This window comes from Benincasa hispida, chromosome 1, assembly GCF_027475165.1.
Source record: "Benincasa hispida cultivar pf3 chromosome 1, pf3_genome.v1.1, whole genome shotgun sequence".
Taxonomy (NCBI): Eukaryota; Viridiplantae; Streptophyta; class Magnoliopsida; order Cucurbitales; family Cucurbitaceae; genus Benincasa; species Benincasa hispida.
The window spans coordinates 20,979,683-21,051,771 of NC_143478.1; the positions used below are offsets into that span (position 1 = coordinate 20,979,683).

The following is a 72,089-nucleotide window of genomic DNA, read 5'->3' on the forward strand; positions in this document are numbered from 1 at the left end:
TTCAAAGAGTTCAAGGCTGAAGTTGAAAATGCATTGGATAGATGGAATAAAACACTTCGATCGGATCGTGATGGAGAGTTTTTGGACTCGACATTCCAGGACTATTTGATAGAACTTGAAATTGTTTTCCAGCTCTCAGCGTGGGGTACACCTCAGCAGAATGGGGTAGCGGAGAGGAGAAATAGGACCTTATTGGACATGGTTCGCTCGATGATGAGTTACGCTTCCTTACCGGACTCGTTTTGGGGTTTTGTAGTGGAGACTGCGGTATTCATACTCAATTATGTTCCCTTCAAGAGTGTTGCGAGAACACCTCTGGGGTTGTGGAACGGGCGTAAAGCTATTTTACATTACTTCCGCATTTGGGGTTTCCCTACACATGTCCTAGAGGCTAATCCCAAGAAGATGAAACCACAGTCGAGGTTATGCCTCTTTGTAGGCTACCCCAAAGGTACACGAAGGGGTTATTTTTCTGATCCGACAGAAAATAGGGTGTTTGTTTCAACAAGCGCTACTTTCCTGGAAGAGGATCATATAAGGGAGCACAGTCCACAAAGTAAAGTCGTGTTGCGTGAGCTTTCCAATGAAACTACTGAAACTGTAACAAAAGTTGTTGAAGAGCCTACTACATCAGCAAGAGTTATTGATGAAAGTTCATCTAGTAAGTCGGTTCCACCTCAAGAGTTGAGGGAACCCACCCATTCGCTATCTGAGTTTTACGGAAATCCTTGCTATGGTAGCAAATGGTGATGTTGAGAATCCATTGTCTTATCAGAAGAAAATGGAGGATGATTATCGGGATGAATGGGTTAAGGCCATGGATCTCGAGATGGAGTCAATGTACTTCAACTTAGTATGGGATCTTATAGATCAGCCTGATGGGGTAAGACCTATAGGTTGTAAAAGGATTTACAAGCGCAAACCGGGTGCTGATGGTAAGGTACTGACCTTCAAGGCTCAAGTTGTGGCAAATGGTTATACCCAGGTAGAGGGAGTCGACTATGAGGAGACTTTCTCGTCTGTTGCCATGTTAAAATCGATCTGCATCCTCTTGTCCATTGCAGCTTATTATAATTATGAGATCTAGCAAATGGACGTCAAGACGGCCTTTCTGAATGGCAATCTTGAGGAGACCATTAACATGGTGCAACCTGAGACAGGCATTTCAATCCATTTATGGACTGAAACAGGCGTCTCGATCTTGGAACATACGGTTTGATACTGCGATCAAATCGTAGAACTTCTAGAATCTCGATTCTCAACTGCAAAACTTCTCCAAATCTCGTTGTGAACCACCTCAAGATCTTTCCTACTATTCTCTTGGAGCTTTATATTGAGTTGTGGGACTCAAGATAAGCTTGAATGAAGGGAACTTGGAGAAGAACCCACTGTAATAACCCACTTGAAGAACAGCTTTTTTAACTCGAATTTTTCAGCAAAACTCTATTGATGCATGTCTCAATTCCACTTCAATCTTCTCTATTTATTGCAAGACTTTCATGCAAAGAAGATGGTTGCATGAAATGTAGCACATGCTTGGAAATTTGAAGCAAATCTTAAATGGGTTTAGTGTGAGCTAGTTGAAGATGATAATGGAAAAAATCACGATTCCATTTTGTGTTTTTCAACTTTCAAATTTGACTACTAAAATTAAAAATATTATTAATTTTACAAAATTAATTTTTAATTAAAAATTAATTTTTAATTAATAATAATTAATTAATTAAATAATTTAATTAATTCTATTAATTTAATATCAAATATTAAATTAATTTTACACAAATTCCACTTTCATGAATTTAATATTTAAATCATATTTAAATATTAATTAATTTTCCAATTCCGTTTAATTCTAATGTGAATGTTTCAAATTAACTTATCACGATACTCTAAAGTTAATCCATTTCAGAGCTAGTAGGAGGACCTCGCGGACCTACAGATCATGGGCTCCAACGATCAGAGACTAACTGGCTAAACTCTTTGCACTAAATTAATCTCCATTCGTTAACTAATGAGTCACTCCACTAGAGCCCATAGTTGCACTCCCCTCGCTGTAGATATATTATGTCCACATGATTTAACCATAATAATTAAATTGATCATTCACTGGTTGTTCGTAATAATGGTTGGGTCAAATGTCTATTTTACCCTCAAGATTATGTCTTGTTCCTTAAATTCCTACTGATCCTCTGATGAATAATTTTTTTGAGATCCAGTCACTAAACCATATCCCTCTCAACCCAGTGAGAGGGTAGAGCCCCTTGTTGAAGACTTGGATTCAATACTTGAGAGAACAATCTTTCTCCTATCCCTAAATCGGGTAGGCATGAATTCCGTTTTACACTCTATGTCCCCAGCTATCTACCCAGTCTTACCCCTAAAATGGGAGGCTTATTGAGTCGACGCTGTTGAGACAACCCTCACTATACAAATCTATGGATAATGCCGAATAAACAAGAGTTCATAGTGAACTCAGATTAAGATCTTGTTACTTAGGTCATCTAAGTGAAATAGTCAGTCTTATACAGTAAACAGCGTTATAAAGTAATAGTGACTTATTTCTTGGTCCGATCTTATGTAAACTCATTGCATAGGATGCCACCACTCCTCATGTCAATACATGAACAAATCTAGATCACTTTGTTTATAGCATCTTTACAACAAACTGTAATAGCTACAGAGTAGGCCGTATCCAATAGTGTTACCAGAATAAAGTATCCAACCTTAATCATGTACTATAAACCCTTTTTTCTATTTACTCGAACTTGATCCATCTTTATGTCTCTACATAAAGTTCAAGTATTCATATAATAGCCATGGATCTTAGTTTATTGGATTTAGACTTTTATGTATGAAGTTTATAAAATCAATAATAAGTTTATTGACTATAGAAATGTTTATCTTTTTACAAGCTGCGAGTTTTAGGACATAAAACCCAACATTTTGCTCTATAACATTTTTCATTAAAAATTCGTTTTGTCGTTTTGCCTTCAAGGCATGACTCACATATAGGTAAAGAGCTTTCTTCTAAACCATTTATAAGTCTACTTTTCACAATCCCTCGATCATATTGAGATTAATATGATCTAACCTTATATGTCAAATATGGACATTTTCTTTAGGAGAAATTCCCGGTCTTTTAACAGTTGTTGCCGTTTTAAACATTTCGTTATTTAGCATGACTTCTGTAACTAACAGCTTTAGTACATACAAGTTATTTTCTATTGAACCAAAGCCTAGCTCTATTTCATTCTTAAAGATAAACACTTTATTTTCATAGAAGAATAGAGAATACTTTTGTTCAATCAGACAATAAATAGAAATTAAGTTCCTCTTAATATTAGGTACTACATATACTGTTTGATTCAGGAAGCAAGCAGCGGAAGCAAAACAGGATCATTAAGCATTCTAATTCATTAATTTTGATTTCAAACTAAGCATGCTCATTAAACTAAAATCAGAGCTTCAATACTAACCTTTGAAGTACCTTTAATTCACGATCTTTAGCTGCAATCTCTTTCTTCTTTGGATGTAAACCACCACAAGGTATTCCCTACTATTATCTTTATACCTTAGATTGAGTTATGGGACTCAAAATAAGCTTGAATCGAAGGGAATTGGAGAGGAGGTTACTGGTTTTTTCACATTGTGAAGAACACTTCTTCAAACACACATTCTCAGTTTCAGTAACGATTGTTATGTCTCCATTCCACTCAAAATTCTAGGTTTATATTGAAAACTTTCATGCAACTAACAACCTTGCATGAATCACAACTCATGCTTGAATAATTTAGCAAAAGAGAAATGGAATTATGTGTGAGTTGCTGAAATTCAAATTCACTTTTGGGATTTTTCCCATTTTCAAATTTACTTTGAATTTTCTTTTTAAACCTGACCTTCAAAATAAAAAATTTAATTTATAAATTGAGCTATAAATTTATCACATATATCACATATAATTACTAATTCCCTTAATTCTAATTTGAACGTTTCAAATCAATTTATCATGCTACTCTAAGGCTAATCCATTTGTGAGCTAGTAGGGGGACCTAGTAGACCTACAGATCATAAGCTCCAATGATCCGAGATTAATTGACTAAACTCTTTACACCGAATTAACCCCAATTTTTTAATTATTGGGTCATTCCACTAAAGCTCGTAGTTGCACTTCCCTCACTGTAGATATATTGCATCCACTCGATATAACCATGATTAGTAAGTTGACTCTTCACAGGTTGTTCTTAATAATGGTTGGGTCAAAAGGTTGTTTTACCCCCGAGATTATCTCTTGTTCCTTAATATCTATTGATCCTCTAATGAACAATTGTTTGTGGTTCGATCATCAAACCGAGTCCCTCTTGGGCCATGAGAGAGTGACCCTCTTGTTCAAGACCCAGAGTCAGCATTTAAGGGAACAACCTCTCTACTATCCCTGAAAGTGGGTAGGAGTGAATTCCATCTTGCACCCTATGTTCCCAGCTATCTACCCGGTCTTACCCCTAAAATGGGAGGCTTATTGAGCCGGTGCTCATAAACAACGTTATAAAGTAAGAGTGACTTATTTCGTGGTTCGATCTTGTGCAAACTCATTGCACATGAGCCTCCCACTCCTCAAGTAATCACATGTACGAATTAGGATCACTTCGTCTGTAGCACTTTACAACTCTTGTAATAATTATAGAGTAGGTCGCATCCGATAGTGTTACCAGAATAAGGCACCCAACCTTATTTATATACTATAGATTATTTTAATTATTTACTTGAACCTGATCCACTTTTATATCTCCACATAAAGTTCAAGTACTCATATAATAGTCATGGATTTTTTAGTTTATTGGATTTATTTCTAAAACGAAATAAGCAATTCATATATTCAATAATAACTTAATTAAATTACAAAATGAGTTTATTGTTTACAAACCACGAGTTTTAGGACATAAAACCCAACATATACGTCATCCAATAACATGTGTCGTTTCTTGCCCAAAAATAACTTAAGTCTGCCTATGGCAACAGCTGAAATGGTCTCACCATTACCAACTCTAAAAGTCATCTCTTCAGCTACTATGTCTCCATGAATTAAATTCATGATAGGAAGAACATACATGAGTAATAGCTCATGAATCAACTATCCAGGCAAAATCTTCATTCTCTATTAAGCACGTCTCCAAGACAAATAAATCGGATTTATTTTCTTTGGAGTTTTCCCTTTTTTGGAGAGTAATGGGATCAGTTCCATAACTCATATCATAAACTTTAAGTTTCATCTCAGAGGACAATCCTCGTTGATTAACTTCACTAGATTCAGCGAAATTTTATTTCTCTATTTGTCCCTTGACATTCAATATGGACTGAAGTTTATCGAGGGAGCTGGCATTACTGGTTTCGTCGTCATCAACCCCAATGCTTGAATTGTGAGAATTTTCACTCAAACAATTTTTGTATTTATTGCATGATTTGGTTTGGTCATTGCATGATTTAGTTTCGTCATTGCATGATCTGGTGTGCAGTGACCATGCTCTCAAATCTTTTGACTAAGGCATCAGGTATGCTTGCCAAAATGTAAACTTTAGTCTTATCATTAGCCTTCGTTCACATATCGTATGCATCATGATCATTTCGTGTTGCATTAGGGGTTGGGACTTGAGGACGATCCTCAGTCAAGACGATGTTGAGGTTGTTAGCCACAAAAAAAAAAGTTTTCATCGAATCTTTCCAAGTTTTATAGATACGTTTGCTACAATTTTAATCTTATTAAAACCGATTTAGTCCTATTAAACTGATTAAAAAGATTAATATAATTTCTAATCTCATTATAAATTTTGTTATCTTAGGTCTATGTGAATCATATTTTAAAACTATTTTTTTAAAAAAAATATTTAAACCTAAGTTTGCATGCAATTCTGAATTATTGATTTTAATTTCTAATTTCATTTAATTATAACGATTATATAAAAAATGAAACAAATCAAAACCATTCATTGCTTTTGATATCATACTTTATAAAATTACCTAATGTAATGACATGCTTCGTGCAATCTCCATTTCATTACTTAACATACATAACATTTATATACTAAAGTAATGAAATAAAATAGCATTCATACATACATCCAACTATATATTATAACTCTTGTAGTATAAATGATGCATGAAAATTTTATTACGCATGCAAATATATACTATAACACTTATATTATATGATGTATGAGCATGCTATAAAATTAAATCATGCAACTATATATTATAATATTTATAATATAGATGATGCATGAATAACGTATAACCTATAGTGAGCTTTTACTATATAGCATAAATTATGACATATATAATTAAAATTAAATCATACATCAAATGCATAATTTAAACGGCAATTTATGGATCAAGATTGGACTCCTGAACTATTAATTAAATTAATGTAACATTTATATTAATTTAATTAAATAAAAAATTAACTATTACAAATAATAGTCAAACCAGTTCAAAATAAGTTAATCGGGCCTTGAACTGCACGAATCGGATCGCCCAAAACCTAAACCGCCCGAGAATCACTCGAATCAAGCTAACTGAACGCGAACAACTCAAATCAAGCTAACCAAACGCAAACCAATTGAGCCACAAACCGAACCGTGCGCGTATCGAAAAAAATTTCTGTCTCAGAGCGTTGCAATATTATGACCTAGCATTGCAACGCTACGGAAAAATTGATTCGCCCGCCTTATCGCAGTGTTGCAACACTACTGCAGTTGCAATTGCTTCATTTCTTCTCCAATTTGGACCACGAATCCTTCAGAATATCGTCGAAAAATTCACGACTGACACAAACTAAGAATTACAGACTCGATTGCAACAAATAATGCCTAAAACACCAGGCCCTTACAAACCAAATTGTAAAAAAAGTGGTAAATCTAAAGTCTAATCCCGTAAACATCCACAATTTGCAAACCATCCATTCATCGACATGAATAAAATACAGAATACAAACTCACTATTAACTGTCAATTCAATTAAGGAAAATTAAAATTGGGACAAAAAACCTCCCCTCTGATTCCAATTGAAATGAACGGTGAAATTCGAATGTGAAAGTGGGATCATCCCAATTTCGATTTGTACATAGAATAAAAATTTACAGAATAATAATTTATGCAAGACCATAATTTTACAACATGCCTATAAGAGAGAATTAGGGAAAAAGGACCCGAAATCAACACTTACCCTTGAAGAACCAATTATTTGTAAGATCCCTCCTTGATCTGATCACAAACTCTTTGTCTGGATTATCGATTTCACATATTTAAAAAATAATTTTAACCTAAGTTTGCATGCAATTCTGAATTATCGATTTTAATTTCTAATATCATTTAATTTACCAACTATAAATGAATGAAACAAATTAAAACCATACATTGCATTTTGTGACAAACTTAATAAAATTATAACATTTATAAAATTATCTAAAGTAGTGTTATGCTTCATGCAATTCCCTTTTCATTACTTAACATACATAACTATTATATACTAAAGTGATGAAATAATAAAAATAACATTCGTACATACATCCAACTATATATTATAACTCTTATAATATGAATGATGCATGACAATGTTATTATGCATGCAAACATATACTATAACACTTATATTATATGATGCATAATCATGCTATAAAAATAAATCATGCAACTATATATTATAACATTTATAATATAAATTATACATGAATAATGCATAATTTATGGTGGGATTTTACAATATGACATACATTACGATATATATATAATTAAAATAAGTCATACACCAAATGCATAATTTAAACAACAATTTATGGACCGAAATTTGACTCCTAAATAATTAATTAAATTGATATAATATTTATATTAATTTAATTAATTAAAAACTAATTATTACATCAAATAATAGCTTAATCGGTTTAAAACAAGTTAACCGGACCCTGAACCGCATCGTCCAAAACTCAAACCATCCGTGAATGGCTCACACCAAGCGAACCGAATGTGGAGGAGTTGAACCAAGAATCAAACCGCGCATGAAACGGTTCATTTTTTCTATCTTGGAGTATTGCAACGCTACAGGAAAAAAATTTTGTCCACCCTTCGCAGTGTTGCAACGCTGCTATACAGTCGAGAACTACTTCGTTCTTCTTCGATTTGGGCTTTAATTTCACCAGAAAACCACCAAGAACAACATGAACGATTCAAGACTATGAATTACAAAATCGATAACAAGAAATGCCCAAAATATCGAGTCCTTACAAATCAAATTTGTAAAGAAAGTAGTAAATCTAAAGCCTAATCTCGAAAACATCCAAAATTGCTTAAATAAACATTCATCCATTCATCAACATGAACAAAACATAATGCTACCCACCATAAACTGTAAATTAATTCTGGAAAAAAAAACAAAAACGAAACAAAATCAAGACCAAGAACGCTTCTCTGATACCAATTGAAGGAACCATGAGATCCACTACGGAAGTGGGATCGTCCCAATTTCGATTTTCACATAATCAAAAGACAGTAAACATAAAATTATGCATATTAACATAATTTACATCATGCTTAAATATGAAAATAGAGAAGAAATTAACTTACCCTTGAATAACTTATTCTTCATGAAATTCCTCCTGTCCACAAATAGTCACGAACTTTCGAACCAAGATTCGAAAAACAAGACACTGCCACAAGTTGAACCTTCTGTATTCTCTGCAAGGGTTGAGAATTACAGGAGGTATGAACTCTATATATTTTTTTGAAAGAAGGAGAGAAAAAAAATCTGATAGAGGAATTTCTATGTTGTTATTGGAAAAATCAGAGAGCAGTCTCTGCGTCAGAAACAAAGAAGAAGAAGATGTGTAACTTCCCCTCACTCCACACATCTAATTAGAGAGAAAAATAAGGGGAGGGAGTTAAACTCACTCCTTAATTCAAAATTTAATTTAAAATAATTTAATAAATAACAAATTATTTATTATCAAATACATTATATTAATTATATTACATATAATTAATTCTCTCAATTAATTTGATTCAAATCAATCTAAAATTAATTCTTAATAATCTCTGTTGAGCTACAGAGGGACCTTATGGACCTGTAGATTGAAACTCTAATGATACTTTGATAATCAATTAAACTCCTCTAATTAAATTATCCAACATCCATTAATCGTCAGTCACTCCACTCAAGACCAACAGCTGCATTCTTCGCACTATAGATATATTTCTGTGTCCATTGGATATAATCAGTTAACGATGCGGTGATCCTTCACAAATCACTCGTAAGTACAACTGAGATAAAATTATTGTATTGTCCATGTAGTTACATCTAACTCCTTAAGTACCACTAATAACAATAAGTCATAATCCAACTATGACCAAACCCCTCTCGGGCCAAGAGAGAGTATGACATCAAATTGTTCAAGCCCCAGAATCAGCCCTTAAATGAGCAATTTATCTCCTTACCCCGACATTAGGGAATGAGTGAATTCCGTCTTGTGTAGCTGTGTTTCCAACTCATCAATTAGACGAATCCCCAAAATAGTAGGCTTATTGAGTAGGCGATCTGGCCACTCTCACCCATGAAAATCAAATGACCACCTTCATAGGCAGGAGTTCACAACTCACTCAAGATTCAGATCATGTCACCTATGGTCATCCTGGTGAAATGCAAGTCTCTATTATTAACAGTGTTATATAATGAGACTATTCATTTCGTAGTTCGGTCTTATACAAACCCTTTTGTATAGGACACCCCGCTCACATTTCCTTACATGAATGATTAGGACCAGATCATTTGTAGCACTTTACAACAATTATAACATCTACAAAGCAGGTTATATTCATAGTGTCACCATGATAAGGTATCCAACTTTATCCATCTACTACGTCCTATTTAGGTTATCGCTTAAACATGATTCACCTACATGTTTAAGATAACTTTTGATGTTAGTTTATTAGTTCTTGTGGGTTAATGCTATTAAATGGCGAATAAAATACCTCATATTTTATTAAATAAATAAATCATCTGTACATTACAATTACAAACTACAAGACCCACGAGATTTTGGGTATCAACGCCAACAATTTTTTCCAAAAGATTTTGAATAGGTCAATAATTCACAAGACACAAAGTTAGAGTTAAATTTTTTTTTAAAAAAAAAAATCAATTTATATCACAATTTTTTAAGATTGTATCAATTTAGACCCTAAACTAATTATTGTATCAAATTTCATCCCTAACTTTCATAAGTTTATCCATTTACACCTTTCTTTATATTTAATTGGAAAAACATCATGTGACACTAATCATATCAACTAAACTCATAAAATTTCATTAGTAAATAAATTTAGACCAATTACAAATATTACATTTCAAAATCGTCCGTGCATCAATTTTAATATATATGTAGATTTCTTCAAATATCTATTTAATAAAATGGACAATTATAATAGATATATATATGATTTTTAAAAGAACATTTGTAAAAATGTGGGATTTAATTGATAAAAATATAAGTCTCGTATAATATTATTAAAAATAAAATATAATATGATTATATAAATTGATATACTTGCTATATAGACGAAACATTGAAAAAGTACAAATTGGAGATTCCATTATTTAAAAGACAACTTAAGGCGGTGGCGCATGGAACGCACGGATGATAGCTTTGTTGGTTCGCAACGAATTTCCAAAGAGCCCCAAATCCACCAACCAGGACTCGACATGTAATCATATACTGATTCCTCCTCCACGCTCCCTTCCCGTAATCGTACACCACGCGCTTTTTAAAACAATCCTTTTCATTTTGAAAAAAACATAATTTATTAGGGTAATTATTTTAAATGACATAATTGCTATAAATCTTTTCAAGTATAGCAATACATTATTTTCTATAATGAAAGACACTAATAAACATCTATCAGTATTAGTAAGACATTAATAGATGCTTATCAGTGTCTGTCACTTATGGATAGTGACATTTTGCTATATTAGTAAATAAGTTCGTTCATTTTTCTGTATTTAAAAACATCCTAATTTATTAATGTCTTATTTGATAATAATTTGATTTTTTTAGTTTTTTAAATGTTTACTTGTTTTGTACAACTTTTTTACTATCATTTTTATCATTTCTAACTAAACATTGGGCACTGTTTGGTAACTAATTGAGTTTCTTTTTTTTTTTTTTTTTAGTTTTTAAAAATTTAGCCTATAGAGAATTGATTCCACTTCTAACTTTCTTGTTTTAAAATCTACATTTTAATTGTGTTTTCAAAAACCAAGTCAAAATTTAAAATCTAGGGGTTTGTTTAATTGATAATCCAGATTCTCTTTTATATTTTCAGATTTACTGAATTCAGTTACGATTTATTTGGGAGACAACCCAAATTATTTCTCTGAAAGCTATTTTCGGATTCTATGATCCAAACAGTGTAAATTCTGAAAACAACATTTTTATGTTTTCATTGTATTCAGAATTTGAATTTTAAAATTTAAAATGCATAATTATATTAAACAATGTTAAAAATTAGAAATATAATATATCATGTTATAAACTCATTTCAATTTTAAAAAAATTAAAATATTTATTATATAATATATTATAAATTAGGTTAAGTTCCAAATTTGGTCCCTATAGTTAGGATAGAGTTAAAAGTTAGTCCATAGATTTTAAAATTTAAATTTTAGTTCCTATTTTGATAGAACTTCACATATAGTCTCTATGGTTTGTTAAATTCTTTTAAATATTATATAACATGGGACTTTTTATGAACCTTTTATCAAACCATATGGGGTAAATTCAAATTAGTCATAAGACCTAAATTTTAACTTATTCCAAGCTATAGGGACAAAGAAATCCATTTATCCTATAAATTATATATTATTAAAAAATAATGATTTTTACAATTTCTCTTTTAACATAAAACACATTCATAAATAAATTAATAATAGTTTATTATCAACTAATATTTTCTGGGTAACTACAACTAGTTTGCAATTATTTAAATTAAAATTCAATTTTTGAATTCTGCTACCAAACACATATTTGAAAACATGAAATACAACATTATTTTCATTTAATTCATTGTTTTCAAATTTTTGTTTCAAGATTTTCTACCAAACATGTCCTAAAAAAATAGTTTTTTAAATTCCAACTTATGGACTCAAGATAATGCAAACCATTGCAAAGTAGAGAAAATAAACTTAATTTTCAAAAATTAAAAATAAAAAGGAAATTATTGTCAAACGTGGCTTTATTTTTTAGTTAAATTTAAAAATTAAAAACCAAGGCCTCATTTGATAAACATTACATCCATCAATTGATTTTTTGGTTCATATTTTTATGTGTTTTAAATAATCCAGTTTGATTTTGAAAATTAGAAAAATCTTGTTTGTGTTGTAGAATTTGGGTAAGAATTCAAGTGCTTATCTAATAAAGATGGAAACATGTAATAATTTTAAAAAATAAAAATAAAAATAAAATACAAATACAATTTTAAAAAATCAAACAATTATTAGACGGAACTTATTATTATTATTCAGTTTTCAAAACTTTGCTTGGTTTGTTAAAGCACTCTTATAAAATAGACAACAAAACCAAGAAGTGAATACATGAAAATGATGTTTATAAAAATGATTTAAAAAAATTATGAACAAAAGTTCACATGGTTGTCAAGTGGAGCTAACTCTTCCATACATATAGACCAACCATTTTTAAATTTTTCAAAGGAAAAAAAACAACGTTTTCTTTATTTACTTATTTATTTAAAAGTAAAGATTTATGAGTAAACAAGCTTTTTTTTTTTTTAATAAAGAAACGGTAAGTGTACAAGCTTAAAATTATTTATCTATAGAAAAAGAATTAAAAAAAATAAAGCTTGAAATTTTTGGAAAATAATTATGTAGAGACTATATTTTTTATTAAAAAAACGTATATATATACCTTAAGATTTAAGAACAGTTTGAAACAAGCTCTATTTATATATATATATATATTTCCAAATTGAATAAAGATATAGGAGTTATTTAATTGTCACGTGTTTTGAAAAAGTGTCTTTCCAAAATTTCAATTTCCAATTTTAAAGTATTTATATTAAAAAGAAAATAAACTATTTGAAAGCAAATATTTTATTCTTGTACCTTCACTTATTCACAAAAATATGCACATTTTTTTTAAAAGAAAGATATAAATGTCTAAATAATTTATTATGAAAAAAAACATTTTTCTCCTAAATTTTGGGTTTAATAACAATTTGCTCGTCATATTTCAAAATAATATACCTTTATTTCTTATTTAGTTTCTATATTTCATTATTTTACACTTTTATCATCTACTAATAAATCAGTAAAAGTTAATTTAATTATTTTAAATTTATGATAATATTGACACTAAAGACTTGAAAATGAGTATTTAATGAAAAATTAATATTAAAATTTAGAAATCAAACGAAAACAAAATTTAAAATAGAGAATAGAAATGTGATATTCTTAAAATATAAGAACCATAGAAAATTTATATTTATAATTTAGAAGTAAAAGTATAAAGTAAAAAAAGAAGTAATACAAAATGAAAACCAAACCCCAAAGTTGAGGTACCAAACAAAATTATTTTCCCAAAATTATTATGTATTTTGAAAAATAAAAATCCATAGCTCCTAGCCTCCTATAAATAACCCTACGAAGTTCGGTGGAATGAAAATTTCGAGTAAAAAAAAAAAGGATTTAAAAATAGTAAAAACAAATCCAATAAGCTTGCAAGAATGTGAGTCGTTGAATTCGTTCCAGTCCACCAGTAAGCAGACGGGTGAGATCGATTGAGATTACGTCAGCATTAGATAGAGACGAAACGACGACGTTTAAAGAAGGGTGTTGAGGGAGTTGGTGAGACGTCTTAAATGGGAGAGCCGGTGGTCGGGTCGACCCGGAAAAGCTCACCACGTGTCGGCGCAGTACCCGGAAACCTGACCAGACGGTCACCCGGTGATGGAAAAAAGTGGGTTTTCTGTGTTATTTTGACTTGGAAGATTGATGGCCACAAGTGGAGGGGTAGTTTCGTAATTAAACGCTCGTTTGTCATTGGTTCGTTCAACTCTGCCCAAGCTTCCGAGTGTCGGCGAGCTATTTGCTCCTTTTTTTTTAAAAAAAAAAAAAGTTATTGTAATTTACGGACCAACCTATATTACTCTCTGTGAGCTCTGTCTCGTTTTGTAAATTCACCTATTTTTTTAGGTTAAATTACACCAAATACTCTTGAATTTTATCTTGAAAAATATCTAGGTGTAGCCCGGACAACATCTATCTTTGTGTAGCCTATCAATTGTCCAATTAAAAACTGACACGTGGTAAGAAATTTTGATTTTTCTAAAAAAAAATAAATTATTAATTTTTTACCATGTGCTAAATGATGGGATTCTTAGTTACTTGTAATCATTGCCTTTTTATCTTTCGTTTTAAAAATATCTCATATTTTCTTAAAAAATAATATTTATTTTTTGAAATAGAAATTGGTTAGAATGTTGAGTGGAAATTTGATTCTAAAATGGTGTAGAAGTGTCATGTTTCAATTTTTGTTCAAGATTATCGACACGTTATTCTGAATTCTAAATTTTGTCGAATGTTGTTCTACTTGATTTCTACTTTAGTAGTAGCTTTGAAATATTTATAAAAACTCGGAAGTAATTTTTCTACGTTTGAAAGAATTATAATATTTTTTAAAACAAAATACAAAATTTATAAGTAAGTGTTGTAATTTAGCTGGTAAAAAAGTACAAATTTTTTACATTTTAGTCGAGGAATATATATATTTTATTAAGTTATGCTGAAATTATTAAAAAATTAATTAAAAATTCTTATAAATAGAAAATTCTAAAAAATATATTATTAAAAAAAACCATTAGCAAAAGCCATATTTTGATTTAAATGCAACTCTTTTTTTTTCCATTGCAATAGAAGGTTATTGATGCATATATTGAACAAATTATGGTGAGGTTGACTATTTAGTGATTAAACGTTGACAATTGCTTTTATATTTTTTTTCATAATTCCAATTAGTGCCATAATTTAAATGTTAATTGATAATTGTTATTTTTAAGGAGTATCTAGCTATTAAACTTATTTTGGGAAAATTTGCATACTTATAAAACCATAATGTAGCAAAATGAAGCTTGATTAAGCACAAATCTCTTAAATATGTTTTGATGTTCGGTTCAGTATCTTATTCAAGAATTAAAAGTGTAATCTAAAGAATGATTCTGATTATCAAATGGTTGAATAATTGGGAGTAATTTACTTACGAGACTTAGTTGATATTCATAAAAAGTATCTAATGAATTATGATTCATTTGGTAACTATTTTGTTTTTGTTTTTTTAAAATTAAGTTTATAGCCATTACTTTCACCTCCAATTTTTTTTTACTATCTATTTTTCACCAATGGTTTTAAAAAACCAAACCAAAATTTGAAAACTAAAAAAAAAAAAAAAAAAGCTTTTAGAAGGTCGTTTTTTATTTTAAAATTTGTTTAAGAATTCAACCATTGTACTCAATAAATATACAAATCGTTGTAACAAATGGGGAAGAAGTAGACTTAATTTTCAAAAACTAAAAACAAAACACGAAATGGTTACCAAACGGGACCTAACAATCTAAATTTTTTAATAATCTCTCATTTGAGATTCAAATACGTAAATACCCTAAAAAATGATTAAACAAAACTAATCGAGTACAATAACACAGTTTAGATAAATATTGGTTTTTCATCCAAGAAATTTTTTTAAAAAATGCCTAAAAGTAAGACGGTATTCTTGACCTAGATATTGGACAAAACCTTAACCTAAATTTACATTACTCATAAACATATAGGTTTAATAATTTAATCTCCTATTACCAAATAGGAGTTAAATCTAGCATAGAAAACTAAACTAGAGTTATGAATTACACATGAGGCTACAATTACCTTTAAAAGGATATTAAACTTGTTTGATTTTATCGTTTATCACTATTACATTTTAGGTTTAAATCTTATTTTGGTTCATAAACTTTGAATCTTATTCTATTTTAGTCCTAAACTTTAAAAAATGTCAATTATAATCCTTGATCTTTTAAAAAGTGCTTAATTTGGTTCATGCTATTAAGATTTTGTTAGCTCTTAAACATAATGGTAAGAGGACTTGTATTTTTTATAACTAAGTTGCTAAACATAATGGTAAGACGACTTGTATTTTTTATAACCAAGCTGCTAAATAAATTAGCAATACAAAAAAGTATAGGGTTTCAATTTTGATTTAGATGTGATAAAGCGATTCTCTATAAGAGATTCCAAAAGTCATTTTGAGTTCAAGATTTTGAGTGTTCACTATTTTGACACGTCGATGGTTGACATTTTACTTCACCTTCATTTGACTCAACTCGTGTTAAATACAATTTCATCATTTAGCAGATTTCAAAGAAATTAATATAATCTTTATAGAAAATACTAAAATAAACCATTTTTAAAAGTTCAGGAACTGAAACGAATATTTTTTAAAGTTTATAAACTAAAATAGAACAAGATTTAAAATTATTTTTGGTTAAGACCAGTGGATGAATTACCATTAATAGAATTGACGGTAATAGTTGCAACGCTTATTTAAATTCAAAGATCAACTTGAAGAAAGTACAAATTGATACAACCTAACAAGTTCGTGATAAAAACCAATTCTTTCCCGAATGGATACGGAGACAATTTTAAGGTTAAGATTAAGAATGTCTTAATAAAGAAAAAAAATCTTATCAAATTAACGAATGAACAAATAATCACAGTTCTTAAATTATATTTAATGCTAATGACAAGTTGTAGCTATTCATTAAATTATTATACATGACCAATTTTCAATAATTAATACCTTAATTTGTCCACACTGGTGTTCGGATTTTATTTTTATTATTTTTATTTTTAAAATGAATGCCACGACTAATTATTTTAGAAATATAGGGTCACGCAAAGATAATTCTTTACAAAATTTTAAATGTTAAATTACTAATTTGGTCGTGGAATAATTTTAATATCCAATTGCTGTTGAAACCTCGTGATTTTGAGAAATTTCAATTAGGATGAATTTCAAATGAATTATGTTATTTGCTACTAAAAAAAGAGAATAATTTTAAAATCAAGAGTTATTTCAGATCATTTTTTTACTTAAAAAAAAAAAAAACTTTCTTACCAAAATGATCGGATTTTACAAAATTTAATAAGTTTTATAATTAAACTACTAATTTAACTTCACCATATTCTAATTTTTAATTATTAACTCACTAATATAAGCCTATTATTGATTTGATAATCTTGACGTTTAATACTCATTTAAATTAACAATGTTATAAATAATTATGACAACTTCTTTACATTTGAAGTGAAGGGTAACTACACTTTTATGCCTTCCAATATTTACAAATAAACTATCATGTCAATTGCACTCTATTTATTTAAGGATTGTTTTGAAACAATTTCAAATTTAAAATGTTAGGAAAAAAAATAGACCAATTGTTATTGAAATTTGCTCAAGTTTATTAAAAAAGAAAAAAAAAATGTATACTTAAACCAATAGTTTTTATTGTGTGAAATACTTAAAAAAATGTATTATTATTATTTTTTTCAACAACATGTGACTGAAAATACTCAACCTCTCAATCTATATATTTTAATTATGTTTTAGATGGAGAAGTATTTATCCTATTATTTGATTTTTTTTTCACTTGCATAAGTAGAAGTCTATTATGTCACGAGTTGTGCAAATTATTGAATGTTTTCTCTCTCTCTCACTTTTTTTTGGAAGAAAAATAATTAATAAAAAAAGTCAAAGAAAATTTTTACCGATAGAAAAAATGTCAAACTATTTATAAAAATAACAAAAATAAAATACAGATAAAAATTGATAGACTTCTATCAAGGAATGTCTATCAATTTCTATCACTTATTCTTCCATCAACTCTATCAGCGTCTATTAAAGAATATTAAATTTTTTCTATTTTGTATTAATATTTTTTCTAATTTTTCTATGTTTAAAAATCCCCAAGAATCAATGTACAACCAATATAATAATTACTAACTAAAATATATGTGAACTATAAAAATAAATATTTAGACCCTATATGATAATATTTTCATTTTTAGTTTTATAAATTTATACTTGTTTTCCTTAATTTCTTAAAAGACATTTAAATTCTTAGTTAACTTCAAAAACCTAATACAAGTTTTTTTTTTTTTTTTTTTTTTTTGAAAAGTCTACTTTTTATTTTTTAGTTTTCAAATTTTAATTTAATTTTTGAAAATATTGGTAGAAGGTAGATGACAAAACAAATAAACTTAGAGGTAAAACTTAAAAATAGAGATTATAAGCTTGATTTTTAAAACGAAATAGTTATCAAATGACCCCTTAATCATTTAAAAAAAAAGTTAAATCACAAGTATAGTTCATAAATGTTCAAATTTATGTTTATTTGGTTCATGAACTTTCAATTTTGCATCTAATAAGTACCTAAAATTTAAATTTTATATTTAATATGTCTTTGATATATTCAATTTTGTTTTAAAAAATTGAATGAAGCTCTAGAATTTTAATTTTTTTGTTGAGTAGATACATAGTTAAGTTGTAGACACACAGTCGAAAGTTCAATGATATATTAGGCATTTTCTAAAGTTCATAAACTAAATGAACACAAATTCAACAATTTAAGAATCTATTAGATTAATTTTAAAGTTCAAAAACCTATTATACAAAATTAAAAGTCTAAAAATATATTTGATACTTTCTAAAGTTTAGAGACTATATACACGACGTGGACTTGAAAGTTCGTTGACTAGACTTATAATTTAACATTTAAGAAATTACAAACATAACATTAGAAATTTCATAAATAAAAAATGAAAAATGAAAAATAAATAAATAAATGGTGAATACCTTGTTTGGTAACAATTTCTTTTTTATTTTTTATTTTTGAAATTTAAGTATATTGTCTCTCAATTTCTTATAATGATTTGCAATTAAGTATAAGAGTTATTTTCTTAATCAAATTCAAAAAATAAAAACAAGTTTTCAGAAACATTTGGTTTCTAAACTTTGGCTTAGTTTTTAAAACCTTTAGTCAGAAGTAGATTAAAAAAAAAAGAAATTTACAGGTGGAATGCGTGTTTATAGATTTAATTTTTTTTCAAAAACTAAAAACAGAAAACGAAATAGTTACATGCGGACTAATAATTATTATTATTATTTGTTTGAATACAACCATTATGAAGTTGAGAGATCGACCCTTCAATGTTTAGGGAAAAATAATCATATCATTTATTATTGAGCTAAATTTACTCTGACAACAAAAACAATCGTTAGAGCCTTAGTTTCAAATTTTATTTGTTTATAAAGTGAGTGTGTATATATGAGTGCAATAAAATACAAAAACTTGAATTGAGGGGGTGGAAAAACTTGTTGAAAGGAACAAAAATAAGAACGGTGTGGGTGTGAAAAAAATCGAGTGGGGTCATGGATTGGTCCTCCAAATGTTGTCTTTGCATCTTCATCGACCACTTAACGTGCCTTCTCATTGGCATGCATTGAGCCCCACTTTTTTTTTTTTTTTTTTTTTACTCTTTTACTTTTACTTTTGATCTCTCAAGTTTGAGGTTGAAGGTAAAAAATTTTGTAGTTACTTTGTTTTAAAATTAAGGTCATTGTTCCATTAAACCTTAGATATACTTAATTCCTCAAACAAGCTTTCATCGCAAGTGTTCTCGCTAATTGGTGAACATATCAGCATTAGAAAAGTTATTCGATAGACTAAAATGGAATTTCCAATGTTGGTCAACTAATCAAAATAGCTTTTCAAATTTATTTTAATCGATTTTTTTTTATCAAAAGTATTTGAATAAAAATGAGTTTTTTTAAAAAAAAAATGTTTTTTTCTCATGCCCTTAAAAACATGACCAATTTATCTGAATGACGTGGTTTGTTGACTAATTGCAAAAGAAAAAACTTGGAACATCACAAGCATGGTCCAATAAATTACTACCATGTGGTCGTTCTATTTTTTGAAAATTATTTTTTTCTAATTTCTTTTTTATGTGGTAAAGAAGTGGAAAGTATATGATTAGATGCACCTAATCATTGCTCATCGCAAAATCTCACCTCAAACAAGTTTTAAGTTGACTTGCATGAAAATATTTTATATTTCTTGAAGGATTTATTTATTTTTCTTGTGAGTCTGCAAAATGTGGTGGTTGTGGTGTTTACTGATGATTGAAGAAGCTTAAAGATCATCTTGAATATTTTTTTCAAACCTCCAAAACTAAAAATATTGCTTTTGAAACTTTAGAGACTATATATGTACCAAAATCTCATGGTCCGAGACATTTCTAAACTACACTTTTTAGATCAAATCATCGACTTTTGAGATGGTAGTTATGCTTTATCCATTAAATTATGTTCCAATTGACTAAATTATAGTATTGGTATCATTGCACTTTAATGAACTTGACCATCATTTATTACAAGACCAAACTAATATTTGTTTTCTAGTCCAATAATGTTAGATTTTAAGGTACTACGCGTGTACAGATACCTATTTTATTTATTGTCTATTACATAAGCATCCTTCTAAAAATGATATGAAATCCACGATATTAATTTATATATGTATATATACAAAATCTTAATGCGAACAAAGAGAGACTGATACCTTTATAATACCAAGAATTTTCCACTACCATAATCATATCACATGTAGAATTTTTAATAGTAAAAAGTTAAAAGTTGTATCCTTCTATTTTCAAAAAGGAAAAAAAATAGAGAATTAAATAAAAAGGGAAAGGGAAACATTTTGTAAATTGAAGAAAATTAGACGAGCAATGATGCAACGAGCTTGTAGTGGGGGAGATTTGAGGTTCGACATCAATATGGGCCGGCTCAGTTTATAATGTGACAAGCCCATTTGTGTCACAGGCCACCTTCAATCTTCCAAATATTTAGAAGAGATTTTTACATAAAAAATCATGTCATATATTTCATAAATATTTTTTTTCAAAGAAGGCTTTCAGTATTAATTTGGATAACTGGACTCTTTTTATTTATTAATACCTGTTTTTTTAAATATATATTTCCATATTCATGGAATAAAATATATTTTTGAGAGAGAATATGCATTTAATATGATTTTATTTTCCATTTCACGTATCAAGCATTCCACGACAATTTATTGGTTGCTAGCATCTTCTTTATTTTTCATGCTTGATTTTTTATTTTATGTGATATATTCTATTGTTTTTTTAGAGTATCATTTATTTTCGTGTAATATATTCCATTGTTAATTTGGTATATATATCTCAGGTATTCTGATATATATGCACTTTTAATTAGATATCCCTTGTTTGTCGATGGTCTGACTTATTTGGGTTTGCCTATTATAGTCGATTGTTTTTTTTAATTTGTTTATATTTTGCGTTATTATCTCATATATACCATACTTTAGATTCATGATTATTTTTAAATATACTTTAAAACATTGATGTTTACAAATATTTTAACCAATATATAAAATATACTGGTAAAATTGACTAAAATCCATTTAAGTAGTCAGAATTAGAAATTCCAATAAATCAAAATTTAACATAAGCTCCCTAACATAAATAATTAATTCTCGATTAATGTGACCGATTCAAATTCACTTTAAAACCTCATAATTTTCAAATAAATAAAGCTATCTATGGCAATATATAAATTACACATAAACTCAATGTTCAATACATTTGAGCGTATATATCGTAAAAGAGGAAGTTCAAATAAATAATTGAAGATATTTATCACAGTATATATTAGAAAATCACAATATATATCGAAAACAAAAAAATATATATCACAGTACATATTGAAAAGTTGTCAAAAACCCAACGAAGAATTTAAACCATCGGGGAGAGTTTAATTTAATTAACCATTAGAAGCTTGCCAAACTTTGATTAAGAAAAATCTAAGGTTAATTATAAAAAATGCATACACCTCCGCCTATGAAGCACAGACACATACAACTACACGATCGGATATGGCAATTCGTCAATTTCTAAAAAACTAAGATACGGATACGTCTCTGCGTCATTTTTTATAAATATTTATATATATATATTTCTAAAAAACTAGGATACTGATACGTTGAAGATACATTTTTTTCTTTAAAAAAATCTAGGATAGATAAATTTAGCATACAAGTTAACAACAATAGCACAAAATAGAATACATACACTAAAATACAATACAAAAAAGGCAACATTTAAGATGTTGAAGTACAATAGTTAATAAAATGCAATAGAAAAGTGACTCATATTGCAAAGAAGAAGATTATAGAGATAAGTATGAAGATAAACAAAGAACTTATTGTTGAAGATATCCAAATGATTTATATTTTGGTGGATTTTGTGAGGATTCAAATGTGAAGATGGAGATTAGATGAGTCTAGTCTAGGGTTTGGTTCGTTATTTATTTATTTTTCTTTTAGTTTTGGACTGGAATAGTGAGTTTTTTAAATAGGTTGCCTAATTTTAGATTGGGAAAAATTAGATGAGTTACTTGTCTTTTTTCTTTAAAAAAAAATACGATAGAAATAGATGCGTCAAATCATACAGATACGTCAAATTGCGTGTCAGATACGTATCTGGGAAGTATCTGGAAGTATCGAAGTATCCGTACATGTCTAATACTGATTTTTTGCCTCACATGAAATATTTGTGCTTCGTAGACCTCCGCACAAGATAAAAATAATAAGAATAAATAAATAAATAAATAAATGATAAATAATATATAAGAGAATCAATATATCTCATATATATTGTAGATGCCTTTGACAAAATGGAAAGCGGAGCCACCAACAGCACCCATGCCGAAGGTGTCGCTGATGTTGTTGAGGATCTGATTTGGACAAGGCTCCCGAAAAGTCTCTGGCGTTCTCATGGAAGGTTTGATCCGCAGAGTCATCGTCCAGTGCCCAGATTCGCCCAACGCCCCGCACCTAGATTCACCCAGTGTCGAATCTATTCAGCGACTACCCAGTCGTCGTTCGATGTTTATCTCCCATCGCCAGCCGTTGCAACTTGTGCCATCGAGAAAAAGAAGAGAGCGAGGAGGAAGAAAGGATTTGAAGAAAGAAGGAAGAAAAGATTTGAAGAAAGAGGAAGAAAGAATAGGGCATACCAACAATTTTTTCTTTTTCAACAAAGGATATTAATAGGTAGGAAGGGCTATGAGGCATTAATGATAAATAGACACCAATACTAGTGAAAATTTGTGTTGGACTATTTCTAAAATAAACCGAGAGTAGAAGATAATAATGTAATACGAGCCTACAATTAAGACTGTCTATATAGAAATCCCTATTTAGAATAAATTTCAATATTATCTAGTCCATACTCAGGAATGTTAGCCTTAAGAGTAAGTTTGGCCTAAGAAGTTTGAGAAGTAAGAGTTTGAAAGTTGCATTTGTAAACTCCACTCCTTATTTCGCCAAAAGAATTCATAGATCTCATAACTAAAAAAACATCAATTCTATATCTTATCAATTTCTTATAATGTGATCCAAGTCCTAGATTTTATAATTCCTTAAAGTTCACACTCATTATCCTAAACACTCCCCTAAAAGCCCAAACAAGGATCCAACTAAACCAATAGAAGAAGACAATCAGGCCCAACACCTCGACCTCAGCCGGCTGAGGCACGGAGTCTGCACTTTACAGGCGTGTGGCTCATTCTTCCTCTGGTTGGCCCGCTTTTGCCTTCTTGGTTGATGGAATGATATGTTGTACCGGGTTGGTCAACATATTTAGTTTTGAATATGACACATTATCATCCAATTTAATTTTTACTTATTTGAATCTATATTATATTGATTTATGTATTTAATAAATATATAATATATTAATATAGATTGCATATTTAGTTCTAAAAATGGCAATGTCATCGAGCCATTGGTACTAACTTTCTTCCAATCTACATAGAACTGCTCAACATCATCCAGCCATTGAGGCCCCTAACAAGTCAACAAATTTCCACTTTAGCAAATAATTAGAAGATGGTTACAAAACCACCTTCAACCAGCTTATGGTTGGTCTCTTCCTTAATTGACCACAAAACTATCCGAACTTGAAATTTACATGGTTAACAACGTGATGGTGTGATTGGTGTGATATCAATCAGGCGACTAGATAGCCAATGTGGGTACAACTCAAATCATTTACGTGTATATGACCTCAACTCAAAAGATTAGAGGTTCAAATACGCTAACACCACTCGTTGAACTTTCCTTCTTTTGAAACTGAAGTATTTGAATGAAAAAGTTGCATGTTTCTCTAGTGTATTAAGATCATATCATCATTTAGGTAACAATCTAAACAGTATAGATAACGTAGAAACACAAATTGATGAAAATAAATTTTTGTCAATAGACATGTCAACTAACAGAAAATGTAAGCATTAACATATCAAGGAGATTGAACCTGCTCATCTATTAGAATCCTCTAATTTCTCTTTATACAAGGTCAACAATCCAGGAATCCGCTTCTTATAAGGGTTGATGAATTTTTCTAAGAAGCGGTTTTCAGTAGATTCAAACAATAAAGGAAGATTCACATATTTCTTAATCAAACCCTTTGACAGCAAAACTTGATAAATAGAGCCTCTAGGCACAATCCTGTTCTTTAAACTAAGTGAAATTAGAGCAGGTCTCCTAGCAATGAAAGAAGATTCACATCCAATCTTGTTAAGAAAATAATCCATTACACCATTAATCTTGTCCTCAGAAGCCATCATACACCATGGATGCCTTCCAAAAGCCAAACGGACCTCTTCTTCACCCCATCCCCATTTCCTATAAACTTCAATCTTCTTATCCCATGTAGATTTGCTCATTGATCGCAGAGCAAAAACGGCAAGAACAAACTTCAAACGCAGAGGGTTGAATCCCATATCCTTAACTTTCTCTACAGTCTCCTTGAATCTGATGGAACTTATCAAAAACATTCTGGGCTGGTACTGAAGAACGGTTGAAATGTTGGAATCAGACACTCCAATTTGTTTTAGAATTTCAATATTAGAACGAGCTGAAATTCGAAGATTCCAAGTAAGAATACCCATACAGCGTTTTATGGTTGCGACAGTCTTCTCCTCAGTTCGAAGCAGGGCTTGAATATAATCATAGGCTGGAATAATTTGTTTGTCTAAACTTCGTTTTAAAACACGAGGAAAAGCACATATTAATTTGGCAATCTCGGGGGAAGAAAGGCCTTTAGATTGAAAGAACAACAATTTGGGCAATAGGGTTTTCTCGGGGTTCGCTGAAAGAACTTGAGGAAACTTCTTGACAAGCTCAGAGATCTGTGATTTAGAGAATCCATGATTCTCAAAGAACATAATTACAGACTTCTCATTATTCTTAAGCTGAGCAAAATTATAAGACAACGAATCAGGTTTCGGAGATGATACGTTCTCAGAAGAGGTCGATAAGTATCTGAGAGATTTCAACGGACTTTTAGAAAATCCGTGAGAAAAGACTGATGACGGAGGTTTAACTAGAATGATTCTGCGAAGCAGATTATACATGACTGTAAAAAAACGCGAGGAGAAGGAAAACTGACCTGCTACTTCCTTCTTGAGAAGAAGAATGGGAGAAACCACGAATGCCTCGCAAGAGGATGAAACTATGAGAGAACAGAGTAGGAAAATGGGCGGCGGAGGAGTGCCGGCGATCGGCAGAGATGGAGACTATGAGAGAACGAAGAAACGGAGTGGGCCGGTGAGGTCGTGCGGCTGCGGGCAAAAATGGGAGACGGAGAAATCAGAAGCAAAAATAGGAGAATTAGGGTAATTGACGAAAATAGCCTCTTTGGAGTTTTTGTTTTTGAAATTTAGATCATTTTTAAAAATGTTGTTTTTTTACCCAACAATAATTACTGCGATGTCCTTTAACATTTCAAAAATCTCAAACCCTCCTTTACTCCCAAACCTCTTGGCCTTGCTTCCATTTTCCCTTCCATTTTTTCACTCGGTTTCAACTACATTTTGGATTTTCTTGCTATTTTCCTTTTCATTTGAAGATTATTTGGGATTTTTTATCTAATCAGGTATAAATCTTCATTTTTTTCACTCAATGTTAGTTTATCTTAAAGACCATACAATGATTATTTTAAATCTATGTTGAATTTTATATTATTTTTCTTCGAACATCATGGTCGGCATTTTCTGAATAATTTATGGGCCTAAAATTAATTTTTTTCCAAAAAAATCAAACCATTTTTTTTCAAAAATCGTTCTCTACCCAGTCGGGCTTCATACGAGGGTGACCGAGTATGTGATCAGGCAGGGCTAATGGTAAGACGAGGGCGGAATGATTGGTGTCTGACGTTAGACCGGTCGGACATGACATGAGATTTGACGGTCACTATAGGTTTGGGGGGGTACCCGACCGGTCTATATCCGAGGGTGACCGGGTATGTGACCAGGCAGGGTTAATGAAAAGATGAGATTGAGAAGAGACCGAGAAAATACGAGGCAGAACTGGACACCCAACTGAGACTATGAAGGGGCAGGACTGGGTGGAAATGGGGAAAGGGACTAGGCGCCAGGCCGAGACCGGGAAAGGGCAAGACCAAGAAGGGGCAGGACTAGGAAGGATCTTTACTGTTTTTTTGTCTGTCTTCAGCCCGACCGGGTACGAGATCGGGCCAAAAAACAGAAGCTTCCAATATATATATATATTTTCTTTTTAAATGTTCTGACTCGTTGTTGTATTATGTTGACTTCTAATTTATTTATTTAATGCAAAATGTAGGTTATAATGGAAGTAGAAATAAAGCTTCATCCTAATGATCATTTTTCTGCAGCCCTTTCATGTTGTTCCCATATAGAAAATGTTATTCCTAAAATTAAGAAAAAACTAACTTCGACACGATTAGTCATGTTTAGACAAACATGTTTTGGCCCTCTCCGTGACACAAACATCATCTTCAATAGACCACTGATTCATTATATTTTTCTTCGAGAGGTAGAGGAACTTAGGAGAGATATTATTAGTTTTAATATTTTAGGGAATAAGGTATCATTCAGCCAAATAAAGATTAACCTTATTACAAGACTGAAGCATCAATAGCCATGTTTAGACCCATCGCATATGAAGAGTCTCACAATCGCACCTTCGTAAGGGTCTCGAGGCGACTGTGCAGTACTTGTTCTCATCCTCGAACAAGTTAGCCAATCCAAAACCAAATAGTCGATGGCACAATGGGCGTATAAATTAGAATTACAGTTGAAAATAGCAGGATATGCGAGATTAGATTGACCCAAACATAGGATTGGATTAAGTTCTGAATAATCAGGAATTCCGCTTTTGTTTTTACCAGAGAGATCCATACCATAAATTTTTTGTCTCACTTTATCATTATTTACTGAAAGGCTAGAAATATATCTTCTTTCGACAAAAAAAGAATGAACGTTAATTTGATATTGATCCTTGTAGAGTGAAAAAGGGATTACACTGCATCCGCATGAACCTCCTGTAATATCCATAAATGACTTGTTTTTAGTAAGAGATAGACATTACTATATGTAAATTCGGGTGCATGATACACGTCGGTACTCCAATGCATTTCTCCCTCTGAGTCAGAATAAATATGTTTTCGAACCCTCTCTTTTTCAAACAACCTCTACCCCTGTTCTTCAAAAAATGTTTTAGAAAATGGGTTTAAAGGAAAATATTTTCGCAAACATTTCAAAGCATATATAGACAATGAACATTAGTCGTACAGCTAGAAAGCAATAAGTAACAACACGACTTTATAGCATATAACTCACTGGTATAAGGATATGATTATTAGTCTTACCCTCATATAATGCATTATGAACAAAAATACATTTGTCATTCTTGCATGTGGAAATGGGTGTGCGGTCACACACTAAGAAAAGTACATAGAAAGTAAACTACCTAAAAAAAGGAAATACATAGGATGAAAGCATAGTAAAAAGAGGTGGAGGCGGGTATGCGGCCATGGGCAACACGCCTTGGACAAGCATGATCGTGACATTCTCCCCCACTCAATTGGTTGGCATCCCCGTCAACCGACTTTGCTTGAACTCAAAACATTTGTGAGTAGTTGCCTTTGAGGCCTTTTCTGCGCTCCTAACGAACTTCTCCGTCTTAGAATATTTTCCATCTCTACAAGGAACTATTCCCAGCTTGGTCCTGGTCTTCCAACTTTGTCACTTCTTCCATCCTTGACTTCTTCCTCTGTCACTCTCTTCGTCGTGGCAGTCGGATGGGTCACCACCCTACTGAAGGAACTCTTAACGAAAAGCATCCAGAGTGCATTTGGATCTTTTCGATTTCATTGTAACCGAAATACAACACATACATTCTAATAGACAGTTATGTAAATTCACAGTAAACAAAGGCATGCTTCGAACAATAAAAAATACAAAGAAAAGAGTTCTCATACCAGTTGAAGACCCTCTTCAAACTTTGAACTCAGACGTAGCGGAAGAACCTCCACTCGCACTCTATCGCCCAACAAGCTAGTCGGCTGCAGCAGCACGATCGTCTACACGAACGGCAGCAACACGAACAGTCACGAACAAGTGAATAGCAACGGGGACGACACCACCAAATGGAGCCCTTGGTATTTTCGGAGTGAGAATCCAAAGTGTGGACTTTGGTGAATTTGGTAGAGGTTGGAGAAATAAAAAATCGTGTAAACGACAAGCAAGTGGGAGAGAAAGAGTTATCGTATAGCTATGTGCTTATCGTTTAGAAGAAGTTACATGATCGTGTAGGTTTTACTAAGCGATTGTTTAATAAATGGAAGACGATCGTTTAGAAAACGCGGCACACTATGCGATCGTTTAGGAAAGTTAAGCGATTGTTTAGGGACGAGTGTGCGATCGTTTAGGTGATGAGCAACTATCGTATAGGCTCTCAAACTATGCGATCGTTACGTTTTAACACCGATTTGCAAATTTTTGAACTTTTTGCAAAATGAAATAATTTTCATTTTATTCTTCGATTACAGTAACCAACTTCGGGTTCTCCCACTAACACACGTCCGAGAGAAGTTTTAGGCCAATTATCATATAATTAACCAAATTAATAATTAATTAATATAATCATATTATATTCTTACCCTATAGTTTGATATCACATATCTACTATAGTAATTTCTCCTCCACATGATATAAATCATATTTATATCTAAATTCTTCCAAAATTATGTATCTCATACATTTAGTCAATTATATCATATATAATCAACCAGTTCAATTATATCATATATAATCTAACTCCCTCTTATCAATTTGAACATTTCAAACAGACCCAAACACCAATTCTCGACTTTATCCAAGCTACCCAAGGGACCTAATGGACATGTGGCTCGAAGCTCCAATGGTCCACGAATAGTTGACTAAACTTCTTAGCCACAGATCCACCATCCGTTAACTATCAGCCATTCTATTAAAGACCAACAACTGAATTCTTCTTGCCACAGATATATTTTTGTGTCCATTGGATATAACCAATCATGAGTACGAAGACATTTCACATACGCTTGTAAGTATAGCTGGGCCAATTTACCGTTTTGTCCCTGTAGTTACATCTCACTCCTTACATACCATTGATTCCTCTAATGAACAATACAACATAGTCCAAGTATGTGTGAACACCTCTCGAGCTAAGAGAAGGTGTGTGGCGCCATATCGTTCAAGCCCCGAAATTAACCCTTGAGGGAGCTATTTATCTACTTACCTCTGCTTCGGGGAAGGAGTGAATTCCATCTTGTGTAGTTGAGTTCCCAGCTCCCAAATCAGACGAATTTCTAAAATGGTAAGTTTGAATCGGTGACCTGGCCACTCGCACCCATACAAATCAAAGGACCGCCCTCAATGGCAGGACTTCCCAACTCACTCAGGATTAAAGTCATGTTACCTATGGTCATCATAGTGAAGTGAAGTCTCTGTCATGAACGGTGTTATATAACGAGATGTTAACACTTTGTGGTTAGTTCTTATACAAATTATTTGTATAGGACGCCCCCGCTCGTATGTCTCCTACACGAATGATTAGAATCAAACCATCTGTGACAAGTCACAACACTTGTGACCATTCCATAAAGTGGGTCGCATCCATAGCGTTACCAGGATAAGGTTTCCTTCCTATATCCATATACTACAGACCCTTTTGGTTATCACTCAAGATATGATCCACTTGTATGTCACCACATACATGCTTAAGTTACATACAGATAACTAGGGATTTTATGTTTATTGGTTTGTGGTAAAGCAAATAAAACATACAACTGAGCAAAAAACAAGATGTGAAGTAAATATCATATATTATACAACACAAGCGTTCGTACAAACTGTTTACAAACTAGAGGACACGAGACTTTAGAGCATCAATCCCATAACCTACATTGCTCATCGGCATAGTCGGGATGATAGATTTTTAGTCTATTTACGTGGATGACAGGATGAATCTCCATCCACGATGGTAACTGCACCCGATAAGAGGCTTTCCCAACCCTTTCAATGATTTCCATCGATCCTCTAAAGCTACTCACGAGGTGGCGTTCTTTTTGTCTTCGACTTCAAAACTGTCTCAGGCACAAGTTTACCCGAACCCTATCCCTTAGTATGAACTTTTCGGTGTATGGGTTTTCTTCTTCTCCTTCTCCCCCTCTTTGGAGGCAGGGACTCATGTGAACTGTCCGGCTCGACAACACGAAACTTTTCCAAGACACACAGAATGTCTTAAGGGCCTTTCTCTTCCGTGGTTTCGACTGACTCGTGGGTAAAGTCCTTCTCCAACTGGAGAGTCGAGATCATCTTTATCCCATTTGGATATCTGATCCCGGCATGCACAACGGTGGACGTAGACCTTATGATCACTAGACACTTGGCGAGGGGTATTCGTATTACCTGGTGCTCAAGCAAGAATTCCATCCCCAACACCACGTCAAATTCATCAATTTTAACGATCACAAAATCAGAAGGGTCACTCCAATCCCCCAACTTTGCAACTACTCTCTTTACTTCCTGTAACAGGCAATGCCGCAAAGTTCACTGTTTTCAACCGTCTGTCTTATGTTTCAGACATAAAGTTATGGGTGACTCTTGAGTCAACCATGGTACTTTTGGTTGATCTATGGTTGACCCAAGCATCAACATAAACAGTCCGCCTTTTTGGGATTCCTTTGTTTCTCTCACATTCTTCTAGAGGGCAGCTAAAAATATTAGGGCCCTAACTCGTGGGGTTTCATCTTCCTCCACCTGAACAACTTTGACTCTCCAGTCCGAGGCTAATGAGGCTTGAAAAGCGTTAAAGGCTATTGGTTTCGGACATTCACTCACCTTGTGTTGTCCCTTACATATATAAAAAGATAGGGGCTGATAGAAATTCTGTTGATTTTACCCTGTTGAATTGGACTGCACCTCCTCCTGGGGCTTGATTTCCCACCGCTCTCATGATGATGTTTGTAGGATTGTATCAACCACAGCGAAAGCACAAGGATCATCTAAGCACTCTAATTCACAACTTTTCGCAAAATATAAAGCATGCTCTTGCAAAAACAAGTTAGTTTCTAGATATACCTCTTGTAGAACTTCTTCAAAACTCCTTCTCCAGCTGTTATCTTCTCCAAATCTTGTTGCAGACCACCTTGAGATCTTCTCCACTATTCTCTTGGTGCTCTAGATTAAGTTATGTGACTCAAAACAAGTTTGAATCAATGGATGAAGAAGAAAAGCACACAACAGTAATCTTGGTGTAGAACCCTTTCTTCAAACCGAATTTTCTTAAAAATTCTTTATAGATTGCATGCCCGATTTTCACTCCAATCTTTTCATTATATTGCAGATCAACATGAAAAGGAAAGAGTTGCATGAATTGCAGCTCATGCTTGGAGAAGATAAGGCAATCAATAAAGCTTTTGTGTGAGCAACTTAGGAGATGGATAATGGAAAACCCAATTTTTCCATTTGTGTTTTGTTTTTTTTTCCTCTTTTTCAATTATACCTTATATAATTACTAATTCTCTTAATTTCAATTTGAACGTTTCAAATTAACTTATCACGCTATTCTAAAGCTAGTACGTTACGAGCTAGTAGGGGGATCTCGCGGACCTACAGATCATGGGCTCCAACGATCCGAGATTAATTGGCTAAACTCATTGATTAGATTAATCCCCATTCGTTAACTAATGGGTCACACCACTAAAGCTCATAGTTGCACTTTCCTCACTGTAGATATATTATGTCCACATGATTTAACCATAATCAGCAAGTCGACCCTCCACAGGTTACTTGTAATAACGGCTAGGTCAAATATCTGTTTTACTCCTGAGATTACGTCTTATTCCTCAAGTCCCTATTGGTCCTCTAATGAACAACTGGTTTGTGATCCAATCACTAACCCAAACCTTCTCAGCCCAGTGAGAGGGTAGGGCCCCTTGTTCAAGACCTGGATTCAGTACTTGAGAGAACAACCTTTCTCCTATCCCTAAATCGGGTAGGCGTGAACTCCGTCTTGCACCCTATGTACCCAACTATCTATCCGGTCTTACCCCTGAAATGGGAGTCTTATTGAGCCGTCATTATTGAGCCAACCCTCACCTATGCAAATATAAGGGCAATCCCGAATAAACAGGAGTTCATAGTTAGCTCAAGATTAAGATCGAGTTATCTAGGTTAAATAGTCGGTCTTAAATAGTAAACAACGTTATAAAGTAAGCGTGACTTATTTCTTGGTCCTGATCTTATGCAAAACTCATTGCATAGGATGCTCCCACTCCTCATATCATAACATGTACGAATTCGGATCACATCGTATGTAGCACTTTACAACTCTTTGTAACAACTACAGAGTAGGCCGCATCCAATGGTATTACCAGAATAAGGTACCCAACCTGATTTATGTACCATAGATCATTTTGACTATTTACTCGAACCTGATCCACTCTTATATCTCCACATAAAGTTCAAGTATTCATATAATAGTCATGGGTCTTAATTTATTGGATTTAGATTTTCATATATTTTATGAAATCAATAATAAGTATATTGATTATAAAAAATGTTTATTATTTTACAAACTACGAGTTTTAGGACAAAAAACCCAACAAGGTTAACTTTTACACTAATGTCTGCAATCTCTGTCCGGATGACTTCAATGGTGGCCCGAAAGTTCTTGGACAATTCGGTCACCATCTGAATTATCACTTTCTTTCTTTGATACGCTCTTCTATAGGGGCAACAGAGCCCGACAACCATCCTCACACTTGAGAGGCCCACTTCTCGTAGCTTTTGCCTTTAGGGTTTCAACCCTTATCAACAATTCCCTAATGGGCATCCTGTCTAAGCAGCCAACCACTGCGTTAATTTCATCGGCCTTGTCAGTGACTTCTTGTCACCAAGTTTTTAGGAACCGAACCTGATTAGGGACTTCAATTAGATAGAGCATTTTCTCTTTTATCTCGACCAATCGGTTAACATGGGACTTGCCCAAACTCCTTTGTAGTAGACATGATCATTGCTTCTCAACTCCGCGAGCCGACTTGACTCTAGTACCAAATGTCACAATCGCACCTTTGTAAGGGTCTCGAGGCAATTTTATGGCACTTATTCTCGCTCTCGAATAAGTCAGCCAATCTAAATCCAAATAGTTGAATGCACAATGGTTGTTTCAAACAAACCTCCACTCCCATTCTTCAGAAAATGTTTTAGAAAACAGGTTTAGAGGAAAATGTTTTCACAAACGTTTGGAAACATGTGTAAACAATGAACATTAGTCATACAGCTAGAAAGCAATAAGGAACAACAAGACTTTATAGCATACAACTCACTGGTATGAGGATATGATGATTAGTCTTACTCCCATATAGTGCATTCTGAACAAAAATACATCTATCAACCTTGCATGTGGAAATGGGCGAGCAGTCACACACTAAGAAAAGTACATAGAAAGAAAACTACCTAGCAAAAGGAAATACATATGATGAAATTGATACTGGGGTATAGAGTATGGCCTAGTTTATTGTATATTGTATTTTTTTTTTTATATTGTACATTAGTCTCCCGAGGCATTGGGATATAAATGGGAGATTATTGGGATTAGTGTCCTAATTCTCCCGGAGTCTCGTAGTTATTAAATAGTTTGTACACATTGTTATAAATAAAATAAGAGTTATTTTATTTGTATTTACTCATATCCAATAAACTAAGATCCGTGGTTATTTCATGTAAACTTAAGCATGTATATGAGACATACAAGTAGATCATGCCTTAAGTAATAACCTAAATGGTCTGTAGAATAAGAATAAAGGAGGGATACCTTATTCTGGTGACAATACAGATACGACCCGCTTTGTAGATAGTTACAAGTATTATAACGTGCTACAAATGGTCTGATCCTAACCATTCATGTGGAGACATGCGAGCGAGGGTGTCCTATGCAAAGAGTTTATATGATCGGACCACGAGATGATTAGTTTCTTTATATAATGTCGTTGATAATTGAAACTTACATTTCACTAAAATGACCATAGGTGACATGACCTTAATCCTGGATTTTTTGGGAACTCTTGCCTATGAGGGCAGTCTTTTGATTAGTATGGGTGCGAGTGGCCAGATTGCCAACTCAACTAACCTACCTTTTTAGGGATTTGTCTGATTGGAGAGCTGGGAACTCAGTTACACAAGACGAAATTCACTCCTTTCCCAAAACAGGGGTAAGTAGATAAATTGCTCCCTTAATGGCTGATTCTGAGTTTTGAACATAGTGGTCACACCCTCTCTTTGGAAGAGAGGACTCAGTCATAGTAGGACTATGATTTATTGTTCATTAGAGAAGTCAATGGTACTTAAGAAGTTAGATGTAACTACAGAGGCAAAACGGTAAATTGGCCCAATTGTACATACGAGCGATTTGTGAAGGGTTATTGTACTTTGATTGGTTATATGGACACATAAATATATCTGTAGTGAGAAGAGTGCAGTTGTCGGTCTTTAGTGAAGTGCCCGAAAATTAACGGATGGTGGATCTCGTGACTAAAGAGTTTAGTCAGTTATTCACGTACCGTTGGAGCTTCAAGCTACAGGTCTATAAGGTTCCCTTGGTAGCTCAATGGATTCAAGTTGAGAATCAAATTTTGGGTTAGTTTGAAATGTTCAAATTAACAAAATGAAATTCAATTATATGTGATATAATTGGTGTGATGTATAAGATACATTAAGTGGAGGAACTGATATAAATATGATTTATATCAAGTACCGTAAAATAGAAGAAAAAAACTATGGTTTGTATGTTTCATATGATGAAATATTAAAACCGTAGATTATAAATATAATATGATAAGTTGGTTATCATATTTATTTATAATATATTAATTATATGATAATTATTTTTTTCCTCTAATAATCGATTGAATGAGAGTTTATTGGAAGTTTTATGGTAACCGTGAGATAAAAGGAAAATTGTTTTCCAAATTTAGTAGTTGCTTAATTCGGAATTTTACTCACGGAAAAGGGTTATCAAGTAAAATGTTTTTACTAAGTGATAGCAGTTGAGAGACTAAATGATCGCTTAGAGTGGACTATACGATAGTTACTCAACTGATCGTTACTACACGATCGAGTAGAAAAGTCTATGCAATAGGTTGTTGTTTACCAAACGATCGAGTACATCGTCTATGCGATAGACAGTGTTTCTTCTCCCACTTACTCGATCGTCTACTCAATCGTATACCTCCTCTCTTCCTCAAGCCAAGATCATACAGAGCCCACAACTCTTGGATTCTCACACCGAGAATACCAAGATAAAACTTGTGGTAGTGTCCTTACTCTGATCGTGAATCGAGTTGGACTCGATTGGGTTCGAGGAGCATCAAGGTGTTCGTATTGTTGGTATTGAAGGAACTCTTAAACAAGAGTATCCATAAGCGATTTCGGATCTTTCCTATTTCATTTTGACAAAATTACCACACATTCTAACAAACAAATATGCATTGTAGCACTAATTATAGACATGCTTTAACAATTAAAATACAACAGATTGAGTAAACGTACCAGTTGAAGACTATTTTCACTCTAACTCAATCCAGCAGAAGCGACTCCTCTATGGTTTTTATCGATAGCAAATAGTCGCCTAGCAGCACCACGATCGTCTACACAAACGGCGGCGCACAAACAAACAGCAACTGAGGACGACACCACCACTTGAAGCTCTTGGTATTCTCGGAGTGAGAATCCAAAGAGTGGACTTTGATTGAATTAGTAAAGGAAGTAAGAGAGGATGATCATGTAAAACGCACAAGCAAATGGAAGATAGTAGGTGACTATCGTATAGTCAGGTGCTTGTCGCTTAGAGAAAGGTACATGATCATGTAGGTTTATTAAGGGATCGTTTAGTAATTAGTAAGCAATCGTTTAGAAAAGCTCGGCATGCTAAGCGATCGTTTAGAGAAGGTGAGCGATCATTTAAAAATCGTGTTTGATCGTTTTGTGCGTAGGTGTGCAATCGTTTAGGTGATGGGCGCTATCGTATAGGCTTTCAACTAAGGAATCGTGAAGTTTCCACACCGTGAACAAATTTTATGCGTATCTTACAAAATGAAACCAATTTTCATTTTATTCTTCAGTTACAAGAACCGAATTTAGTTTTCTCACTTTCGCACGATTTAGGAGAAATTCCCGGCCAATTATCTCATAACCGCCTATTTAAATAAATAATTAATATAATCATATTATATTCTTAACCTATAGTTTGATATCATATATCTACTATAGTGATTTCTCCTTCACTTGATATAAATCATATTTATATCTAATTTCCTCCAAAATAATGTATCTCATACATTTAGTCAATTATATCATATAATTAACCAGTTCAATTATATCATATATAATCAAACTCCTGATAATGGACAGAAATGCACGTTATTATAGAGCAAAGTTATAAAACAATGTAGGATTGTGATGGTAAAAATATACAATATTGCGTCCAAAAGCATTAAGTTCACAACATTGCGATCGCATGCGTCCATCGCATCAAAACAGCTCACTTATGTATTTTCGTGCAGAAAATGCGTTGACGCAAGGCAGAAATGCGATCCGAAAAAATTAACGCCGAGCGCATTAAGAGACTACGACCGTAAGGCTAAGTGATCATTTGCGCTCACGAATATCTGCTCAAGAAGGTGGTTGCATAAAGTCGGCACATCAAGGTGGGTGCATCTGGGTGAAAGCTTAATAAATCACGGTGGGACAGAAAGCTGATAACGGTCGATTTCGAATTAAGTTGACAAGCCGTTAACGACCTACTGTAGGAAATACATTCAACTTTTCGATGACAATTATTCAGCGCATCAGACAAAGAATTAATGTCATCCCATCAGTGCAATCATAAGTAAGAAAAAGCTTTTCACCCTGAAGCTCTATAAATACCGAAGGCCACCTTAAATGAAGGAGTTCGTTCAGTTAGTTCAGTTTGCCCAATTTTAGAGTTCACCATATAGACGATAGTTAGCCTTGTTCTTAGTTTTCTTATACTTAGAAGGCAAAAGCGAGAGGGGGAAAAGACGCTGAAAGATCATCCTGGTCAACTCGAGAAAGTGCCAGGAAGCATGGAAAAACAGAGAGAGTGTTGACTCTTGCGAGAGCAAGAATATCTTTTGAGCAGAGTAGAGAAGAACAGTGTAAAAGCCTTGGGAAGCAAAAAATTGCTACCAGGCTCTTTATCCTTATTCTGCATTGTCATTCTGTACTTCGATTACATATTTATAAAATGGAACTTACTTATCTACAACTGTTCACTTTCTTGAAAACACGCATGAGTAGCTAAATCTATCGAATGGGTTGAGAAGTACTTAGCTAACATGACCTAGGATCTTCATTGCATGTGATCATCTTGTCTTATGTTGTGCCCATCACCCTTTAGAGCTACTCGAGAGAGAGTCTAAAGAAAGAACCTAAGACTTGAGAGAGCTAGGTTAGAATCTAGACACGAGAGAGCAAGATTAGATCTGCATAAGCAAAAGATAGGGACTTGGAAATAAGCTCTATTTGCCAACAAACATCGCATGCACCCTAGAGATAGGTTATGGCAGTATGCAGTCGCCTTGTATATGTGTGTGTCATTCGTCATCGCATAGACAAGAATAGAGGCTTAGATGCAAGTCCTATAGACATCATCACATATATCGCATGCATTCTAAAACTAGAAGCCGTAGCATTTGCATTGAGAGATGATTTGTTGTTGTATGTGTGTAGCATGATCGCATAACATGAACGCAACCCTAAGAAGTGTTAGCTAAACCCCTTCTCAACACATTCCCCACATACTCATCGCATCTTTCGTAATATTGACTCTTTTCTCAACTCCGCAGCATACATGTTATACTATAAACAACAAATCAACCAACTCCTTGATTTAATTGTTACCGGAAAGTAATATAAAAATTACCATCGCATATTGTTTCTTTAGTCCCTGAGTTTGACCCTGGGCTTACCAGGTAACTCAATAGGATTTATACTTGGATCTTGCTGAGAAAACTTGCATGCTCAACACATTTTCCACCATCACATACTTTTCCATTATTTCATTGCATAACACCACGCATCAACTCCCTCTTGTCAATTTGAACATTTCAAATTGACCCAAAAACTGATTCTCGACTTTATCCAAGCTACCAAGGGGACCTTATGGACCTGTGGATCGAAGCTCCAACGACACGTGAATAGTTGACTAAATTCTTTAGCCACGAGATCCACCATCGGTTAACTGCCAGACATTCTATTAAAGACCAACAACCAAACTCTTTTTACCACAGATATATTTATGTGTCCATCGGATATAACCAATCATGAGTACGATGATCCTTCACAGATGCTCGTAAGTATAACTGAGCCAATTTACTGTTTTGCCTCTGTAGTTACATCTCACTCCTTAAGTACTACTGATTCCTCTAATGAACAATATAACATAGTCCAACTATGTGTGAACACCTCTCGGGCCAAGAGAATGTGTGTGGCGCCACATCGTTTAAGCCCTGAAATCATCCCTTAAAGGAGCTATCTATCTACTTGCCCCTGTTTCAGGGAAGGAGTGAATTCTATCTTGTATAGTTGAGTTCTCAGCTCCCAAATTAGACAAATACCCAAAGTGGTAGATTTGAGTCGGCAACTTGGCCACTCGCACCCATGCAAATCAAAGGACCGCTTTCAATGGCAAGAGTTCCCAACTCACTTAGAATTGAGGTCATGTTACCTATGGTCATCCTAGTGAAGTGAAGTCTCTGTCACAAACAGTGTTATATAACGAGACGATAACACTTTGTGGTCAGGTCTTATACAAACTCTTTGTATAAGACACCCTCGCTCACATGTCCCCAACACGAATGATTAGGATCAGACATCTGTGACATGTCACAACACTTATGATCATTCCATAAAGCGGGCCGCATCCGTAGCATTACCAGGATAAGGTTTCTCTCCTATATCCATATACTACAGACCATTTTGGTTATCACTTAAGACATGATTCACTTGTATGTCACCATATAATTGCTTAAGTTACTTATAAATAACCAGGGAGTTTAGGTTTATTGATTTATGGTCAAGCAAATAAAAAAAATAGTTGAGCAAAATCAAGAAGTGAAGTAAAATATCATATATTATACATCACAAGCGTACGTACAAACCCTAGTCCAGCCGCGGGCGATCCTGTAGACTCATGCTTTGAAAGTGACCCTTGAACACTATAGTCGTGAGAGCCTTCGTAAACGAGTCAACAACATTGTGCTCCAAAGCAATCTTTGTGACGATCACGTCCCCTCAATTCACTATCTCGCAGATCAGATGATATTTCGCTCTATGTGTTTGTCGCGCCAGTGACTCCTAGGCTTCTTGAAGTTTGCCATTGCCTCACTATTATCACAATAGAGGGTAATGGGCCTAGACATATCTGGAACGAATTCCAGTTCTGTCAAGAACTTTCTTTGCCAGACAACCTCCTTAGTAGCTTCGCAAGCCGCATGTACTCTACCTCCATAGTGGAGTCGATGATGCACCACTGCTTAGTGCTTCGCCACACTACAGCTCCTCTGTTAATAGTAAAGACTGACCATGAAGTGGACTTGCGAGAGTCCCTATCAGTCTGAAAGTGAATCCGTGTATCAAGTAAGGATTAAATCCTTAGATCTATACACGAGCATGTAGTTCCTTATTCTCCGAAGATACTTGAGGATGTTCTTCACTGCGGCCCAGTAACCCTGGCCTGGGTTAGACTGATACCTACTGACTATGCCCACAGCGTAGCAGATGTCTGGTCGAGTACAGAGCATCGCATACATCAAACTACTAACGGTAGACGCATATGGAACCTATCTCATCTCCTCAACCTCTTGAGGTGTCTTAGAATACATGTCCTTAGACAAAGCGACTCCATGCCTGAACGGCAGTAGGCCCCTCCTGGAGTCTTGCATCGAATACTTAAGCAACATATTGTCAATGTACAATGTCTGAGACAATGCTAGCACTTTGTTCTTACGATCCCGAAAGATATCTATACCCAGAACAAACTGAGCCTCTCCCAAATCTTTCATTTGGAATTAGGTCGCTAGCCAATTCTTAACTGCAATTAGTAGACCTACATCATTCCCAATGAGTAGTATATCGTCTACATACAACACTAAGAAAACTACTGAAGCGTTGATGATCTTCTTGTAAACACAAGGTTCATCACCGTTTTGGTCAAAGCCATATGATTTGATCGTAGTATCAAACGGTATGTTCCAAGAGCTAGACGCCTGTTTCAGCCCGTAAATGGATCGATTCAGCTTGCAAACCTTTCGCTCTTAATCTTGGGCTATGAATCCCTCGGGTTGCACCATGTAAATGGTCTTCTTAAGATTGCTATTCTGAAAGGCTGTCTTGACGTCCATTTGCTAGATCACATAATTATAATAAGTTGCAATGGACAGAAAGATGCGAATTGACTTTAACATGGCAATAGGTGAGAATGTCTCCTCATAGTCGACTTCCAATACCAGGGTATAACTCTTCGCCACAAGTCGAGCCTTAAAAGTTTGTACCTCCCTATTAGCAGGACCTTTACACTTGTAGATCCATTTACAACCTATAGGTCTTACCCCATCAGGTCGATCTACAAGATTCCATACTGAGTTGAAGTACATAAACTCCATCTCGATATCCATGGCCTTGACCCATTCATCCAAGTCGATATTCTCCATTGCCTTCTGATAAGACAACAGATCCTGGCTCTGAATAACCAGCCCTACAATAAGTTCAATTCTTCCAATAACATAACGGGGTGGGGTTACTCGTGAGAAAATCTGCTACAGTTTTTATCTCTATATAAAAAAACCATCTTACTTGTATTTGATCTTGTAAGCCCACCTTGACCCAACAATGTTTTTGTTAGATGGTAGATCGAACTGCAAATTCTGGAATGACGGTTCAACCCCGTCCTTGGCCTCGGGGGCACTTGAGTGGGAAAGGAAAGCGAATCAAGGGTTGAGAACGAGAATTGAATTCTCTAAGACCCAATTTACCGTTGTTCCTCAGTAGCTCAGTGGTACTTCAGAGGGGGGGCAATGGCTATTACACTTTCTTTCTAAAAAAGTTTGAATAGATCTAACTCTAAAGGGAAAGAAGTACAGATTCAATCCAAAAACTGGTCCAGTTTGTGGAAATCAAAATCCGAGCGAGACAATCCCCGACAGAGGAAATTCATTCTTATTATGCTAACTCATGCGGATAGAAGACCTACCGCAAAGAAGGAGTTGGTGAGAGACCGACTTAGGCAACTATTCGACAGCAGTGAAGTCAAGTCTATTAGGGGCTACCTGACGATCCCGAACCTTAAAAAAGTTAAGGGTATGTTTTATTTCTCGGCACTCTCTTTCATTGGCTATTTTCATTCAATAAAAAATTGCGATTGACTTTGATTCCCTCCCTTTAATTGTACTTTAATCTAAGCTATTACTTTAGAGTACCATAGCAAGGATTTTCGTGAAAACCCAGATAGCGAACGGGCGGGTTCGCAAACCTCCCACTGCGTCGAGGTTTCCTAAATCAGTTAGAAGACAATTCTTTACCTCCATGTGAGTCTTGTCTTGAGGGAAAAATGACTAAGAAATATTTTACTAGAAAAGGTCTCAGAGCCACAATACCCTCAGAGCTCGTACATTCGAACCTCTGTGGACCGATAAATGTCAAAGCTCGAGTGGGTATGAATATTTCATCAGTTTTATTGATGATTATTCAAGGTATGGTCATATTTACCTAATGCATCATAAGTCTGATTCTTTTGAAAAGTTCAAAGAATATAAGGTTGAGGTTGAGAACCAGTTAGGTAAAACAATTAAGACACTACGATCAGATCGAGGTGGGGAGTACATGGACTTAAGATTCCAGGACTATATGATAGAACACGGAATGAAGTCACAACTCTCTGCACCTAATATGCCTCAGCAGAACGGTGTATCTGAAAGAAGAAACATAACCTTGTTAGACATGGTTCACCCAATGATGAGCTTTGTTGAGTTACCTGATTCCTTTTGGGGACATGCATTACAGACTGCTGTCTATATTTTGAATAACGTTCCCTCTAAAAGTGTTTCAGAAACACTTTATGAGCTATGGAAAGGGCGTAAAAGCGGTTTACGTCACTTTAGGATTTGGGAATGCCCGACACACGTGTTGGTGCAAAATCCTAAAAAATTGGAACGTCGTTTATAACTATGCCTATTTGTAGGTTATCCAAAAGAAACAAAAGGTGATTTATTTTACGATCCTCAAGAGAATAAGGTATTTGTATTGACAAATGTCACATTCTTAGAGGAAGACCACATAAGAAGTCATCAACCTCGCAGTAGACTAGTATTGAATGAAATTTCCAAAGACGCTACAGATAGAGCTAGTTCATCTACTAAAGTAGTAGATAAAACTAGTATATTTGGTCAATCACATCTTTCTTAAGAGTTGAGAATGCCTCGATGTAGTTGGAGGGTTGTTAATCAGCTTGACCGTTACTTGGGTTTAACAGAAACACAAGTCGTCATACTTGATGACGACATAGAGGATCCATCGACCTATAAACAGGCGATGAAAGATGTGGACCATGATCAGTGGGTCAAAGCCATGGACCTCGAAATGGAGTCTATGTACTTCAATTTTGTTTGGAAAATTGTAGATCAACCAAATGATGTAAAACCAATTGGCTGTAAGTGGATCTACAAGAGAAAACGAGACCAAGCCGGTAAAGTACAGACTTTTAAGGCTCGACTTGTGGCAAAGGGTTATACTCAGAGAGAATGAGTAGACTATGAAGAAACTTCTCTCTTGTTGCCATGCATAAGTCGATTAGAATACTTTTATCCATTGCCACCTTTTATGACTATGAAATTTGGCAGATGGATGTCAAGATAGCCTTTCTAAACGGCGATCTTGAGGAGAGTATCTATATGGCTCAACCAGAAGGGTTTATTATACAGGGTCAAGAACAAAAGGTTTGTAAGCTTCAAAAATCCATTTATGGGTTGAACAAGCTTCTAGATCTTGGAATATAAGATTTGATACTGCAATCAAATCTTATGACTTTGAACAGAATGTTGACAAACCTTATGTTTACAAGAAGATCGTCAATTCGAACCTTATGTTTACAAGAAGATCGTCAATTCTACTATAGCGTTCTTAGTTTTATATGTTGACGATATTCTACTCATTGGGAATGAAGTAGGTTACCTGACTGGCATCAAGAAATGGCTAGCAACACAGTTCCAAATCAAAGATTTAGGAAATGCGCAGTATGTTCTCGGGATTCAGATTATTCGGAACCTCAAGAAGAGAACATTAGCCTGTTTCAAGCAACTTATATAAACAAAATGTTGTCTAGGTATAAGATGCATAATTCCAAAAGAGGTCTATTACCTTACAGATATGGAATTTATTTGTCAAAGGATCAATGTCCTAAGACACCTCAAGAGGTTGAGGATATGAGACGCATTCCCTATGCTTCCACAGTAGGGAGCCTGATGTATGCAATGTTATATACTAGATCTGACATATGCTACATAGAAGAGATAGCCAGTAGGTATCAGTCCTATCCTGGATATGATCATTGGACTGCCGTTAAAAATATCCTCAAGTATCTTAAGAGAATGAGGAACTACATGCTCGTGTATGGTACTAAGGATTTGATCGTTACTGGATACATTGACTCTGATTTTCAAACCGATAAAGATGTAAGAAAATCTACATCGAGATCAGTGTTCATTATGAATGGAGGAGCAGTAGTGTGGAGAAGTGTGAAGCAAAACTGTATTATGGACTCCACAATGGAAGCTGAATACGTAGTTGCTTGTGAAGCAGCAAAGGAAGCAGTATGGTTGAGGAAATTCTTGACAGATTTGGAAGTCGTTCCAAATATGCATCGGTCTATCACCCTATATTGTGATAATAGTGGTGCGGTTGCAAATTCACGAGAACCATGAAGCCACAAGTACGGTAAGCATATTAAGCGCAAATACCATATGATTCAGGAGATTGTACATCATGGAGACGTAGTAACCCAGATATCTTCTGAGCAAAACATTATTGATCTTTTTATAAAGGCCCTCACGGCTAAAGTGTTTGAAGGTCACCTACAGAGTTTAGGTCTACGAAGTTTGTAAACTAGGATAAGTGGGAGAACTTTTGGGTATATGCCCTAGTTTATTGTACTCATATGTTTCTCACTTAAATTTAACATTGTGATACTCCACAGGAGTTTTAGTCCAAGTGGGAGTTTGTTGGATTTTATGTTCTAAAACTAGTAGTTTGTAAATTAATAAACATATTCTATTTTGTTTTTCGATAAAGTTGTTATTGAAATTATAATCTTGAATCCAATAAACTAAGGTCCTGAGGCTATTTAATATAGTTTAAACTTTATGTAGTGACATAAATGTGGATCAAGTTCAAGTATATAGCCAAAGTGGTCTATAGTATATGAATAAGGTTGGGCACTTTATTCTGGGGACACTATGGATGCGGCCCACTTTGTAGTTAGTACAAACAATGTGATTCTGAATCGTTCATATAGAGATATGTGAGTAGGGACATCCTATGCAATGAGTTTGCATAAGACTGAACCATAAAATAGTCATTTTTTACGTTCTAAATGCCGTTTTATGTATAAAACTAACTATTTGAAAATTGATGACATAGGTAACTTAATCTTAATCCTAAGCTAACTATGAACTCCTGTTTACTCGGAATTATCCTTAGATCTGCATAGGTGAGGGCAGCTCATCATCGCTGGCCCAATAAGCCTCCAATTTCAGGGGTAAGATAGGGTGGATAGTTGGGAACATAGGGTGCAAGACGGAATTCACTCCTGCTCGTTATAGGGATAGTAGATAGGTTGTTCCCTTTAGTATTGAATCCAGGTCTTGAACAAGGGCCTCCACCCTCTCCTTGGCCTGAGAGGAATTCGGTTTATAGGTTGGACCTTAAACTAATTGTTCACTAGAGGATCAGTGGAACTTAAGGAATAAGATGTAGTCTCGGGGGTAAAACGGTTTTTATGATACAGCCGAGATTACGAACAACCTGTGAAGGATTAACTTACTAATCATGGTTATATAAAATGGACACAAATATATCTATAGTGAGGGGAGTGCAACTACGGGACTATAATGGAATGACCCGTTAGTTAACGAATGTTGATTAGCTCCGTCTAAAGAGTTTAGCTAGCTAATCTCGAATTGTTGAAGCCCATGATCTATAGGTTCATTAGGTTCCCCTACTAGCTCATATGGAATAAACTTAGAACAGTATGATAGAATGATTCGAATTGTTCGAATTAGGTGAAGAGAGAGAAACCGACAAGTATATGTGATATAGTGGTGGGTTTTCAGTTTAGAGATACAACTTTAATATTTAAATGTGATTTAAATATCAAGAATATGAATACGTTCATATTCGGAAGCTCAGAAATAATGAAAATGGTCAAATATGTAAAAAGTCAAAGAGTTTACTTTTTGACTTTGAAAAGTCAAACTTTGACCGACCTTATATTCAAATGTGATTTGAATTTCGAGAAAATGAATGTGGATTCATGCTCGGGAGGTCAAAATTAGCCAACACGGAAAACATCATAAAAAGTAAAAATGTTGACTTTTTGGTCAAAGTTTGACTTTGACCAAATAACTATTTTGCCCTTTGACTAATGTTAGTTAGAAAATCCAAACTTTTGTTGGATAATTCCACTAACAATATAGTGGGCTAGGTGACTGCTTATAGTGGAGACATTAAGCCCACTAAGATAGTGGATTATAGGTGTTGGATTTTTATGGATTTAGTTCATACAATTGTTGCATGACTTATTTCTATAAATTGGGCTTTTCAATTCGGTTGAAAAAGTTTTGCCAATTTTGGCAAATTGTTTTCTAAATTTGGGCTAGAAAAATTATTTTCTTGAGTGAAGTCCAAAACCCAACTTAACCCAAATTTCCATCTCTTTCTCTCTCTCGGTTTTCTTCATCCACCAGGTCCCATAACTCGATTCTGAGTTCAGAGGATAGTAGGTCAACTCTAGTGGTGGTCCGAAAGAGTTCGGGTCGAGATTCAGTGAGGAAAAGCGATTTCAGGAGCTTCAAAGGTAAGTTAATTTACTATTTTTCCTTCAAATTGCATGCTATTTTCCTTTAGTTTAAAAGCAATTAGAGTGTAATTAAGTCCTTATTCCGCTGCGTATGTCTCGTGTTCCATCAAGGGAAATCCCAAATGCAAAAATGATGTAAGCTAGCTTTACGCATGTTCCACGACTCCAAAGGTGTTCTCGCAACACTCTTGGAGGGAACACAGTTGAGTATGTATACCGTAGTCTCCACTGCGAAACCCCAAAACGAGTCCGGTAAGGAAATGTAATTCATCATTGAACAAACCATGTCCAACAAGGATCTATTTCTCCTCTCCGTTACACCATTTTGTCCCATTTTGCTGAGTTGTACCTGGCATTGAAAGTTGGGAAAGGATTCCATGTTCTATCAAATAGTCCTAGAATTGTGAGTCCAAAAACTCTCCACCTCGATTCGATAGAAGTGTTTTAATCCATCTACCCAATCCGTTTTCAACTTCAGCCTTGAACTCTTTGAACTTTTCAAAGGATTCAGACTTTCGTTGCATAAGATAAATATACCTATACCTAGAGTAATTCTAACGCTTGAAATGTTTCTTTATTTCTTATTTACAGCATGTGAACAAATATGAATATGGTTGAATGAACAACAAGCTCATGTTGCCATAAACTTGATGACGTAAAGATGGAAATAGAATGTGGGTGTTGTGTTATGCAATACTACTTCTAAATATATGCGTTGTCAACTATATGCTTATAGTATGCTATGGAATAATGCGTTGTCACAAGTTTCCTTGCATTGAAACCAAGTATAATTCCAACGCAAGTTTCTCAAAGTAATCCGAGGTCGAACACAGGGATTGTTTTTGTTAATGTGTTTCTTTTGTGATACATGCGACCAGTTTTTACAATTAATAAGAATTGGGTTTGTACATGAATTTAAAGTTGCGTTAATAAACTAATTTTCGATGAAGATAAGCCTAAGCTAATGTTATACAAGATACAAGATACATGGTATATATGATGCTGAGTTCGAGACTGACTGTGAAGTTTATACAAAGGATCGTGGTATGAGATGACACGTCTTTATGGATGAATCAGAAGGAGAAACAATAATTAGTACAAACGTCGCAAGTTTGTTAATTGCGTTAAAGATGTAACTAAGGTTCCGCTTCCCCTTGGTGTACACCTCTCGGTCATCGGCCGCATTCCCATATCTCTATGGTGAAACAGGAATGAACGTAGTGAACGTAAGGTTGCTTCCATCTCTAGAAGTACTTCTCGCTTTAGTTAACGCATTCTTCCAACCCTCTCTCGATAGGCAGAATAACATCTTCATTTCTGCTCTCACAGGTGAAGATGTCATCTAGCATGCATTGACTAAACTTAATTATTTTCTTAACCCAATTAATTACTTGCTTAATTCCTGCTAATTACCCATGGGATTAAGAAAACGTCATGGAGAAAATGAATTGTGGATGAATGGAAATAGATAGAGAAATGATAATGGAGATGATCATAACATTCAATACTAAGATTAAACGTCTGATACATGGTGTGAATAATAAAGTAAGGAGATGAATACAAGTGATGATAAAGAGATAGAAACAAATACAGAAGAGTGTCAACGTCTTGACATAGATCTGGACGGTGGTTTTGCTTGCCGGCATGTGGAATGGATGAACAGAAGAGCTTCCCTCTCAGGCTTGCTCGTCTGGTAGAGGCGACCTTCGTATAGAGCTTCAACGATGGGGATCGAAAGGATTCTTTGCCTGGAGACTTACCTCTCAGCCTTGTCTCTTAATTCTTACCGAATCTACTGTGATTAGTCGCTCAACCAATCTCTCTCTCAGATCGGTATATACAATTTTTCTCTTGTATCCAGTATATCTCTTCAATGGAATTGCAGAAGCTATTTATAGGCAAAGCTTTGACTTTTTGCATTGTGGTCCCCACTTTATTGTTAAGGTAGTTCATGAAATGGTGGAGTGAATATTCCTTCTGTTACGCAATCAATCCCATCAGTAATGCACAACGGTCAATTGTACATGCGTCAGAATCCTCTGCAATGGCATTGCTATGTACATCTTCGATCGTTTGCCCGCATGCAGTGTTGTTTTTTTATTACCGTATGCGGTTGAAGTTGCGTTGATTGAAAAGCTCTTGATCGATTATTGCATGCACCATCATTGCATTGATCGTCTCTTCATTATTGAGTGACGGGCGCAATACGACGTAGATGCATTGTTCCGTTTATCTTTGAGCCATGAACGCATGCGGTGACTTGATTTCTTGCAAAACATAACTGAAACATTCTTTTCTACCATTGCAATGGTGTCAGTGGATGTATTGACGACAATTTATAATTCTCGCATTTCTTAGCCAATTTCTATACTATCGACGCAACTTTTCTTCTTTTTGGCCGCAATATCTAAATAAAATAGTATAAATAACTTGTATTTCTACAAGTTATCAGTAATCATCAGTAAAAATGATAAAATACTCATAGCCACCTTGGGCTCGCATATTCATATGACCACAAAGGTCAGAATGTACTAACTCAAGAGGTTTTTTGGCTCGATAACCTTTTCCAGTAAAAGGTCTTTTAGTCATCTTACCCTCAAGGCAAGATTCGCACACTAGTAAAGAATTTTCTTCTAACTCACTTAGAAGTCCATTCTTCACCAATCTCTCAATCCTATTCAGATTGACGTGCCCTAATCGAAGGTGCCAAAGTTGGACATTTTCTTTTGGAGAAATTCGTTAATGTTTAGTTTGAGTTACAAAAGTTTTAAACAATTCTATGTTATGGAGGGAACTAATGGCTAACGACCTTAGCACATACAAGTTATTTTATAGATACACTGTACAAATATTAATACTATCTTTATGAATAAACGCTTTATCCATATTAAATGAAATAGTGTAGCAAGCACTTTACAGAAATAAGGTTCCTCTTAAGTTCAGGAACAATATATACATAATTCAAAATTAGAAACCTATTCTGTAAAGATAACTGGATCCCTCCCACTGCCACAACTTATATGACGTGTCCGGTGCCTACTCGCATCGTCATCTCACCAGCCTTCAGTTGTTTCCAGGATCTAATCCCCTAAAAAGAAGAATAAACGCGATTAGTGGCACCCGAATCAATTATCTAGACAGAACTATCATTCTCCACTAAACAAGTTTCAAGTACAAGTAAATCATATTTACCTTTATCAGCCTTGGCCTTAGCCTTGGCGGCCTTCCTTTCCTTCAGCCAGCGAGGATAGTTCCTCTTCTAGTGTCCATCATTGTTGCAGCGGAAACATTTTCCCTTTTTAACCGGCAACGTACGCCTTATTGGGGCGACAGGTGGTGGGTTAGCGGGCGCCTTCCCTTTCCCCTTACCACTCTTCTTTTTCTTCCTCTTTGTAGAGTTAGAAGTAGAAGGTACAAACTTCGTTCCTAAGGTCGAACCTCTATGGAATGTCCTGGAAGATGAAGTAACATTTGCCTCAGTCTTTTTCCTCTCCTTACTATTCAGTAAAGATTGGTAGGTCTGCAACTCGTTGAGGAGAGTTGTAAGGTTGTATTTCAATTTTTTAAGAATCACATTATTAACAAAGTACAGAAAGCTCTCTGGCAAAGAATGCAGGTTTATGCTAATCTGGCTGGCCTTATTGATGGTAGACCTATTTAACTCCACCACATTGAAGTAGAACCATCATGTTAAGAACATGTTCACGAACAGGGGTGCCTTCTTACATTTTGGAGTTGAATATATACTTAAGAGCCTCGTGCTAGAGCTATTCAGACAGTTGTCCAAACATTCCCTGCAAGGACTCCATGATCTCATGTGTTGAGACCATGGGCTTGTACTTCTTGGCCAAGACTTCATTAAGACTTGCCAAGATATAGGATCGAGCCTTCTCGTTCGCTCGTGTCCATTGCTCATATGCCTCCCAAACATTTCGAGTGACATTCGGAGTTGGAATTGGAGGACAGACCTCCGTAAGGGCAAACATGAGATCCTCGATGATTAGTATAGTCGTGATCATATGTTTCCATGTTGAAAAGTTATCGCCAGTTAATTTCTTAGCGCTAAGCAAAGACAAAGTGGTTGTGGCCATTTTCAAAAGATTGTTGCTGAAAAAGGAACAAAACTTTGATTAAAATTTGCTAAACCACATTTTAACCAATCAATTTTTCAAAATATTTTTAAATACCCCAAGTGTAAGACTTCTATTTTGCAATGATGCACCAACGAGGCAGGACAAACGTCACCGGTGGGGTGATCAGATGCCCTTTCACTGGGATGAGACATTCTCAACCATTAGGCAGAACCAACTCTTGGAATTGATCCTAACAGCCAACATTTATTTGGTCCAAAATTGTTAACCTTTAACAATTTCGCGTAAGTGTGACCCCTCGCTTTCGGTGCCAGAGTCCCGCTCTAATGAGCCCATTGTAGGGAAGAAGTAGATTAGGACAAGAGACTAAGTAACCCCATCCTCTTACATGAGATCAAATAAAGAAACACGCAAAACTGCCATCCTATAGGGGGGACACTTCTAGGGTGCCTCGAGGCGATGGGCAAAAACTTTATTCAATCCAATGAGGGAGACCGAGGGATATGTTGTCGCACTTTTCGCTCCCACTTACTATGAACATTCTCTTCATCCACCTTGATATTGACCTACCCAAACACCAGTTTTTAGAGGGACACTCCCAAAGTGCCACGAGGCCGTGGGTAGATTTCACGATGTGGACTATATAGGAGTAACATGAAAGGTTAAAGTGAAGCATCATATGCCCCAAGTACCTCCCACTGAATATTCTACCTAGGGGTTCATTAACCTAGACAATCCGACTTCTGATTTTAGTCTAAGTCATCTTTTTAAGTCCACTCATAAACAACCTTTGTCTATGAATTATGAACAAGTTCAAGTAGGCACATTTAAACACTTTAATGGATTGTCCTTAACTTGCATGCATACATCAAATCTATCTAATTCATCTTTCCAGGTAAGTTCCCAGGTAGGGGTGTTATGTTTCCGTCAACTTACATACCCCAGCCTAGATAGAACCTGTCTTAGACAAAAGGTCCCTTATAGATAGATTTGCTACACTTTAACCTCTAATTAGTCAATTTAATCCTATTAAACCGATTAAAAGATTTAAAGCCTAAGGGTTGCTAATCATATTAGAACCATGATCTTAGGTCTATGTCATCCAAGTTTTAAACATTTTAAAACATGAATTAAACCTTAGTGAGCATGCATGTCTTTCTTATTGCTTTTAGTTCTAATTTCTCTTTAATCATTAAAAAGAAAAAACTAAAACACATTGCGCATAACTAGGTGTTTATTATGCTTATAAAGAAACCTATGTGTCATGCTTCATGCAATGTCAGGTCATTACTATACATAACTTTTATATATAAGCGTAATAACCAAGCAAACATGTTTTTCATACACCCTTATACTATAACAATTATAATATAAAGATGATGCATGTCAATGCTTTTTATGCATGCATAAATATAACTCTTATATTGCATACATGAGCATGCTCTTACATAATTATATCACGCTTCTCTAAATTATAACATTTACAATAAAAAGATGATGCATGACCAATCCATAATCTAAGATAGGATTTACTATATGTGCATATCATATGACATATAAATAACCATACATCTCATGTAATAAACCAAGGATTAATGGACCGGAATGAACCTTTACCAAATTAGAATGAAAAAACTTTATCTATTACATTTTCCATTGAGCAAACTGGTTCATAGGCGAACCGGGTCTTGAACCTCCAGGAGAAACTCCATCGTTTAGTAAACATTGTAGGCAAGCGATCGCTCAATGCACACTAGACAATAGCGCAAAAGCTAAACGATCGCTTAGACGACAATGAGGCTGCGAAGCCTGATCGTCTAGGAAATAGCTTAATGTGGCGAAAGGTAAATGTTTTACCGTGTGTTACTCCGCGATCGTTTAGTCAGTTACTAAGCAATGAAGCTTGCTGAGCTAAATGATCATCTAGTGCGCGTGTGCTTTAAACGACACTCGAGCATCCGATACTCAACGATCGCTTACCCCATCATCTACATGACTCGATCAACCCTTGATCGTCTTCTTTCTCGAAGAATAGCAACCCTTGCTCCGAACTTCTTCACGAACGACTCAAGGCTCAAACTAACTTTGAATTACAGACTTGATAATAAGCAATTGTGCCAAAAAACGCAGGGGCCTTTACAATTAACCGAAAATGCAAAAGAATGAAAAACCCTATCTATTACATTTTTCTTCGAGCAAACCGGTTCACAGGTGAATAGAGTCTTGAACCCCTAGAAGGTCTTCATTGCGTAGCAAAATCAAGCAGGTAGACGATCGTTCAGCGCGCCCTAGATGATAGGAGCATTAGCAAACGATCGCGTAGACGACTACAAGGCTGCGAAGCCTGATCGATTATGAGATCGTGTAGCGGGACGATAGGTAAACGATTTACCTTGAGTTACTAAGCGATCGTTTAGTCAGTTACTAAGCGATGAAGCTTGTTGACCTAAACGATCGTCTAGTGCACTTTAAACGATAAGCGAGTGTCTCATCCTCTAACCGATGCGTGCAACTTGGTAAACAATTTTCCTTGCGATGCTAAGCAATTGTTTAGTCAGTTACTAAGCGATGAAGCTTGCTGGCCTAAACGATCGTCTAGCGGCACGCGCATTAAATGATACTCAGTAATCGCGTGCCCGATTGTCAACCTGATAAGACCAACTTTTGATCGCATACCCCATCGTTTAACCGATGCATTCAACCACGATCGCGTACTTCTTCATCCTTACGATGCGATAAACAACGATTGTGCAAAACTCCTTCTGCACAATGCAATCAACCCTAGATCGTCTCATTCCTCAAAGAGCCATAACCTTTGCCCAGAACTTCGACGAACGACTCAAAACCTTAAACAAACTATTAATACAGACTCGATAATGATTATTTATGCTTAAAAACGCATGGGCCTTTACAAACAACCGCAAATGTAAAAGGAATTAAACAAACCGAGGCAATTCATCCTTAAAACATCCATTAATCCGGCACACCCACAACAGATTTAACATTTAAAACAGTGTAGAAATGTACCCATCATGAATGTATATGTTATTCGTTGCAACAGATGAAATCGGAGTATCAGAAACCTGACTCTGATACCAATTGAAAGATCTCATACTAAGAGTTCTGTGAGCGTGTTTAGATCGCTCCGATTTCACAGTGACCGAAACATAAAAGATATACATTAAACACTAACAGTTATGCATAAAAACCAAATTATCGGCATGCTCGGAACACAATGAATAACAAGGAAACGGTTCATATCAGATGAAGACTCTCTTCGAACGTCTGAACCCTAAGTAGCGGAAACCATCCAACAGATCTTCCAGCACCCGACGGGTATGTCGACTGCAACAACACGATCATAACGTACACGAACACTGTAGCGGGGACGACACCACCACTAGTGAAACCCAGGTATCCTCGGAGTGAAAACCCAAAGAGTGGGCTTTTGGTGAGTTTCGTAGAGGATGGAGGACAACGCGTTGTGTAGACGATAAGCAAGTGGGAGATAACACTGTGATATCGTATAACGGAAGTGCTTATCGTATAGAAGAGTGATAACTTGTAGAAATATAAGTTATTTATACTGTTTTATTTAGATATTGCGGCCGAAAGAAAGGAAAGATGCGTCGATTGTATAGAATTGGCTAAGAAATGCAAGAATTATAAATTGTCGTCAATACACCTACTAACATCATTGCGATGGTAGAATAGGATATTTCAAGTCTGTTTTGCAGGATATCAAGTCACCGCATGCGTTCATGGCTCAAGATAAACTGAACAACGCATCTATGTCGCATTGCGCCCATCATTCATAAATGAATAGACGATCAACGCAATGACGGCACATGCGACAATCAATTAAGAGCTAAGTGATCAACGCAATCTCAACCGCATGCGGTAATAAAAAAATAACACCACATGCGGACAAACGATCGAAGATGTAAAGAGCAACACAAATGCAGAGGATTTTGACGCGTGTACAGCAGACTGTTGTGCATTTCGGGCGGGATTGATTGCGTAACAGAAGGAATATTCACTCCACCATTTCCGGAACTGCCTTAACAATAAAGTGGGGTCCACAAATTAGAGAGTCAAAGCTTAGCCTATAAATAGCTCCGGCAATTCCACTGGAAAAAAAAAAGGATGCTTGAATACATAGAAAAGTGCTTATATTGTTCTGAGAGAAAGACTGGTTGAACGACTAATCATAGTAGATTCGAGAAGAATTAAGAGACAAGGCCGAGAGGCGAGTCTCCAGGCAAAGAATCCTTATGATCCCCACCGTTGAAGCTTTGTACGAAGGTCACCTCTATCAGACGAGAAAATCTAAGAGGGAAGCTCTTCTGTTCATCCATTCCACACACTGGCAAGCAAAACCACCGTCCAGATCTGTGTCAAGATGTTGACACCCTTCTGTATTTGTTTCTATCTCTTCATCATCACTTGTATTCATCTTCTTATTCTATCATTCACACCATATATCAGACGCTTAATCTTAGTATTGAATGTTATGATCATTTCCATTATCATTTCTCTGTCTATTTCTGTTCACCCATAATTCATTTTCTCCATGACGTTTTCTTAATCCCATGGGTAATTAGCAAGAATTAAACAAGTAAATTAATTGGGTTAAGGAAATAATTAAGTTTAGTCAAGGCATGCTAGACGACATCTTTACCTATGAGAGCATAAGTGAATATGTCATTCCGCCTATCGAGAGAGGGTTGGAATAATGCGTTAACTAAAGCAATAAGTACTTATAGAGATGGAAGCAACCTTGCGTTCACCACGTTCATCCCTGTTTCACCATAGAGATATGAGAATGTGGCCGATCACCGAGAGGTGTATGCCAAGGGAGAGCGGAACCTTAGTTACATCTTTAACGCAATTAACAAACTTGCGACGTTTGCACTAATTATTCTTTCTCCTTCTGATTCATCCATAAAGACTTGCCCTCGCATACCACGATACTTCGTATAAACTTCACAGTCAGTCTCGAACTCAACATCATGTATATCATGTATCTTGTATCACATTAGCTTAGGTTTATTTTCATCGCAATTTATTTTATTAACGCAACTTTAGTTTATCTGCACAATTTTAATTTACCGTAATTTACTTTCCTATACAAACACACAATCTTATTAATTGTAAAAAATCGGTCGCATATATCACGAAAGTAACACATTAACGAAAACAATCCCTGTGTTCGACCTCGGATTATTTTGAGAAACTTGCGTTGGAATTATACTTGGTTTCAGCGCAAGGAAACTTGTGACAACGCATTACTCCATATTATACTACAAGCATATAGTTAACAACGCATATATCTAGAAGTAGTATCGCATAAAATGTGCATGAGCAACAACACAGCATAAGATTACATTTTGCACTACAAGTTTATGGCAACACGAGCTTGTAGCACATCATCATGCATGCACATTACACTCATCAATTCTCAAGTCATCAAAGAGCTACACGATCGTGTATGAAAAGCTGAACGATCGTTTAGGAAAAATGTATGATCGTTTAGAGAAATCGTGAGGCAGACGATCTTTTAGACAAACGAGTTTATAACGTATAGGCTCTCGCGATCGTTTTCACGAATTCTTTTTGGGCGGACGAAAATATGAATGCACGATTTTGAAAAATAAAAGCGATTTTCATTTTTAACCCACCGATTATCATAACCAACGCAGCCCACTTCCCAAGTCCGAACGTGGACAAATTAGTTAATTATCATATAATTAATCGATTAATTTAATTAATAAATATATCATATTATATTTATATCCTATAGTTTGATATCACATATCTAATATAGTATTTTCTCCTCTACTTGATATAAATCATATTTATATCTAATTTCCTCCAAATTAATGTATCTCATACATTTAGTCAATTATATCGTATATAATTAACTAGTCCAATTATATCATATATAATTGAACTTCCTCTTGTCAATTTGAACATTTTAAATTAACTCAAACACTAGTTCTCGACTTTATCCAAGCTATTCAGATGACCTAATGGACTTATGGCTCGAAGCTCCAATGATACGTGAATAGCTGACTAAACTCTTTAGCTACGAGATCCACCATCATTTAACTATCAGTGATTCCACTAAAGATCAATAGCTGAACTCTTCTTACCACAGATATATTTTTGTGTCCATCAGATATAACCAATCATGAATACGATGACCTTTCACAGATGCTCGTAAGTACAGTTGGGCCAACTTACCATTTTGCCCCTATAGTTACATCTCACTCCTTAAGTACCACTGATTCCTCTAATGAATAATACAACATAGTCCAACTATACGTGAACATCTCTCGGGCCAAGAGAAAGTGTGTGGCACCACATCGTTCAAGCCTCGGAATCAGCCCTTAAGGGAGCCATCTATCTACTTACCCCTGCCTCGGGGAAGGAGTGAATTCTATCTTGTGTAGCTGAGTTCCCAGCTCCCAAATCAGACGAATCCCCAAAATGGTAGGTTTGAATCGGTGACCTGGCCACTCGCATCCATGCAAATCAAAGGACCACCCTCAATGGTAGGAGTTCCCAACTCATTCAGGATTGAGGTCATGTTACCTATGGTCATCCTAGTGAAGTTAAGTATCTGTCATGAACGGTGTTATATAATGAGACATTAACACTTTGTGGTCAGGTCTTATACAAATTCTTTGTATAGGACGCCCCCGCTCGCATGTCCCCAACACGAATGATCAGGATTAGACCATCTGTGATAAGTCACAACACTTGTGACCATTCCACAAAGCGGGCCGCATCCGTAGCATTACCAGGATAAGGTTTCCCTCATTTATCCATATACTACAGACTATTTTGGTTATCACTCAAGACATGATCCACTTGTATGTGACCACATACATGCTTGAGTCACATACAGATAACCAGAGATTTTATGTTTATTGGTTTGTGGTAAAGCAAATAAATAACCGAGCAAAATACAAGATGTGAAGTAAATATCATATATTAACATCACAAGTGTTCGTACATACTGTTTACAAACTATATGACACGAGACTTTAGGGCATCAACCCCAACAAGTGGGAGCAGTCGCATTCGATTATGGTAACCGATGAATAAAATGAAAATTGGTTTCATTTGGCAAAAGTTCGAAAATTCGTAATCAGTGTGAAAGAGTAAACGATTGCCTAGCTTGAGAACCTATACGATAGTAGCTCATTGTCTGAACGATCGCACGCTTGTCCCTAAATGATTGCATAGCATGTCACGTTTTCTAAACGATCGTCTACCTTTTATTAAACGATCGCTTAGTAAAACCTACATGATCGTGTAGTTTCATCTAAACAATAAGCATCCCTGCTATATGAGTGCTCTTTCTCTCCCACTTGCTTATCATCTACACGATATGTCTTTCCTCCTACCTCTATCAAATTCACCGAAGACCACACTTTGGATTCTCACACCAAGAATACCAAGGGCGCTAACTGGTGGTGTCGTCCCCGTTGTTTCCTTGTTCGTGTTGTTGTCATTCGTGTAGACGATCGTGCTGACACAGCCGACTGATTTGCTAGGCGATAGTTCATATAGAGGTTATTCCACTGCTTTGAGTTCGACGTTTAAAGAGAGTTTTCAACTGGTATGAGAACTTTTTCCCTTGTGTTTTATTGTTCAAAGCATGTCGTTAATTATTATTGATTTGCATAACTATCTGTTAGAATGTATGTGTTGTATTTCGGTTACAATGAAATCGGAAAGATCCGAATGCGCCCATGGATGCTCTTCGATAAGAGTTCCTTCAAATTGTACACGGTAAAACCACAAAGTTCCAACTTTCCATTTTGTTTACTTCAATTTTTAAAGATAAAAATAGTTTTTGGTTTGTCTTCGTGATAGGATTTGATTGAGCTACTTGTATGGTAGCTCGTGATCATGCTGTTGGTTTCTCTAGTTTGTTCTATTTTTTTGTTTCTTCCAATTTGGACAATTGTAGAAAATTTTTGGTTGTTAACTTCGCGAACTGGATGCACTATGTTATTGTTGGTGACTTTTTACATCTGTTTCCTCTTTGATTTTAGTCTTTTATGAACTTTGCTTCTTCTTCTTCCTTTTTTTTTAAAAAAAAAATTTAAGAAGAAGAAGAAGAAGAAGAAGAAGAAAAATGTATGGTTCGTAAATAGTTCGATAAGATACCTTAGGATTTGATAGAGTATTTAGAAAGACAAGCTACTTCTCTTAGAGATGTAAAACTTGGTTGGGATTGGTTTTGTGGATGCTTGAGAAATATTCTAGTTAGAAAAAAGGATAAAAGAAAAACTTATAGATACTTGTTTTAAGTATTTAAAAAGTTAGTCCAAAAAGGTCATTGGATACTTGAGATTTAGTTTTAACTTGAGGTCCTCGAAGCCCTTGACTGATAGATAATCTACCCACTACAATATTCCAAAGTTGTTATCGGCTTGTAGCACATGTTTAGAAAATACAAAGAAGAAAATTAATTTATGTGGATGCATGTTTGAAGTTTCGAACATTCCATAGGCCACACTGTTTGATCAACTCTTTGATCTAAATTATAAGTTATTCAGGTCATAGTTCGCCTTCCTATCAGTAGCTAACTGAGATAATGGATTAGTCTCTAGCATTTCTTTTTAGAGGAAGATATCATCACATTGTTATCTAGTATTCTCGAGTGTTTACTACTCTCACTCGTAATTTAACACGTCATTAAACAATGTATTAATTTATTTTGTGAACTCTACATCATTATTCTGTTGTTTTTGAAACATATAAACACACTATTCTTCTTAAAATACTACTACTGTGGTAAATAATCAATGTAGTATCGAAAACACTACACACTATGACAACAATGGTACTGTAGTTTTTTTTCTATATAAAGTGAATCATACAAACACATACGTTAAATTTAATATATACCAATTCAAACAAACAAAAGTTTGGAATCATACGTCAATATGATTTTACGAAAATTAACGTAACTAAATATCATTTTCTAAAATAACTATTTCAACCATACATCAATTCCTCTGTCTTTCTTTTTTTATTTTTTTCTTTGGCGTTGTAATTTCACGCTGGTTGTAAATGTATCGTACGAATAAAATGGTAGAAAGCAATTACTATTATTCTTCACGAATTAGTGAAGGGCAACTATGTACTTTTGAAATGGATAATCAAAAAAAGAAAAAAAAAATATTGGCAGCACTTATTGGGCTTCAAAAATCAAAGACCCGGCCCAACTTCAAAACAAAAGCCTACTGAAATGTAGGATCGAGTCAAACAAAGTCAACGAATCACCATCTTTTAATTTATATATTAAATAAATAAATAAAACTCAATATTTGACTCACCTTTTATTTTTGACTACTTGGATACTACTTCCTTTTTCGTGACATTGAAAATCTATGTATTATTATTAAAGGCTAGATCAAATAAATTTTTGAATTTTAAGAAAAATATAATGGTTTGTTGCACGACATCCATTGGCTAATTTATTTTTATTTTTTACAAAATTGTAATTTTTATATTAGTTACTTCTATTACTTTGACTTTGGAATTAATGGAATTATTCAAATTTATGCACAACTTTTTTTCTTTTGTTGTTGAAATTAAATTTTAGATTTTTCGATATTGATAGCCATATAATTTATTAAGTTAAATTTATATTTTATTTATTTATTATAACGTCAACCAATTAAATAAAATTATGGATAACTAATAATATTTAAAGTTTGTTGCGTTAATGAAATATAAATTACTGTTTCAATATTACAAAAAACAAATGATTGGATAAAAGATGACTATTAATTAATCAAAGTGTAGGATCACTGTTGGTGAGGATTTATTTTAAAATGGTTTAAATATAAAAAAATGAATCAAAATATTTAAAAAATATAGTAAAATTTTAGAACTATCAATAATAGATGCTGATAGATATTGATAGTTTATCATTGATAACTCTAAAATTTTGTTACATCTTGTAAATATTTTCAACAGTTTTACCATTTGAAATAATTTTCCTTAAATTTATACAAATGTAACTAATAACCTTTCATTCAAATATGTTAAAAAAATATATAAAAAATTACAAAATAAATTTCCAAATCAGATCTAAAAATTATGTAAAAAATATGAATATACTATTTTATTTAACGTGGCAAATAAAAATAAAACCTAAAAAATAATATAATTAAAATTAGGGGTTTTTAAAAATAGAAAAATAAATATAAACTATTTACATAGCAAAATTTAATCTTCTTCGATCGAAGCTAGACCGATAAAAATCTATCATTTTTTTTCTATTTTGTAGACAGTTTGACATTTTTCTATATATGAAAATTTTCCTCAAAATTATCTCATCTATCCATATAACCATAAAATAAAATGGACAAAAAAAAAAAAAAAAAAAAAACTCCCATTAACCCCCTTTTATATAGTACATAGGTACACATATATAGATTTGCCACATCAAAATTTAAAAGACTATGTAAAAGTACGAGCAAGATTATATTCAACTACAATCTCCTTCAAATTTATTTCTCGTTCACTTAATCTATCAAAACCCAACATTAACATGCTTTGCTTGACTATGATATCAAGAATTTTTTGGAAGTACAAGAGCAATCTAACTATCCATAAGGTTACGTTATATCATGTTTCTTAGTACGTCTCTAATTAGCTAATCCCAATCTAGATTTGATTAACTAATCGTTGTTTTTAATTTGAAATGAAATTGACAACACAATAAAATAGAAATACTAAATTCAATTCTAACTTATTTTAAATAATCCATCCATCTATTTATATATATTGAAAATATTTCAAAGCTATAATTCAATCTATTTAAATATTATTTTACATTATAATATATATTAGGTTGATGGGTAATTATATTATTTTATAATTCGACTTTTCCCCGGTATACAAATTTTAAAAAAAGAAAAAGTAAAAAACAGTGAAGATATTATTTCCATTAAAATCTATAATTTCTACCGAGGCCAGGCATATTTAACTCGTTGAAGTAAAAAATATATAATTGCATTTGGTACCATTTTGTTTTTGCACAGTATAATAGTTTTAAAGTTTCGCGGTTATGCCCCCAAATCCCATTGTTGTTCTGCATCTTCTTCTTCATCTTCCTCTTCCCCTTCATTATTGTCGACTCTCTGGATTTCTTCGTCGCCTTCTTCTTCTTCTTCTGCTTCATTAATCGCTTCTTCAACCTCTTCAGTTTATGCTCGCACTGTTTGTTCTATGCTCTGGACCTAGACGCGCTTTGACGGGGACCAGCCATTTGAAAATCGGTAATAATCTCATCTTTGCATCTGCTAGGGCTGTTTGTCGATGACAAACATTTCTCTTCTTCTTAATTCTGTGTGGATTTTTCTTTTCGAGTGAATTGATGGAGACTTGTATTTTGTTTTCTTCTTGATGTCGCATTTCTCTAACTCGGTTCGAAATTGAGATCACTTCATTGATACGGTTCTATCCAAGTTTTCTTGTATCATTTTCTTCTGTTTATCCTTCAACTACTGGATTTTGATGGAGTGTTATCGCAATTCAAATATCGATTTATTCGTTTCATGCCGTTTTGTTAGTTATTAGCTAACATGCATTGGGTTACTTTTGATGAAATCATGTTTCATCGCTTCTCCAGTTGCAACGGTTTTCTTTTGAGTTCTCCTACGCATTTGACCGGAAGCTGAGCAGCGGAAAAAAGGCGATTTTGTTTAAATATTGATTTGTTTCTTTTTTCTATTTCGAGTTTTTGTATGTTGGATTCGTTAAAGGAAACAATGGCTGCCTTTTCTTTTATTATTGTTTTTAAAGTACAATTTCTATGAAGAGGTTTTTGGGTGAATGTAAGTGCTGGACTGGTGCTTCAGTGGATATTTAAATCAGTGTGCTAAAACATATCTATATGCGTGTTACAGATTGCTAGAGCTCATGGCCCCGTCAAGAAAGTCCAGAAGTGTTAATAAGCGGTTTTCTTCTTCTAATGAGGCCTCCTCAAGTAAATACGTGGAAGATGCTAGCAAAACCAAGCAGAAGGTATGTGTGTTTGTGATGGAAGATGACCTTTCCAAGATTTTGTTTAGTTGGTCGACTTTCCATTTGCTTCTATATGAAAATGTATGATATTTTGTCGTTTCAATTTTGAACTTGAGTTGCTATTTTGGTCCCGTTACAGGTTATCTTGAAGTAAATTGCACAGTGTCGGTCTATCTATCATTATTGTATTTCAGTGTTAAAAGCTAAATGTCTAAATCACAATTTAAGAAGTAGGGAGACTTTAGCTTGGCAAGTGTGTCCTTGTCCGACATGTGTTGGACACTTGGACACTCCAACACTTGTTCGACAAGTATCGGACACTTGTTAGAGTAATAGATGTGTTAGACGCCAGTTGTACAAAGTCAAAATAGGACCAACATTTGATATACATGCATCAAACACTTGTTACATAACTAAATCGACTCATATATGACAAACATAATAAAATTTAGGAACAAAATATGTCAAACTAATTTTTTTAAGCATATAAATGAATAAACTCATTGACTTTGAATTTTCTTATTGGTTAGAAATGGTATATATTTTAAAAATATATGTTTTATTTTAACGTGTCCTTGCTGTGCCTATGTTCTAAATTTTTAAAAAATGTCACGTTGTCATGTCCGTATCATGTCGTATCCATATCCGTACTTCTTAGATCATGACTATATTCATATTACTGTACTGTTAATGTAATGTAAACTCCATTTTCCTTTTATTTCTGTAGGGCTTTGGTTTTCTATTTTTTTTTTCTTTTTAAATTTTCATCAGTATATCATACTTGGGATTAGAACTAATATGGAGTCAATGCCACCATTGATTAATGTTGTCATAGAAATCTCATTGTGAAGGGAACATAACAACAATAGGTTCAGTTCAAGGTAGTTTTGTAACTATTTTCTGATTATTTGCAGAAGAGGAAATTTGCTGACCTGTTAGGGCCTCAATGGAGTAAGGATGAGGTTGAGCAGTTCTATGAAGCATATCGTAAATATGGAAAAGATTGGAAGAAGGTTAGTACCAATCTAGGGAATGGCTACGACAATGTCCAAGTGCCGTGAGCCAAGTGAATTTCTTTGGCACATCAAACTTGAGCTTTGTATTTTTAAGTATCGTATCTCAAAATCATGCAATACTTTCTTTTGAAGTATTTAAAAAATGGGCTTATACTTTTAATTTTCTTGTAGATGTTAATAATAATTTGTTACTGTAGTTGCACCTCATTCTTTAATCTTAAACAGGTATAGTTCTATATTTGGGTTGCAACATTTTTATTTGGTACTTTTGCAGGTTGCTGCTGCAGTAAGGAACCGTTCTACAGAAATGGTTGAGGCTCTTTTCACCATGAATAGGGTAGACCCTTTTTTTCTAATGATCTCAGGCCTCCCAACTATTTATCTAAAATATTTGTATTGCTATGAATATTTATATACAAACGACTTTTCTTGTTTAGTATCCTGTAAACTTGTCTGTTGTACTCCTAGTATCAGGGACCTATACTTTGTTAGTTTGTATTCGTAGCACACAATCCAGTTTACTTCTCCAAACTTATCATCTAATCGTAATGTCCCCACTGCACGTTTATATGTTGCATGTGTATTCGCTTATCTCTATTATCATGCACTCAAGATCTTGAAAACTTTGAGTTGTCATTTAATATTGATTTTTCTTATATCTGATCAAAGAACCTTTTAATCCTTGTCCACTTTGATTGTTGAAGCTCTTTTGGAGTTTCACTTACCTGACAAATTGGTATTAGATTTATCTTGTTACCTTTCCCAAATCATTGTATTTTTTGAAATTCTGGGTTTGGGATAACCCGGCTTGTAAAATTGATTGAAAAACTTAAATAGTTAATATTTGGCAATGTCCATACAGTGACACTATCTTGTTATTGTGGTTTTTCTATGCATTTTCTGCTGATTTCAGGCCTATTTATCACTTCCAGAGGGCACTGCTTCAGTCGTTGGGTTAATTGCAATGATGACTGATCATTACAGTGTACTGGTGAGATTTCTGTTTTACCTGTGGGTGCTTTTCTCCACTTTCCTTTCTACCATCCCCACCTTGTGACAGATCAGTTTATTTACTCAATTGATTTTTTTTTGTCTCATCAATGTAAGTTTTGGTTTCCTCAATATCGGTCTAGAAGCAAATGCATTGCTTGGCCTTTTGTTTTCGGTTTTTGTTTATTTGAAAATAAGATACTGTATGCATTGATAAACATGATGTAAAAAGAGGCTTATAAAGGTTAAGAAGGCCTTTTAATCTACAAAGCTCTGAAGATTACATAAGTGCTCTTGCTACAAAAGGAGAAGGAGAAGAACGCTATTCAAATAGGATCTTTATGATACATCGGCAAGCATGAGAGGAATCATTTGTTTGGTCTGCACTTGCAGATTCTTTCTCCTCTAATAGCTCAGGATTCCCTCATGACCCTACTACTGATCTGAAAGTAATTCTCCTTTTAGACTGACATAATAATGAACCAAAATGTATACTAAAGTCTGGACATGGGAAGGAAATGGATAACACTTTAGCTTTATTGTGTTTTATTGATCGGAAGATATGTTGGGTGGTTTCCATCCTTCATACACTCCGAAGACATCTTTCCCAGCCTCGATCATGGCGATAGAGTATTGAGGTTTGAAATTCAGGAAAGGTTTCTTGCAAGACCAGGTTTCATTTATTTTTGACAACATGAAGTCTACCCAAAATTGTTTTGTCAAAAGAATGTAGAATCTCGAAGTGCAAAAGGAAATCAAGTTTTTCATGTGGACTTTCTTCCATGCTAGAATCAACACTTTGATGAATTGATTAAATTTAGCGAGGGAACAGTAGTGTCTCTCTCCGACCCTCCCTCTATTGGTTTATGCTGTGAAATAGCAATGAAAGTTAGAACTTATCTCCCTTAAGTCCTTTGTGCTCCTTTTCCATATTGGGTTTTGGTAGTATTTGTTAGGAACCAAGGTAGTATGGGTTACCTTTGTCCCGCATTGGTTAGAATGTGATGACCAATGTTTTACTTAAGTGGCTTGGCTCTCTCCAATGTTGTTGTTGAGGCGCAGCTAGGCGCTCGCCTTAGGCGAGAGGTGAGGTGATGGGAGGCCATATTGCCTTGCAAGTACCTCAGGTGAGCACCTTCAATGGGGCCCTCACCTTTTGTGCCTTTATGTTCAAGGTGACACAGGCGCTCACCTTTATGTTCAAGTTTTCTAGTTTTTTGCTTTCTTCAAACTTTCTTCTTTAATATCAAGAATCAAGATTTAAACAAGAAGTTAAGAAAAACCAAAGAAATGGAGAGGAAATGAAGAAAAAGAATAGCACAAGTAGTAGAAAAAAGTTGAAGATGTCATCTTTTTGTTTACCCATCGGGCCATCCATCGGTTGCTTTTCAAAAATGAAGCAAAGGGAGAAGAAGAGGGGTTGAAAATCAGAAGGGAAGAAGAAATATTCTTTTATTTTTTACATTTCCTTGAAGAGAAATGAAGGGTTGGCTGCCAGCATTAAAGTTATGTTGGCTGCATGCCAACGAAACTGCTAAATGGCAAAATTTCTACCCCATTACTCAAAGAACTAATTTTTACCTATTTAAAATCATTTCTATTTCTATTTCTTTTTCCAAATATATATTTCTTTCTCATATTGTTTTAGTTAATTTTTTATTTTAATTCTTAATAATTTTGTTAATATTTTAATATTTTAACATTTTAAAAATCCATGTATTTTCTTTTATGAATAATTGTAAAAATAATATTTTTTTATTAATTTTTTTAAGTGCGCCTTGCTTCAGTCAGGCAATGCTTTCTGGTCGCCTCTCGTCTCAAGGCGATTAAAGAGCTTGTCGCCTTAAAGTGCACCTTGTGCTTTGAAAACACTCTCTCTCACCTCAATAGCTGGCTTTTGGGTATGGTTCTCCAAGGTGCTTAAGTACCTATCAACGCCAATTGTCGACGTTCTGGAGAGGAGCACCGATGGAGGGTTTTGACTGGGTGTTTTCGAGTGAAGTCCTGTCGGTCTAGTCGCAGGGATGTCGACTTTCCAGGAATATTAAGAACCAAGGTAGTATGGATTACCTTTGTCCCACATCAGTTAGAATGGGATGACCAATGTGGTACTTAAGTGGCTTTACTCTCTCACCTCAATAGCTATTTTTTGGGGTGTGGATCTCCAAGGTGCTTAAGTACCTAACACATTTATCAAGCTCACGTGGGACCGGAAAACATTGGTTCGGAAAACGTGGGACCGGAAAACATTGAAGCATCTTCCCATTCATTGGTTATGTATGAAATATAGGATGGGATTGCTGTAGCACATATTTCTTCTGCAACATTTGGTTCAATATATTTTTGTTTTGTTTTGTTTTGTTTTTTTTTTTTCTCTACATCAGCATATGGATTTTACATGGATGTTACAGAATATTGTAAAGCTATTGTTGAGGTCGTATGGTTGTTTTTATGGCTCTTCTGAGGTCTAAATTGATAGATTAATTGTCAGAGGGATAGTGAAAGTGAACAAGAAAGCAACGAGGATTCTGGAGCAATAAGAAAGCCTCAAAAGCGACTGCGTGGAAAGCCACGAAATAACAATTCTAAAGGATCAGATGCACATTTCGGAGATGCTTCACAATCACAGTCACTTCCAGCAAATTATGGCTGCCTGTCATTGTTGAAGAAGAGGCGTTCTGGTAGGAAATGTCTCAAATTTCTCTCTTAGGTGGTTTAGGTTTTCTTTACTTGTACTTCATTCTTCACCTTAATCTGTGGAGGTGCAATTACTGTATTTCATTTCATTTTTGGGCACATGGATGGGCAGTTTCTGGAGTTCTATTCTGGAGCCAGCCATGTTTCTTTTCATACACTGTCTGTTATTTAACTTTTAAAATCATTTACGGGAAATTCTGTCATATTTTCGGATTTGATTTAGTGATGTTAATGTGGGTGATGTTAGGAATTAAACCTCATGCTGTTGGAAAACGGACTCCACGGGTTCCTGTATCATATTCATATGATAAAGATAGTAGAGAGAAGCTTTTTTCACCCTCCAAGCATAGTAGCAAGGCAAAGGTTGATGATCCAAATGATGATGATGTTGCTCATGAGATAGCTTTAGTTTTAACAGAGGCTTCACAACGAGATGGTTCTCCTCAACTTTCACAAACACCAAATCCAAAAATAGAAGGTCATGTACTTTCACCTATACGAAATGACAGGATGGTAATTATTCATAGCTTTTAGACACATGCTATTGCTTTCTTTACTATTATTTTGAACATGATAACGATCGACTGATAAGTTTGATATTCAGCGAAGTGAATCGGACATGATGAGTACGAAGTTTCGTTGTAGTGAAATGGATGAAGGTGGTTGTGAATTAAGCTTAGGAAGCACTGGAGCTGATAATGCAGACTATGACCTGGGGAAAAATACTCGTGAGATTCAAAGAAAGGGTAAAAGGTACTATGGAAAGAAGCCAGAAGTTGAAGAAAGTATGTACAACCACTTGGATGACATTAAGGAAGCTTGCAGTGGGACTGAAGAGGGACAAAAATCGAGCAGTTTGAGGGGAAAACTTGAAACTGAGGATTTGGATGTAAAATCTGCGAGATCCTCTTTTAAAGGCCAGAGGAAAAGAAGTAAGAAAGCTCTATTTGGAGGTAAGCTGAAATATATATCTGAATTGGGTCGTTGACCCTGTTCTTGTATTTTGTATTTATCTGTTTTATTAATTATTTCAGGAGGATGAATTCTTAGTTTAGCTATTGTTCTTGACTAAAGTTGTACCTATTTTCCCTCCTTTGTAATTACATTTCAATGGTGCATATTCTCTTTTGTATGGGATGGTTATGTGAGTTGTGAAAGGGACGGGAGATTATAACTGGAATGTGAATTCCTTGTTCATTAAAGTAGTTTTTATTTTGGCTTGGTGGTCAGTGCATTCATGTTTTCAGAAGCTTTAACAGTTTATGGTTTAGTTGTAGCATTAGCACTTCTAGATTTTGAGTCTATTTTAAAATTATTTTACTTATCACATATCATTAGAATTATTTTGCCTTTTTTGCAATCTTTTTCTTTTAATCAACCAATTAATTGATGTTCAAAATACAGTAAAAATTCGAAGGATAAGTTAAAGTGTCCTACTTCTGCTATTTTAAATTTGAAAATGTGAATTTGTATGGTTTTATTTTAAGATGTTGCTTCAAGCCACTATTTCATTAGATATTCAAATACATGCATGCCTATGGATATTTTCATAACTGAAGAAGCAAGTTTGTGTTTGTATCTTCATTTTTTTGGCTGTTCTCTGTTCAGATGAATGTTCAGCATTTGATGCACTGCAAACTTTAGCTGATTTGTCTCTAATGATGCCAGACACAAATGCAGAGACTGGTAAAAGTTATTCTTTGATTAAAGTTTATTTTTAGGCTTGTCTCATGAAAGCTACTTTTACGACATGTCTTGGTTTTTCATTATTATTATTATTTTCATTTTTTTGGGTTGCCAGCAATCCTTCATCACTTAATGCATTTATCTAAGTTGCATGTTTTTTTCTGTCTTCTTTCTTTTTAATACTAATGGGGGAAGCTTATGGAAAGGTAGCGTATGAAACTGATTTTCTCAAAATATGAAGAAAATGTGAGGCAGTCAGAAAAATTCAGTAAATAACGTGCCAGCTAGAAAAAGATTAGATGTCAATCAGTATAGCATGTCTGCAATTGCTAGAGGTCAAGTAAGTTGTAGTCTTCAGCTATTTGAAGCTGGGGGCTAGCCATAAGTGGGTAGGATGTCATAGAAAATGGTAGCTTCATTGACACTTGTATTACTCAACGTGCATTTGTTTTATTCCAGCAAAGAAGCTTGACTTGTCTCATTTTATGTTTGAGTTATCATTTTATAATTTGGCATGTTGCATCTAGTATCTAGGATGGATGCACACATTTGATTTAATCAACGAACTTTGGGCACATTCTCTATGTTCAAACTCTCCCAACTTGTTATTTAAATGATGAACACCTGCAATTCAATTCACCTTAAATTTATGAGATGAACTTAAATTTGGTGGCTATCAAATTAACTGTTTTGTGACTCTCAATATCAATTCTTCCCCCCTCCCCTTCTCCCTGAACTGTTAAGAGTGATGATGAACCTCATCTTTTTGTTTCCCTCTATTAGAGCCTTCTGCAAAGGTTAAAGAAGAAAATCTTGATGTCATGGGCAAGTCTAAATTGAAAGGGAGTCATTCAGTTGCTGGTGCTGAAATCTCTGCTCTCAAAACATCTAAGACGGGAAAAGCTTTTGGCAACAATGTTGGCCCTATTCCTGAAGCAGAGGGAATTCAAGGATCCAATATCGGAAATCGAAAAAGGAAACTGAAGTCTTCTCCATTTAAAGTAAGGATGGTTTACAAACATATTTTTTCTGGTTTTAAATTGCCAACTCCATCTTTTAAATAACTTGTCTGTTGTGGAATAAATTTTGACAATATGGGAATTTATGGTCTCAGATATCATCTAAAGATGAAGATAACAATGATTCTCGTGTCAATGACATTCTGAAAATCAAGGTGTGGCTCCTATTTGGTCATTGTTTTAGAAGAGTCCCCTCCTATTTTATCTTAATTTTTATTTTTGAATGTTATAAGAAGGAAATTCAAATTAACTTACATTTGAATGTGTGAATTTTGTTATCCTATTATTTCTTTCTTTCTTTTCCTTTCCCAACAACAAAAAACTTTCTATTGATGGATGAAAAGATAGAAATATGTTCTTCGAGCTCTCAAATGGAGTCAAAAGGAAACCAAACAACCAAATAAAGTAAAAATCTCAAAATATTAAACATTGAAGATGAGAATGCCTGTGAAGATCTCAACGAGCCAAACACCCGAAGTTTGGCTTGTTTGGTTTTCAAACTGAAGTGAAACCAATTGGATTACAAAAAGTTCTGATGTATTTACAATTACCTCTCATTCTCACTTTGGCTTCTTTGGTTTTCAAGCCTGACAAGTGAAACCAATTGGATTACAAAAAAGTTTTAAGTACTTACTGACTGTAACCCCTCACTCTCATCAATAGAAAACTTATCAAAATTAAATTTAAACTCTCAAGTTTCCAAACGCACGGTGAGGGGGAGTGTTAAAATTTTGATATAATTACATTTACCAACCCACCAGCGTAAAGTTTTGATCGAATGGTGATTTAACTTAACAAAAAACTTATATTAAAAGTTAATAAAGCTTTGAAAAAGAAGATGACAATACATCAGCCCAACCAAAAACGATTGGGGTTTTATAATGTGCCATACCCATGCATCTAGAATTCCTCTACAGAGGTTGATCTTCAAAATCTGCACTCTGTCTCCTTAGGTACAACCTATTGAGTAGATCCTGTTCAAGTAAGGTCGTAAAAATTTGCACCTAATTCAGACTTTAAGCTCATCAACCACCTCGTTTGCCACTAAAGCTGAGTCAATAATTTGTATCGACTTTCCCATTGATAAAGGCTCAGAACTTTATGATAGTGCTAGGAAGAACCATTTTTATATCTATCTGCCAACTGCAAAGTCATTACAAATAATTTTAATTGCTGTTCATTAAACTAATCTGAAAAAGCTATCACCTTTAGGGCCCTATCCTATTCTTTTTTGAATGAGGCAAATATATTTTTTTCAAAAAGGAAACAAGACTTTTTGTTGATGAAATGAAAGGAGACTAATGTTCAAAGTCCAGAAATCCTGAAGGAAGAAAAGAAAAAGAACACCAAGAGAATAATGACTAGAGCCACATTTTTCTTAAGGAAAAGGAAGCAAACAGAGGGAGACGATGCCCAAATTGAAAATATCCTCTGATGCTTATCTTGGGTATTGATACTTCTGTGAGCAATAGCATATAGGAAAAATTCAACTTTCGTGGAACTGTACCTTTCCAGACTTCCCTTCCTGTTTCATATTTATCTCTAAAAGCTGTGCCATTGAAGTTTTACAGAGTCCATGTTCAACAATTAACCAATACTTTCATTTTTCCTTTGTGTTTACTTCATAGATTTTGAAACCCCCACCATCAGCACAGTCCCTCTTAATTTCATAGTTTTTGACTTCTGTTTTTTGTTTTTTGTTTTTGTTTTTCATTTTTGTTTTTGTTTTTTTTTGCTTTAGGCTGCGGATGAAGCAAAGAGTTCTGTTGGTAAAGTTAAACGTTCCCCTCATAATGCTGGACCTGCAAA

At 34.4% G+C, this 72,089-nt stretch overlaps 1 protein-coding gene and 1 pseudogene across 9 annotated transcripts in view; one reads left to right on the forward strand and one right to left on the reverse strand.

The window, feature by feature from the left end:
* Positions 1–24,421: 24,421 nt before the first annotated feature.
* Positions 24,422–25,848, reverse strand: LOC120071704 (uncharacterized; annotated as a pseudogene).
* Positions 25,849–61,835: 35,987 nt separating this feature from the next.
* The window catches only part of ALY3 (DNA binding protein), a 19,176-nt gene continuing 8,922 nt past the window's right edge, over positions 61,836–72,089 (forward strand). For 2 of the 9 annotated variants that reach the window (XM_039034894.2, XM_090315945.1), the window contains exons 1-12: positions 61,836–62,124; positions 62,755–62,872; positions 63,787–63,885; positions 64,163–64,225; positions 64,802–64,879; positions 67,370–67,559; positions 67,823–68,088; positions 68,180–68,528; positions 69,184–69,261; positions 70,045–70,262; positions 70,376–70,435; positions 72,022–72,089. The exon at positions 72,022–72,089 is cut by the window's right edge and continues 256 nt beyond it. In XM_039034894.2, coding sequence (XP_038890822.2) covers positions 62,768–62,872; positions 63,787–63,885; positions 64,163–64,225; positions 64,802–64,879; positions 67,370–67,559; positions 67,823–68,088; positions 68,180–68,528; positions 69,184–69,261; positions 70,045–70,262; positions 70,376–70,435; positions 72,022–72,089 — 1,574 coding nt within the window. In that variant the 5' untranslated portion in view covers positions 61,836–62,124; positions 62,755–62,767. Of the gene's footprint in view, positions 62,125–62,477; positions 62,873–63,786; positions 63,886–64,162; positions 64,226–64,801; positions 64,880–67,357; positions 67,560–67,822; positions 68,089–68,179; positions 68,529–69,183; positions 69,262–70,044; positions 70,263–70,375; positions 70,436–72,021 lie in introns of all 9 variants that reach the window. The other 7 variants (XM_039034887.2, XM_039034918.2, XM_039034910.2 and 4 more) reach the window with 5 other exon arrangements.